This window comes from Manis javanica, chromosome 1 (genome assembly GCF_040802235.1).
Source record: "Manis javanica isolate MJ-LG chromosome 1, MJ_LKY, whole genome shotgun sequence".
NCBI lineage: Eukaryota > Metazoa > Chordata > Mammalia > Pholidota > Manidae > Manis > Manis javanica.
In genome coordinates this window covers 83075724-83147812 of record NC_133156.1, presented here as the reverse complement: position 1 = coordinate 83147812, position 72089 = coordinate 83075724, and the positions used below count along the sequence as shown (strand labels likewise).

General features: G+C 36.0%; 1 long non-coding RNA gene across 1 annotated transcript; it reads right to left on the bottom strand.

Moving 5' to 3' along the window:
• Positions 1 to 37349: 37349 nt before the first annotated feature.
• On the bottom strand, positions 37350 to 50723 carry LOC140848445 (uncharacterized). Its single transcript, XR_012129333.1, has 4 exons — positions 50638 to 50723; positions 43455 to 43532; positions 38952 to 39025; positions 37350 to 37610 (listed from the first exon to the last, which is right to left on the bottom strand). It is a non-coding gene; the product is annotated as an uncharacterized lncRNA (long non-coding RNA).
• Between the last annotated feature and the right edge of the window lie 21366 nt (positions 50724 to 72089).

Below are 72089 nucleotides of genomic sequence, written 5' to 3'. Positions count from 1 at the left end.
GAACTTTGATTCACTACACACAGAGTGAAATGAGACAACAATAAGAACACTGGTTGCTTGAGAAAGAAAAAAATATATCAGGAGCCAGTCATGGCAGAAATAATTGTCTCAGCCACTCTGGGATAATGTTTTCAACAAATAATGATGAGGAAGAATTGGAAGTTAATATCTGAAGCCCACTTACATTATTTTTAGTTTATTCTACAATAGAAAATTTCTTAACCAACCTTCTTAAACCAACTTTTCAAGCAACTGACGAGATTAACCTATACTCTCATTTCTTCTGTAAAGCATGCTGACTGATGACCAAAGCATGCTAAAACTCCAGCAGCTAAAATCAGATTAAGATTATTGCCACCACACCTGAGACTCTTATTGTAAAAACTCGCAAATTTACCACTGTTAAATTGAAGTAGGAGAGATGAAAGTATAGAGGCCAGTAAGTCAAGTCCAGACTTTCCAGGCTGTGGTTACTCCTACATGGAAATGACCAGAAGCAAATACCAGAGAAGACTAGTGTTTTTAGCAAATTAAATAAGGGTACACCTTATTTTTTGCTAAATCTCTTTAGCAATCAAACTCCCAAGATTTTTTTAATCTTAAAGCAACATCTGAAGCCCCAATTCCTGTGTACCATCAATAAGGAGACTGTAAGAGCAGTGTGATACACACAAGAAGATCCATTGGCCACTTCCTGAAAAATAATTGATAAGGCAAAAGGCTAAGATTCCTGGAAGACCCTGGACAGGGTTATTCTCTCGGGAACAAAACCTGGACTTGCCAGCTGGGCTGACCAAGAAACTTACTCTATAACCCTGGCAGTTTGCCTACACAACTGCTGTGAGTTTTCCACTTTTCTTTTTTCTGAATGGAAGTTTCTACTGTGATTATACTGTTCCTACTTCACCATTATATAATTCATGTGAGGGAAGAAATATAACTTGCTTTTTCGTTTATAGGTCACCAGGCCACAATGAGCCCTTCAGACCCAGGGAAAGTGATTGAGCATCCAGAGACCTTGCACTTGAAATCAGGGACTAGATGGGACTTTGTGGATGTTCCCATTAGGGATGCAAATGTTTTATGTGTGGAAAGAAGGATTTTATGTGCAAAAATAAGTGGATAATTAGATAGACAAAGAAAGATACAAGCATAATTTTTGCAGAAAATGAGACCAGAATACAAATTAAGGCATTATACCAAGATAAAAAAAAAAAATTTGGCCAGGACAATCCCTCCCATCCTCTGTGCCTTTCTGGAGTATGTCTTTGCCACTCTTGTGACTGAGTGGTTGAAACTATTTTCCCTCCCTTTCATCTAGGGAGGTCCTGTGACTTGCTTTGGACACTAGAATGTGGAGGAAGTATGGTTCCTGGTCTAGGCCTTAGAAGACCTTGCAGCATTCTACTGTCACCTCTTGGAAGTCGGCTGCCATGTAAGGAAGCTCCTGATAGACTCTTTAATAAGAAAACACGTGGAAAGAGAAGTCATGTGACAAAGAAACAGGGTGTCCCAGCTGGCAGCCAGCACTAAGGCTCCAAACACTGGAGGAAGCCATTATAGGTCCTCCAGCCCCAGTCTACACTGGAACCATAAAATGACTATTGTTTTTGTTGTTTTAAAATGCAAAATCTTGGCATGGTTTGTTATATAGCCGTAGATAATTGGTACCATCTTCCTCCTTCAGCAATATACTACATAATGTGCTGAAAGGCTAGATTCAGTTTTAGATTTTTCTCCCTCCTCTGAGTTCTGCATTGGGGTTTTCCAGTGATGGACAGAATAGCTCATAATGTCTTCCATTCTCTTCCCACCGCCAGCTCTGCGAGGCATCATACACATGTGAGAGTCCAGTCTCTTTGCCCAAGCTGCTTTCACACTGTTATTGTGCATGTAATTCACCCTCCCAAGGACCTTTGGAGGCACTGGGAGCAGGCTGAGGGCTGTTCCCACAGGGAATACTGAGGTCCTGGGTAACCAGGTCTAGAAGGAGGGCATGATTCTAGTTAGGCAAGTTCTCCTGGCTCTGTGGGCTGTTCATCCTACATGTAGAGGTATGACCAGAGGGGAGAATAAAATCTACTAAAGCATTTGCTTGGTTTCAAAAGAATCACTGGCCAATACATCTGAATATTTCAGAGGCTGCTTTATGTCTCCTCAGTATTTGTTCTCTCCCCATCTCTCATTCTTCTATAGCCATAGAATTTTTAGTGAATAGATGGTCACCCAGTCAATGGCTACATTTCGTAGGCTACTTTCCAGCCAGGTCTGACTGTGTGACATGTGAGTCTGCTGTCATGATGTGTGCAAATGATGGGTCATGCTATTAAGATGGAGGAGCATCCACTTCCTTTCTTCCTTCCCCTTCTGCTACTGGCTGGAATATGAATGAAAGGGTTGGAAGGGGAGCAGTCATCTTTTACCACAGTTGGCCACTAGAACAACTAGTTAGAATAAGGCACTGTCCCTTAATGATTGTTGTGCTACCCTCTCAGCCTTAACATACCTAACCAGGTATTTCTGTTGGAGAGAAAGAAAATTTCTTTCTTCTTTCAGCCAATGTTATTTTAGCTTAAATCTGTATCCTATGTGGAATCATCTTTGTAATTATATAATTTAATTAAATTCTGCACTAATTGAAAAATATGACTGTGAAAAGAAAGTTATTGTTATATACAAATTAAGTTAAATACTTTGGAAAGGCTCTGTAAAGACTAGGACACACACACACACACACACACAAAAGCCATTGAATTAGGTGACAGTGAAACAACCATAAAAAAATGACTGGGGGTAGAAATCATGAAATACGGTATGTTTCGGCACTCAGCTTCTCAGGAATCTGTAAATTTTTCTACATATTAAAGATATTGAGACACTGAAACTGGAAATTTTTAAAAGCAGCATTATATGTATAGCTTATTCAAGAAAGATGAGGGAAAACTAAAAAGCTTCATTCTATCTTTAAAGGTTGACAAATGAATGCACATTTATATGTTTTAAGTTAAACACATATAAGGTACTCCTGGTTTTAAATAACTTTTGATTAGCCCCTCTCTGCAGGGCCCAAACACATGGGAGGGCTTTTATTGCATACAGTTGCACTTCATGGAAATTGCACAATAAATAATGCATACATTCTTATTTCAGACTGTGGTTGGTCATTAATAAAGTAACTGTTTAAGGGCCTTCCCACAATCTCAAACACCCATAATTATAGGGTAATGTTTGGGTAGGCAGACTGCAATTTCAGTCAAGTTGGTGAAAATGCTGGTGCTCAGGCTCTGTTATAGAATGCTTTCTCAATAAAGTTAATTTCTATGTTTAATGCCTGGAGATAAGGCCTAGTATTTTATTTACCTGTTTTATCAAATTGCTCTCGCCTGATGTATTTGTTGCCATTTAATGTAAATTAAACTTCCTGTCAATTTAAAAATTTGGAAGAGGAAATCTTGTTTTTCACAATTAAGGACAAAGCTAATATAATCTTTCCACTATTTCCTTTTTCTCTCCAAGCAAATTTTTTTCTCATTTTATCTTTAAATGTCCCCCATTCAATTCTCTAACACTCTGTGGGTAAAATTGCAGTATTACCAGAATCTCTGGCCTGGCTCTAAACATCTGCATATCATTAGGTGTTTCAAGCGGTGGAGAGAAGTGGTTCATCTACATATCAGTAGGTAATTACAAAGGCATTGGAGGGTTTATTTGGACCAGAGAGGAACTCTCTTCTGCTGCAGCTGGGTCAAGAGAGAGAATGGGACCACTGCTTGTAAGAAATAAAAAGGTTTCTTAACTTTATTTCTCCCTTTGACTGATTTTGGTTTTAGAGGTATTTTGCCCCTGGATTTTCCCCCAGAGTTACAACCTCCCTGAATCTGATATTTATAACTCTATATTGTAACTCTAATTGTTGCCTTTAGAATATCAATCAGGATTAGTCCCTAAATTCCTTTTTGGTTCTCTTTACTTCTAGGTGGCATTTAAACAATAGTATTTTGTAGACAGCATTCTCCATAGCACATCAGGTTATTATAACTTCTAAAATCTTGTCTCTTCCTCAAGATACACCAATACACTCAAGGATGTGACACAGGAATTTCTGAGCACATACTAGAAATATGAATATTCTGAGGTGGCATTTTCTGGAGAGAAAAAAAAACATTTTGAATTGGAACATAATTCCTTTCAAAAATAAAATTTGTTATTTTATTAAGGTCAAAAAATATCCTCCAAAAATGTCTTTTGAATATATTTCCATTTCTTTTGTAAGTGGTTTTTGGTATTTAAAAAAAAATCCCTTCCTATATTCACACCTAACACCCACAGTTGTCACTAGTTCTTTTGGAAATTTGACCAGCCATGTGGTAGATTTACTTAGCATGATGAACTTAAACATGTTTTGATCCTTGTTATGGAGACTGACTCACAAATATTCCCTGTTTCTGTCCCTGGTCCTGGTCTTACGTAGAGTAAATCTGTAACAGGTCCATAGCCGGTTCTGAACCCAAGTTCAGCTGCTCCCTGTTAAAAAGGCCAAAACTCAAGAGACAAGTGTTGGTGAAAAGATTAGTTTATTCAGGAAGTCAGCAGCCCAGGAAGATGGTAGACTACCCATTCCAAGACCATCTTCCAAAGTGCCTCCAGAGTGAAAACATTTTAAAGAGGAACTTCAAGGAGACAGGAGAGAGCTAGCAGTTAATCAATGGCTGGAGAGCCAAGCTGCTTGTGTCAAGGAGGCTGTATGCTTCAAAAGTGCCTTGAGAATGGAATGTCACTATCTGTGGTTTCCAGGAGGCTCCAGGCAAAATTCTTGAAATTCAGAAAAAAGTCTAATTAGAGGGCAACTTGGAAGAAAGGCTTAATTTCTTAGCTTGTTTCAAAATGGAGTGAGTGAGACTTTGTTAGAGCCTCTAACAAGTCTGGTTTACTCCCTTTCTGGTGCATTCTAAAGCCCAGGGACAAGGATATTCTTCTAAAATTCCATAATACTAAGTCACATCCCCAAAGCTATTTTAAGGTAGGGAGGAGGGAGAACCACAGGGTTCACAGCTCCACCCAACCCAGGAAAGGAATTAAGAATTTATTGATTTAAATCCCTAATATAAGCTTTATGTAACTTCAGCCTTTTACATTATCTAGTCCTGATTTCTTTAGCATACATTTTTCAGTTGTGAGAAGCAGTATAGCGTAAAGGTGTAAGTTCTAAGCTCACACCATCTGGTTGTAAATCCTTGATCCATCACTTGCTACCTGTGTGATGTGCAGTGCATTACTTAATTGTTCCAATCCTCACTAAGTGGCATATAACCACTTCTCACTTATTTTATACAAATAAGAAAATACGTGTAATAAGTTAGCTTAGCACCTAGGATGCAGTATGTTCTCAGTGAATACCATCTTTTTTGTATTTACAAAAAATTATTCAGAAGCCCTTAATTCTGAATGTTATTCAGAAAAAAATGACTAACAAGATGGCATATAAAAGATATTTAAAATAATGCCAATTCAGAGGCAGATATGAATATTTGGAGAGATTTTTAAAATATTACTATGGCAAGGTTATAAGCAATTTATTTTAATGATAATGTTTTAAATTTAATTTTATCATATAAAACAAGTGTTTAGAATCTAATTCTCCACTGTATGACTCAATAGCATGTTTACTTATTAAATTATCTGACTTATTTTTCCTGGTAAAATGCATATGAAAGAAGAGCTAAGTAGGGGGAATCTAATAAGAATACCATTCCAGGAGTTTATTTTGACATCACCATTGGTCTGTGCTTGGTGCCCATTTGCAAAAAAGTTCCATATACTCCATAAAAAATATACTATTAGGCAGTAAAGGAGTATATAGAAAGAAAAAAAGTTACAGATAAAGAGGTGTGGTGACAGAGAGCAGAGCAGACAAAAGAAAGAGATCTCTTCATTCTGATGTGCTTAGCATTCCTCCAGGGGAATAGATACCATTGATCCAGTCCTGAAAAACATTGATCTAGAGCTTTTCAAATGCAAGGGCTGTCAAACTTGTCTTCCTCACCCCTCATGAAAACCTACTTGGGCATTCCCTACCCTAATGAAATCATGCTTCTAGGAGAATGCTGAAGGATCTCTCCTCTCATTGAGAAGTAGTAAGACTGCATTTAAAGGACAACACATTAACTTTTCTTCCAGAAGCAATCAGAAGTGGAATATTACATCATTGATCCCATATAAAGAAATAGATTAATAAGAGCAGAAGAATAGGAAAGTCTTATGTATTAAGTATACTGAATATCAGAATATGTAATAATTTCAACAGTACGTAGTTGAAATTTCCCATGACCAAGCCTGCAAGTAGTTTTTCCAAGATACATCATTTTAAAGTTTTAAAGTTGGTTGCACATTTTTAAGTAAGTCCACTTAATAAATAAATAGTTTATATATAGAGTCACAGAATATTTATAGTATTTAAAGAAATACACACTTTCAAGCACCTCCTATATTTAAAAATCATCATTATATAGGTAAAACTATTGATGACATCCTTGTAAATTACTTTTATTTATGAATGAAATATCAGTAAGGCTTCATTTTAGATCTTAACTACAATTACAGTGAACATGTGACTTGAGGAAAGATAAGCAAAGCATAACAAAATAAGCTCATATTTGGAAAGTGTAAGTAAATAGAAATGAATGAAATACATCTGCATATTAGTATGTATTTAGTCTAAAAATACACCTACTTATACATCTAGTACAGAGTGTTTACTAAAAATGAATTAATGCAATTTACTTCTGGTGAGAGTGGAAACAAGAAAAAGTTGGAAACAACTTTAAACACAAAAATGTAATTAGAATGCCTTGGTGGCCAGTCTTTTTCTGATGGCTCAGTTTGTCTAATGTGACATAATTACCACAGAAATCAGTGGACTCCTTTTTATATTTTCTCCTTTTAATTTGGAAGTATCTGAAGCTATTTAAGTCTTTCACAGAGACATGAGCTTCTCAGCTGATGAATACTGAAATGCTGCTTTAGGGGAAATAAAACCTAAAACCTTTGAAGTTTCACTAGCTAACATAAACTTAAACACTGTCAGAGAAACAAATACTCATCTACAGGCCCAATGTGTTCTTCATTGCTTTTCTTCTGAAGTAACTGTTCAGAACAGGTAAAGCAATGAAAGAAAGAGCTAATAAATAAAACAGCTAGAAGAGTGAGCTCAGAGAATTTGATTCTGTTTATGGAAGTCATTCATTGATTCCTCAGGTTCAGTTTTCACCATATTGTTAATATTCCACTCACTATATTTGTTTATCAAGGACCAGGGTTAGCAAACAATCCCGGAAAGTGCATTTAAAATGCAGGGGTGGTCAGAGGATTAAAAATGGTGGCATGAGAGGTGAGACAGAGGCTTCCTCCTAACACTACATATAATATGAAAATATAATTAATATGACTAAGCCTGAAAGAGCAACAAGAAAGAGGGCTGCACCAAACTGCATACACCTGGAAAAAAGAATAAACCTCATGGAACAGGGTAACATACCAAAGCTGTGGCCCAGTAGGACCCACGGCTCACCGGCAGGAGGAAGAGAAACAGAACAGAGAGGGAGTGCAGGCCTGGGACTACTGAATACCTAACTCTGGAGATCTGCTCTGGGAGCACAAACCAACATTTCATGGTACTCTCATGGTACTCTCATGATTAGGGGGTTGGAAAGCTAAGACAGGCAGAATTCCTGGAAAGAGTGAGATTCCAGCCACTTGTGGAAAGCAGAGATCCATATCCAGCTGCTCTGGGACAGAAGAAAGGCGGGCAGTCTGAGAGACTTCCTAACAAGGAAGCCTCTAGCAAGAGGGCTGCTAAAGGGGCAAGGACTGCACAGAGCTTACTGCTCAGGAGAAAGGACAAGTAGACAAAATTGTCCAGGTGCACTCTGCCCAGAAGGTTGGGAACTTTCTCAATTTTCAGGCACTCTGGTTCCCTGGCTGGCTACACAGCTTCAAGGACCTTCTCTGTGATACGCAGCCTACTGCACCTTTCTCCCAGCCAGCCACACCTGACTTGCAAACTGGTAAACCCTACCCTGGCATTAGGCCAGCCAGAGGAAAGCCCCGTCTATAGCAACTACAAACACAAAGCATAGAGGCTTATACCTGTATGCTCAGCCCACTGCTTCTGGCAGTGGAGTCAGGCATAGCAGCCTGGAAGCAGGAAACAGCTCTCCCCTCCCCCCAGGCACAAATACTGCTCCCCTGACACCCCCAACATTGCTTCAGGGGCTGAGAAGCTCCATAGAATAGAGCTTCTGGGCACTAGAGGGCGCCATATACAAACATGAAACGCCAAAGAAACCTGATTCAAAGTAAAATTATGAATAAACCACCTGAGAAATATTCAAATGAAATCGACCTCATGAATCTTCCTGAAAGGGAGTTCAAAATAAAAATAATTGACATGCTTATGGAGGTACAGAAAAATATTCAAGAACACAGGAATGAATTCCTGTCAGAGATCCAAGCATTGAAGAGCACAATGGAGGGTATTAAAAGCAGATTAGCTATGGGGGAGGAGATGATAAATGAAATAGAAATCAGTGAAGAGGAATACAAAGAAGCTGAGGCACAGAAAGAAAAAAGGATCTCAAAGAATGAAAGAATATTGAGAGTACTGTGTGACCAATCTAAATGGAACAATATTCACATTATAGGGGTACTAGAAGAAGGAGAGAGAGAAAAAGAGATAGAAAGTGTCTTTGAGGAGGTAATTGCTGAAAACTTTCCCAATTTGGGGAAGGAGATAGTGTCTCAGGCCATGGAGGTGCACAGATCTCCCAACACAAGGGACCCAAGGAAGACAACACCAAGACATATAGTAATTAAAATGGCAAAGATCAAGGATAAGGACAGACTATTAAAAGCAGCCAGAGAGAGAAATAAAGTCACATACAAAGGAAAGCCCATCAGGCAATCATCAGACTTCTCAGCAGAAACCTTACAGGACAGAAGGGAGTGGCATGATGTATTTAATGCAATGAAGCAGAAGGGCCTGGAACCAAGATTACATTATCCAGCAAGATTATCATTTAATCTGAAGGAGGGATTAAAAAATTTCCAGATAAGTAAAAGCTGAGAGAGTTTACCTCCCACAAACCATCTCTGCAGTCTATTTTGGAGGGACTGCTATAGATGGAAGTGTTCCTAGGGTTGGATAGCTGTCACCAGAGGTAGTAAAACCATGGAAGGGAGGGTGGAGCAGCTGACTGCGAGGCAAATGCAAAATTAAATTGACTATCCCCAAAGTCAATCAAGGGATAGAGAAAAAGTACACAATTTTATAACTAATACATAAAGAATGAAGGAGGAAGAAAAAGGAGGAAAAATAGAAAAGAACCTTTAGATTGTGTTTGTAACAGGATACTAAGTGAGTTAAGTTAGATAGCAAGGAAATTAACCTGGAACCTTTGGTAACCGCGAATCTAAAGCCTAAATGGCAATAAGTACATACCTGTCGATAATCACCCTAAATGTAAATGGATTGAATGTACCAATCAAAAGACATAGTCACTGAATGGATAAAAAAACAAGACCCATCTATATGCTGCTTACAAGAGACTCACCTCAAACCCAAAGACATGCGCAGACTTAAAAGTCAAGGGATGGAAAAAGATATTTGATGCAAACAATAGGGAGAAAAAAGCAGGTGTTGCAGTACTAGCATCAGACAAAATAGACTTCAAAACAAAGAAAGTAACAAGAGATAAAGAAGGACTTTACATCTTTACATAATGATAGAGGGCTCAGTCCAACAAGAGGATATAACCATTATAAATATATATGCATCCAGCACAGGAGCACCAGCATTTGTGAAACAAATACTAACAGAACTAAAGGAGGAATAGACTGCATTCATTTTAGGAGACTTCAACACACCATTCACTCCAAAGGACAGATACACCAGACAGAAAATAAGTAAGGACACAGAGGCACTGAACAACACACTAGAACAGATGGATAATCATCCTAAATGAAAATGGACTGAATGCACCAATCAAAAGTCATAGAGTCACTGAATGGATTAAAAAGCAAGACTCATTGATTTGCTGCCTACAAAAGACTCACTTTAAACCCAAAGACATACACAGACTAAAAGTGAAGGGATGGAAAAAGATATTTCGTGCAACTAACAGGGAGTAAAAAGCAGGAGTTACAGTACTAGCATCAAACAAAATAGACTTCAAAACGAAGAAAGTCACAAGAGACAAAGAAGGACATTACATAATGATTAGGAGGTACAACAAAAAGATATAACTATTATAAATATCTATGCCCCCAACACAGGAGCGCCTACATATGTGAAACAAAGTACTAACAGAATTAAAAGGTAAAATAGAATGCAATGCATTCATTCTAGGAGACTTCAACACTCTACTCACTCTGAAGGACAGATAAAACAGACAGAAAATAAGTAAGGAGACAGAGGTACTGAACAACACATTAGAACAGATGGACCTAACAGACATCTACAGAACTCCACACTCACAAGCAGCAGAATACACATTCTTCTCAAGTGCACATGGAACATTTTCAATAATAGATCATTTACTAGGCCACAAAAAGAGCCACGGTAAATTCAAAAAGATTGAACTTGTACCAACCACTTTCTCAGATGACAACATGCTCCTAAATAACCAATGGATCAATGACCAAATAAAAGCAGAGATCAAGCAATGTATGGAGACAAATAACAAAAATAATTCAATACCACAAAACCTGTGGGATGCAGTGAAGGAGGTGCTAAGAGTAAAGTATATTGCAGCATAGGCCTACCTCAGGAAAGAACAATAATCCCATATGAGCAGTCTAAACTAACAATTAACAAAACTAGAAAAAGAAGAACAAATGAGGCTCAAAGTCAGTAGAAGGAGGGACATAATAAAGATTAGAGCAGAAATAAATAAAATACAAAAGAATAAAACAATAGAAAGAATCAATGAAAGCAAGAGCTTGTTCTTTGAGAAAATAAACAAAGTAGATAAACCCCTAGTCAGACTTATCAAGAAAAAAAGAGAGTCTACACACATAAACAGAATCAGAAATGAGAAAGGAAAAATCACTACAGGCACCACAGAAATACAAAGAATTATGAGAGAATGGCATGAAAATTATATGCCAACAAACTGGATAACCTAAAAGAAATGGACAAGTTTCTAGAAAAATACAACCTTCCAAGGCTGACCCAGAAAAAAACAGAAAATCTGAACAGACTAATCACCAGCAACGAAATTGAACTGGTAATCAAAAAACTACCTAAGAACAAAACCCATGGACCAGATGGCTTCAACACTGAATTTTACCAAACATTTAGTGAATACCTAATACCTATCCTCCTTAAAGTTTTCCGAAGAGTAGAAGAAGAGGGCATACTTCCAAACTCATTCTATGAAACCAGGATCTCTCTAATACCAAAACCAGGCAAAGACACCGATATCCCTGATGAGCATAGATACAAAGATACTCAACAAAATATTAGCAAACCAAATTCAAAAATACATCAAAAAGATCATCCATCATTATCAAGTAGGATTTATTACAAGGATGCAAGGCTGGTATAGCATTTGAAAATCCATCAACATCATCCACCACATCAACAAAAAGAAGGACAAAAACCACATGATCATCTCCATAGATGCTGAAAAAGTATTTGACAAAATTCAACATCCATTCATGATAAAAACTCTCAACAAGATGGGTATAGAGGGCAAATACCTCAACATAATAAAGGCCATATATGACAAACCCACAGCCAACATTATACCTAACAGTGAGAAGCTGAAGGCTTTTCCTTTAAGATCGGGAACAAGAAAAGGATGCACACTCTCCCCATGTCTATTCAACATAGTTTGGGAGGTCCTAGCCACAGCAGTCAGACAACACAAAGAAATAAATGGCATCCAGATCAGCAAGAAAGAAGTTAAACTGTCCCTGTATGCAGATGACATGATATTTTACATAAAAAACCCTAAAGAATCCACTCCAAAACTACTAGATCTAATATCTGAATTCAGCAAAGCTGAGGGATACAAAATTAATACACAGAAATCTGTGGCTTTCTTATACAACATGGATGGAGTTGGAGGATATTATGCTCAGTGAAATAAGCCAGGCGGAGAAAGACAGGTGCCAAATCATTTCCCTCATAGCAAAACTGAAGGAACAAAATAGCAGCAGACTCACAGACTCCATGAAGGGATTAGTGGTTATCAAAGGGTGGGAGATGGGGATTGAGGGGTATTATGTTTAGTACACATGGTGTGGGGGCTCATGGGGAATACAGTAGCACAGGGAAGGAAAACAGTGAATCATGGCATCTTACTACACCAATGGACTAAATTTGAGTATGGGTGCTGACTTGATAATATGAGTAAATGTAGTAACCACATTGTTTTTTCAGGTGAAACCTTCATAAGAGTGTATATCAATAGTACCTTATTAAAATGCAGGGCTTTTTTCTCCTGCTTCCTCCAATGAAAACATGATTCCAGACATATCCTCTGTAACTCTGGCTGGGAAATCACAGGGCAAAATACCTGTGAAACTGAAATCAATCAAAGGGAGAAATAAAGTTTAAGAAACCCATTTATTTCTTACAAGCAGTCTTCTGGTCTCTCTCTGGACCAGGCTGCAGCAGAAGAGAGCTCCACCCAACCTCTCTGGCCCAGATAAACCCTCACATGCCCTTGTAATTACTTATTGATATGTAAATGACTAATACTCTTCACCCCTTGGAAACACCTATTGATATGCAGATGCACTAACACCAAGTGAGAGATTCTGGAAATATTGCAGTTTTACCCACACCTTCTTTCTTTGAATTTCTGATACTAATTTTTGAGTGCTTGCCCCTCCCCTGTTCATTAAAACTTTTTGACAAATACATTGTGTTTTTCATATATTCCAATTAATTCAGTCACTGTACCTAGAAAATTAGATTACTAAGCAATTAATCCCATAAAACAAAGTCTCAACTATATACCTTTTTTTTCTACACATCAATAGGGTCATTCTTCTGAATATGCTATTTTCTTATTTTCTACTTCATGATGTCCATATAGAATACATTGTCTCTGATTATAGGGTTACTGTGACATTTGAACACTGAAAATTTCAAGAAAATGTGCTAAGAAAAAACAATTTCCCATTCAAAACTGTAAAATATCCTTGGTGGAACTTATCACTCAGAAACTTTAAAAGATGATCTAAACATCAAAATGATTTGCTACTCATTATTAAAAATGAAACTTTAGTATTTTACAGAAGTTGTAAAAGTCCTGCAGAATGGTCTAAAAGCATAGATATTATGTGTCCAGAATATAAGTTGGCAAAAGGAATGGTGGCTGCCTGAACGGTTTATAACCCAACTAGACAAATGCTAGTGGTGGCTTAGATTTAGCCATTTAGTATCTCTGCCAATTAATTGAAATTAATAGTGAGCTTACATGAAAGGATGAATTATCATAAAATGAAATTGCTGTGGGTGTACTTCACCTTAAATATCTATAGGTGGTGCCAATGTGACATTAAATTCCTCTAGTAGTAATCTAAAATAAATATAACATTAATTTTTTTATTTCCATTGGTTTGAAAAACTCAGGCTACAATCAACTAAATATGATTTAGTTTTTTTAATCTATCACAATTATTCTTAGATTTCATGAGCTTTAGTCATCTTCTGTATTAAGGACACAGAAATGAATTTTTACAGGGTTGACAAAAAAAATTCCAAAAAACTAATTTTATGTCTTTCCACACACACAGACAAAAGTAAAACATCTTACATCCTAGTTGCATGCAGCTCAGTAAGAGTAGACTGTAAATGCTGAGGAAACTTTGAAGATGATCACTATTTCTGGATAAGGATACTGAATCCCAAGGTCGTTTTAAGGTTTCCATCTGTAAGTCCGGGGAGAGGAAATCCCAGATTAAGATACCTCTAAAAACCAGAATCAGTCAAAGGGAGAAATAAAGTCCAAAACCCTTTTATTTCTCACAAACTGCAGTCCAGAGCTATATCTCTCCCCTGCTCTGGATGGAAGCAAAGCCAGTGAGCAAGCTCCTCCCCTTAAACTCTCAGGTTCAGACACGCCCTCAGTTGCCCAGGTATTGCCCATTGATATGGAGATGAACTCTCCACCCCTGGGATATGCAAATACACTAAAGCCAAGCGAGATATTCTGGAAATGTTATAATTTTAGCCACACTGTGGTTTGGCTGGTTTACAGTAGAAGCAGAATTAAAATTTACATTCCTTAGTCCCAACCCACTGTTCTTGCCGCATCTTATATGACTCTTTCTCTCTCTCTCCCTTTCTTAACAGACTCTTGGAAAGCTGCTTTAATTTTTTCCTTCTTTAAAAACATCAAAGTTGTAACTTCCTGACTTGGACAATCCTAGCCAATATCTCAGGTGTTCCTCAAGTTGGCTGATTAAAAGTAGAAAGCTAATCTGTTCCTAAATGGCTTATATAGTTCTTTCTGAAAAGAAGTATTTCTTAATCCCAGGGTGGTGTAGAGGCTCTTACTCCATTCTTTGTTAACCTAGATAAAAGTAATATAAGGAGAGAAAGTAGCCACACAGCAGCAAAATGTATATTAGAATCTTGGTTTAAATGTGTTGTTTCCAACAAGCATACAGAATAACTCAAATGTTATTCAACTATATCTCATAAACAATCTGTTAGATGAAACATCTCGGTCTCCATATTTAGAGTCCATGATAAAAGAAGGAAAGAGCATCATGTATTCTGCCCACAAATTTCCCATCTTTAATCTGCTATGACAAACATAGTCTCACACAGGAAGACTTGAGTATTGATTCTTGTAACAATATAATTTCAAGCTATTACTTCTCAGTCTCTGCTGAATACAGTTTAGAATTAGTTTCCCTCTCATAAAATCTCACTGATTTTTAACTACGGCCTGTTTTTTTGAAGACTTCATACCACATATTTCATTCATGAAATTTTTCTCCCACTTTTCCCCAAAAGCCATATGCATGTAAACAATTACTTCACATATAGAAAGACAGGAAGAAAGGGAATCCCCTTCCATTAGAGGAATTAAACAAAATGGAATGTCATCAATTATTAATATAGATTAAAGAAAGATGAGTTTGTGGCTTGCAAAATATTCCCTTAAAGATAGGAAGTCCTGTTCCAAGTTAATATGATTCTTAGATATTTTCAGACATATATATACTTGTGATCCAAACACACCTTATCCAATCCTTGTTTGTTATTACTTACCTAAGTGACAATTATTATGATAAAAATAAAATACGCATTTTATCTTTGGACAGCATATTTTGTACATCTTACAAAAAAAACTTTATAAGCTTGAAACTTCTATTGCTTTGTTTTAGGGATTTATTAAATCAAGGTTATTTAAATCATTTCAGCATAAATACATTTTATCCAGGAAATAAATAGTTTCATATGAAAAAAGTTATTTGTCCACTTAGCTAATAGTGTTTATTTTCAATCAATCTCTCATTAGTGGATGTGGTTGCAAAAGGTTTCTTTCTAAGCCTCCACCAGCCTTTTTTTTTTTTTACTGTATAAGCATACAGGAAAAAAGAAAACTTCAGTAGTAAAGATAATGGCTTGCCATACACCCTAGAAATCAGGACACGGAGGAAAGCTTTGTAATCTATATTGCAAGCCCCGTTGAAATAGGATAGCCCCTTATCAACTGTAAAGTGCGGGGTCAACAGAATGAAACTGAAATTCAATTCTGATTCCTTTAGAAGTGATTACTGGATATTTTGTTAATAAATGCTATATATGGGCCGTTTTGGAAACATTTAATAAATACTATGAGGAGTCCTTCAGTAAATAAGCATTCTTTATCTACATAAAAGTTAAATTGTTTTATTTTACTTTGACTATGAATAACTAGCAAGTATTTTTAATGAAAATATCATTGATAAGAGAGCAGAGAAAAAGCATTCTTTTTTGCTCTAGTCATCTATAATGGGTTATAGGTTCACAAAAAAAATTTATGGAGGTGAATTGCTATTCAGACAGCAATAGAGAGTAATTTTCTGTCTATAGAAAAGCAGTAGGTATGTGCTATAGCCATTTTCTCTTTTTTAAAACTTGTTATGTATCCTGGTAAGAGATACAAATACATTTTTTTCTTTCTCCTGAAAAAAGCTGTGTGAATTATTAGCTACTAGGGGTCTACTAGGTAACTATTTTATTTAAATCTACAATAGTCTCAGTTTTATATTTGCTAAATTTTAGCAACTGACATATAGCTTAAAAGATGAAATGCTAGAAAGTATTTTGGAACAGTAGCAGGCACTACTGTGTGCTATAGTAATTTATTTTTCCTCTTAAGAAAGTAAGAACTGTATAGATATAGAATAATGTTTCTCAAACTTTAATGAATATAAGAATCATGTGGGATGCTTGTTTTTAAAAAAAACTTAGATTCCTGACCTACCCACATAGCATCTTGGGAGTCAGAAAGTAATTTCGGTGCAGGTGGCCCAATATGACTTTTAAAGATCTAATAATCCCTAAGCTTTCTGCTGTCAGGACAGCTACAGAAATATGCTAACACTATCTTTAGCAGTCTGGTCCAGTGGTTCCATGACCCTGGTACCCTAAGAGATGTACCAGCAACATCTGAGAGCCACAACCCAGACCAACTGAGTCAGACTATCCAGAGATGAATCTGATGCACACAGGTCTGTGTATCCCTGGTTTAGAAGATGAGGATTGAGAAGAGTAACAAAAATGTTGATGTCATTATATCCTGAAATACTGGTTATGAAATCCCAGAAATACCTATCAGTAATATTTATTCTGTTATATTTATAGTTTATTCTTGTGCCAAAATCACAGTTCTGCGTAAGTATAATAATAAGCATTTTTTCATGGTTATGATGTTAATGTATTTAAATAAGAAATTCTGTGGTGGATGTGAACATGTGGAGTATGTTTGTGTCTGCACATACACCTGTATGTGTTTGTTTCACAGAGGTACATGGGCTTTTTTTTTAAAGTTATAGTCTGCTAATTTATAGACTTCCAGATCATACATATATATTTTTTAATTTTAAGTGTGTTTAAGAAGGAGAAAGTAACTTTTGAATCCTAGCCTTCACCTGCAAACATATGATATAATGGATTAATAATAGTAAGGCTAACGATGGAAAGTGTTTTACAAAACAATGCTAATATTCCTTGCAAGGCAGACATCTTCTTATCCAGTTAATTGATTTGTTCCCTTATAACAAATCCAGCTATAACTCTCTCAAATAAAAACAAATGGTCACATAATTGATTATGTAGTTAACCTTGATGGAAAAGATTTTAACTTGCAACATTGTATAAAATATTGTAATCCATTAATGATTCCATGTTCTTCCAAGTGGCCTGTCAATTCTCCTAATAAAATAAGATAGAATTCATGAGATTATTAGGTAAAAAGACATCCAGTTTGAAAGAGCACTCTTGTAAGTTAGAATTCAGAAAATTGAATCAGTTTTTTTACTAAATCAAGAAAGAAATCTTAGGGGAAACAAAGTAGGAGAGTAGAGAAGAGGAATTAACTCTTTTGATTGCTTACCATAATTACATTTAGTAAATAAATTATTAATTGCTCACTTTAGATTTTGGGATAGACCCAGTTATACAGAGACATTTAAAAAGACAGATTAGAATGCTTGACATGGGTCAGGTTCTGTAGAAAACAGATTCTGAATCAGAGAACTAAGTGTAAGTGCTTTCTTGGGAGCAACACCTCACAGGCAATGAAGGAAGGAAGTTTAGACAAAAGGGGCAGTTACCCTATAATTCAAGGTCTTGGTCTCTCCCACAGGGAGCTCTGCAGTGAAATGGCACTTCAGAGGTAAGTGTCTGTATAGAAAGGCCTGGGCCTTTGTGCCTCTGCGTAGACCACTGATTGCATGCGGAATGCCCCTCGAGAGGGGGCGTAACCATGGCCAAGGCAGTTCCTCTGGTTGAGGGCAGTTTCAGGGGAGGGATTCAACTCAGTCATCAGCAGGCAGCACTTACAGCAGGTAGGGAGATGAATGCCTCATCCCAGATAGACTCTGGGTGGTGAACTACAGTACCCACTATTGGATTCACTTGCTTTATATAAGTTTACTCTAGATACAGCTCCTTGAAGATTCTAACTGGTTGCATTTCCTGGGAAAACTTACAAGAGAAAGAATAGTGGGACAAGGTACAATCCCCATAGCTGCAGCTAGTTACAGAGCTGACTCATAATCATCATTTCTCTCCCGTACTATCAATGCCAGGTCAGTCACACCTTCAGCAAGTACCTCTGCTGACCTATGGGGCTTCCCTGGTGGGATGATTGAAACTTTCAGGCTTGAGGGGTCTGAATTCCTAAAAATCATGCTCTTCTCAGGTCATGGCTGCTGAAAATGTTCACTTACTGTCAAGATTTTGATAGGGGACTAAGAATAGGCACCCTAGTAGATCACCCGGATCTGAATCATATTCTTCCCTGAATCAGTTGTGTAACAATAGCCATAAACTTCCTGATTATCCAAAAATTTCTCCTAACAATCAGTGAAAAAAGACACTTAAAATCACTGGGTAACAGCCATTGTTAAAAATTTAATGAAACCCTCATTGTGTTCCCTAGTGAAAACAATCCCCCTCTGGGAATCAAAATCTCTAGAACTACAGTCTTGAGTTGCCAAGACAGAAAGCACAGATTTCCCAAGTGGGTCACTGAGATGGTGGTAAGAGGGTCCTCTCCTAGTACCACCAATCAGTTACCAGATCTGTGTATTCATCCCATTGGTCATTCATTGGGTGGCTATTCATCAGGGTGTATCCTTCATCTAAGAGGCTAACACCTTATCTTTGCAAGATATCATCTCCAAGCTGCTACATCAGCTGTGCCTTCCAAAGGCATTTCTAGGGGTGGAAATGGACAGTGGCTATAAGTGGCCATGAAGTTTCTTTTTGGTGATAAGTGTTCTAAATTGTCCAATCTGTAAATATGCTAAAATTAATTGAATTGTACACTTAACATGAGTGAATTTAATGGTTTTGTAAATTATATCTCAATCCATCTTTCTTAAAGGCAGTTCTCTCACTTTATCAGGCCATCAGCTTCTCTATGGCCCATACTTCCTTGGCTGTGAAGTGCATCCCTTGGATATTATGCTAGATCCTGTGTTGTGGATCAAACCCTCTGTCCACTCTCAGGCAGTGATGCTGTGCTAAAGTCCTGCACATGGGAAAGAAAAACCAGAATATATGTTGACTTCTGTCAAGATGATTCATTCCCCTTCCAGGATAGATGGAGTTCAATATATGAAGTTGCCACCAAGAGGCTAAAAAGTCACCTAGAAATGGATACGATGCCATATCAGAGACTCACCACTGGTCTCTGTTGCTAGTGGGTTGAACATTCAACAATCGCAGGAGCTAGATCAGTCTTGGTAAGTGGGAGGCCATGCTATTGAGCCCGATGCATAACCTCCATCTCTGCTGCCATGGTCATGCTATTACTGTGTTACATTGTGCTGGCACTTGGTCAGTCAGTGACAGAAGCTGACTGATTCACTTACTTGATTGTTTAGTGCTCCTTCCATGGTGGACAATGGGGAGCTTCACAATATATGCTCATAGTTCTCTCAAGTCCTTAGGTCCATCCACTTGCCTCCAGCTCAAATCTCATCAAATGTTCTTCTTCCATGCCCCTGACCAGGCAGCCAAGCCATTTCCATTACCCATGAATCCATATATATTTTTATCTCAGGCCTACAGCTTTGTCTGTTGATAGGATTTCTCTTTCCTCACCCAACTGTTCCTCAGGATCCCTCAAGGGGCTGTAGTCCAGTGGTAGTACCTTCCTGTTTTGCACTTAAGTTCAAGTACAAAATCCCTAGATAAGCCATCGGTCACAAGTCAGGCCTGCTAGAACAGGCTTAGGACTTCACTGAAAGTGCTAGATGCTCAGTAATCCCTTTGTCACATTTCCCAGTCTTGGATAATTAGAATGGGAAGCATAACATAAGGTATATCAGTCATTACACTAAATATTAATAAATTGAGTAGGTTATTAAAGTCAGATGATTGGAATATCAAAAAACTAGTGCCAGCTATAAATGATATACCCAATAAAGGTACTTAATAGGAAGTTCTTTTAAAAATACTTGAAAACAAAAATTGGGCAAATAATTACCAGGCAAATGAAAAAAAAAGAAAGGAGGCATGATTTTATGAATACCAGATATGGTATCATTTAAAGTGTTAAAAAACCTTCAGAAAATTTATATATAAGCACATCAAAGTTTTATTTCAAGCTTGCTGCAAGGAAAGAGCCTGAAAACATGCCATTTAAATGATTTCTTACATGGTAAAGATACTTCTTACATGGTGAGATAAAATAAAAAAGGAAAACAAGAGTGAAAAGAAAAGAATGTCTGGTTGAGGATCATTAGACAGCCTCATAGATGGTCAACTATGTCAATGAATAATTCGTTTTCAAGAAGGGCTCTTAATCTCATTAAAATATGTCAGGAAATTACATAAGCATTTTGTCAGAAGGCAAATATCTTCACACAAAGATACTTTGAATTATTTTACATGGACCACATTTAGTACAATTTCCCTTTTACAAACATTAAGAGCAGTAATCACAAAAAAGAGAAAGATGTGAGGTAATAATAAGCATAATTTGTCTTTAGTTTGTATGAACCATAAAACAGAATCTTAATTTATTGTTTTAAATATGAAAATAAATGTAGAGTGATTGACTTCAATACACCTTTTTCAGAATTGAACAGATCAAGTAGCCAATAAAAATATCTAATGTCATGAAGAATATAATAATTCTATCAATAATTTTAATTTAATATGGAGAATTTCATCCTTTGAACAATGAATATACACTTCTCATATATGCACAGAATATTTATAAAACAATCATGTACATCCATAAAGATGAAAGATTTTAATCTAAGTAAATATAAAAAGATTGAAAAGGATATTTATCACACAGAAATGTTTTATCTGGCTTCCACTGCAATTCCCACTCTAACAGATTAAGATTCCAGGAGCTAGAGAGAACCTTAGAGAAGAAAGAGTCTTAAGTATTTTGTTTCTGTACTCTGCAAACTGCTACATCAGGCAGGGGTGCTAATCAGTAATGGCTGTGGCATATCCCAGAGAGTCGCTGACATGTGTCTCACCAGTTCATCTGGAAAGTCAGAGTTGACAGCTTCACCAGTGTCATTAGTTTCACACAGCATGAAAGTAAGAGAACTCAAACAGGTGCAAGGAGTGTCAGTAACAGAACGAATATCCCCTGAGCCCCTTGGGGCCCCCTGAAATTCCAGAGATTTGCAAGAAAGGGCCCTGTAACTGATGCCAGGGTTCTTGTTTGCGGAGTCGAAGAATGAACTTAGCAAACAGTCAAGGTAGGCGAGCCAGGGAGACTTTTACTGAGAGATACAGTGAGAGGACAGACAGAGCTCCTGGCTCATGCCAGAAGGGGACAACAGAGCCTGTAGTGGTGCCTTGTCTAGGGATTTTATAGGCAGTTGAGGATATTTAGGAACATGAGAAAAAGCTTAGGGGTGCGGACTTGTTAAGGGTTCCTTGAATATTAAAAATTAACTTAACATAAGGAATTTCCTGCCTTGATTTCTCTGGGATATTGGCATCTTGGTCTGGGAGCATATCAAAAGGCTGCCTGCCCTGCTCCCAAGGTGGGCTGAGGTATTGTCTGTTCGCTAAAGAGTAAGTTAAGAATCTTACTTGTTAAACTCCCTAAGTGTTAAAATGCAATCTTATCTTTAAGGTGGAATCCTTCCTGCCTTTCACTATGTTGTTTACAGCTGGATCTGCATGCTAAATTAGTTGCCCAGTTTGCAAATCACCTCATCAGATCTGAAGGAGGAAAGACAGCACATAGGCCTGGGCCTTTCAGCATGCTTAAATGAATCTTACACAGGATTATAAATGATTAGCATAATAAAAACATGTACTACTCTTCTTTATTTGGGGAATATTAACTGATCTCACTGAAGAATGACTTTAGAGATTAATGCTTAACACAGAGTTCTGGTAGGGGGTTTCCTTGCATGTAGATGCATTGCTCTGACTGTAAATATCCTGCCTTGCTTTTTCCAGAGGCCCTTGCCCTCTGTTGTCTAAGCCCATGGTCCCTGTCTCATAACTATGGGAGAGTTTGAAAATTAGCTGAGAAACAAAACACATCAGACCTGTCTGCAGGGATCTCTCTGATTCAAGAAGATTTACATCCCTCTGAAGCAAAGAATGAGTGGACCACCTAGACAGGAATTATTTGATTGGGACAAGGGAGAAGATTATTGAGGAACAGAGAAATAAGTTACTTCTAAAAAGGGGCCAGCACAGAGCTAAGATAGATCCTAGCTGATAAATGGGTGTCCTTACAAATTTTTGTTGAGAGTGCTAACCAGCAGGAACACTGCCTGCAGAGGTAATACCAACCCTGAGGAGAGCGGATGGATAAAGGAGAAACAGTTCTAAGTTTTGTTTTTTCAACATGATATAATGGAGAAATCAACTGAATTTCACTGAATTTAGAAATGTGTCTTTATATAAATTTTTCCACATCAGGCAGAATGGGGTCTCAGAACCAAAATTAAAAATAGAAAAAAAAATTAAAAGTTACATATTATATACTTTAGTGAGAAAAATTTTGAAATTCAAGTAAGTACTGAGAATCTACTAGGTTTAAAAATTAGGAAATCACTGTGACCTAGTTAAAAATTGCATTTACTGGATTATCTCATTTGCTTGACACCAAAATAAAAATGGTTATTATTAACTCCATTTTGCAGCTGAGGAAACTGAGCTCCAGAAAATTAAGGAAGACATCTGGGTCGCGCAGAGACCGAGCCAGCTGTCCAGCCCAGCACTCTGAACCAAGAACCCACAGATGTCCCCAGCACATCAGCTGCCAGAGTCACCAGCAGGTAGGAATCACTTTATGCTGCTAGAAACGAAACAAGAAGCAGAGACACACAAACTCGGAGTTTGAGGTTTTTGTCTGTCAAATGGAATCTGAGGCAGGTAGGGATTTGTAAACCAGGGCGACTTCACTTGCTGTCATAGACAGTTCTTTTTCACTTTCTGCTTTGGCATTCCTAAGGAATGACCCTCGTCCTCACGCTCTCAAGAGGGGTGCCGCAGTTCCAAACGTCAGGCTGCCTTTTAAGGCAGGGTGAAGGGGAAGAACAGAGGGCGACTTAACCCGTACATCAGGGGAGTCAAGCTCTTCTGATCAGCTCAGCGATTTCCTCCTACGTCTTACTGGTGAAAGCTCATCATATGACCACTTCCAATTTCTAGGGACACTGGGAATTGTAGTAGGTTACCTTGCTACCCTGGATAGAATTAGGATTATTCTAGGAGGAACAGCAATAATGTCTATTAGATGTGCAACCAGCAGTCTCTACTGTAAGTGAGTTCAGTGGTATAGAACTCAAAGAGCAGAGAACCAAGCAGTGATTGGAAATAAAGTAAATGAAATGTTTAGATTTTCCTTTACCTTTATTCAGTAACTGCTGAAAATGTAACTTTAAGACATGTAAATTTATGTTCTTTTGCCACTCCTTCGGTCCAGGGGCACACATTTGCTTAAAGTATGTGCCCACTGACTATGATTCTGCAACATCTTTCTTGTGTTTTTCATACCCATAACACAACATGTGTTTTCCTTCCCATTCTTTAAAAAAAAAGAAAATGTTATCATCAGAATTCTAAACTCTAAATTACTGTATTTTTTCCATCTTTTACAGTTATTTTTCCCATCCGTAAACCAATGACAGTTTTTCAGTCAGTTTTTATTGCTTGTTTTCCAAAGTGTTCAGATTATTTTTGTAGGAATAATAACTTTGTGTGTGCATATTTCTTGATTCATAAACTATTTAACTAAGTTGCAAAATTACCATAGCAAATGAACTAGCATATGATTTGGCACACAGCTCAACCAGAGCTAGCAGAGAATAAGGACAAACAAAGGAGTAACCTACTAGCTACTCTATTTTGTTTGCCCTAAATATTAAGATGTTTATAGAGGAAATAGAAAGTGTTAGTTAATCCAGAGTCTGTTAATTGGCAGTTGGAGAGGACTTTTATGTAGCTTCATTATTTACTTCTGTGCTAGTTTTTAAGTCTTTGTAAGGTTTTTTGGCCTCACTTTTAATTGAGATATGATTGACATCCAAAAAACTACGTACTAATGTGTACATCTTGATGAGTGTGAATGTAAGTACACATCTGTGAAACTGTAACCATAAACAATGCTGTGAACTTCACCATCACTTCTAAAAGTTTACTTCCTCCCCATTTTCTTTTGTAATTAGAGCATTTTAACCTAAGGTCTACCCTCTTAAATTTTTAAGAATGCAATGTAGTATTAACTATACACACAATACTGTACAATATCTCTAGGACTGATTCTCCAGTAGATCTCTGGGACTTGGAAAGATGAAACTTCGTGCCCTTTGACCAGCACCTCCCTGATTCCTCCTTTCCCCTCAGCCCTTAGTAACCACCATTTACTCTCTAGTTATGTAAGTTTGACTATTTTAAATTCCTGATACAAATGGTATCATGTAGTTTGTTTTTCTGTGTCTGGCCTATTTCACTTAACTTAATGTCCTCTAGGTTCATCCATGTTGTCCCAAATGACAGGATCTCCTTCTTTCTTAAGGCTGAATAGCATTCCATGTGTGTGTATGTGTGTGTGTGTGTGTGTGTGTGTATCACATTTTCTTTTTCTGTTCATCTGTTGATGGACATTTAGGTTGTTTCCATGTCTTTATTATTCTAAATCATGCTGCAATGAACATGCAACATGCAAGCACAGATAACTCTTTCAAGATCTTGATTTCAATTATTTTGGGTATATACCCAGAAGTAGGATTGCTGGATCTTATTTTTAATTTTCTGAGGAGCCTCTATGTTTTCTGTGGTGGCTGTACTAACTTACATTCCCAGCAACAGTGGAAAGGTTCCCTTTTTTCCACATTCATGCAGATACCTTTAATTTTTTGATAATATCCATCTTAATAGGTGTGAGGTGATATCTCCCTGTGGGTTGATTTGTATTCTGCTGCTGATCTGTGATGTTGGGCACCTTTTCATGTACCTGTTGGCCGTCTGTATGCCTTCATAGCAAAATGTCTGTTCAGGTCTTACACTCATTTTTTAAATTGGCTTTTTGTTGTTGTTGCTGCTGAGTTGTAAGAGTTCCTTATGTATTTTGGATATTAACCCTTTATTTCTCTCCTTTAAATAAATGTCAGTTACTCTTTGGAAAGTGCTAAATACCCAAAGATTTAAATTGTTAGCTTCTAGAAGAAAGGTTAAAGATAGTGAAATAAATCAGCTGAGATATTTACTTCAAGTGAAAATTGGTAAATATTTAGGAACAAATGTTAGATTCAAAGATTTTATTAATATTCAAATGCTTACTTCTATGTTTCATGCTTACATTTTTACACATTTACAAGTTCACTAAGTTATTATCATTTAAGAAATGATGTGAAAAATGAGAGACCTGTTCTGATTAGGGTCACAAAAACCTTTCTAGTCACCTGAGCTCCTAAAGGACTAATTTCTCAGATCACTTTGTCATCTAATGATAATAATAGCAACTCAATTATATTTCAACCCCTGTAATGGGTATAGTCAAAATTCACATGCAGAATTGCTGAATTTAGAATTTGATGGATTTAAAGAGAAAAGGGGACATTAGTGTAGGTATGGAAATAAAAGCAGGCAAGAGGAATGATTTGCTGATTAACTCTTAAATGTAAACCAAAACATCACAACTCCCCGTGTCTCCTATCAGAGTCAGCAAATGCTTACTGTGGTCACTCTGGACCAGACACAATGTGGTATTACTTTCAGATTTTGATTCTGTGTTTTTCTTGCCTGCCTTTAAACTGAACATTAACCAGTTTCTCAAACTAGTATTTATTATAAACTGCTTTGCTACATATTAATCTAATAACTGTACTATCCAGTTTAGTTTGTGTTATATACACCTCTCCCTACTCCTCTCTGCTGAAGACAAATCCAAATACACTTGATTTACATGTAGTCCCAATTAAAAGTTGCTGATTTTAATTTAATTTTCCATTTCTAATGATGACACAGATGTTAATGGATAATTTAATAGAATCTGTTGTGTAGGTTACTAATTATAAGTTTCTGTTGGTTCTGTATTAGATCATAAGGCTGAAGTATTCTAACCCCTTCAGAAGGAAAGAGTAGATATGGCTAGTCTTGTATACACATATTACTTGTTTCCTGATCATTATCTAAACTAACTGAAAAGACAAAGTTATATTCAGCTTCCTAGTGATTTGTATTTATTGAACTCTAATATTTCCAACTTCTATCCTATTCTTTCATGATTTAGTGACTCACACAAACCATGGGCTAAGTACTGTGCTACCTATCTGGATGCCTTAATGCACGTGCATAGGAGGCCACCTGGACATGACTTAGGTGTTGGCATGGAACCGACCCATGCAGTGTATACAGAATACATGCTACCTAAGTGGGGCATCTAACCTCTTCTGAGATCATTAGTTATAAAACCAGAATAGTGATGTGTGGGTTTAAATTCACAGCCTCCAACTCATAAAGAGCTTACTATGAAGAAACCAGTATATCCTCTATACAATCTGAAAAAGATTGTATCTTCTCACTTTGCCTATGAAATTGCCTAAGAAAGATGAGAAAAAAATAGAATTGAGAAACTATAGAACCAAGACTTTCATTTATGCCAATAATTGTGAAAATACAACACTACATTGCTGTCTTTAACATATTTTAGTTCCAACAACATTCAGCCAGCATTAATGAAACAATTCCAAAGTCCATGAGCTCAGTGTGCTACTACATAAAGAGGAGGCTGTCTGATCAGAATCGCTGGATACGGCATACTTTCTGCTTGGCAGAGAAGGGAGAAAGTTTCCCATGAAGTGGGGTGGTGGGGAAAGTGGTACTGAAAGAATTCCAAACTAGTCTGCTGTTTAGATATGCTTCTCTTTGTGTGACTGACAGCCCGGTGTAGAGTAAGGAGAGCACAGATCGAACTGGTAACTGTCAGCGTGTTATCAATCCGCAGGGCCATCTTGGTGACCTAGGGTATTAGCTAGAGTGCTTCTGGTTTGCATGAAAGAGTCAGTAGTCTATAAGAGCTTACCAATTCAAAGAGACCAGCGATTTAGTTACAGAAATAATAAACTCTTGGTTTTCCAAAGTTCTTTTAAATGGTAGGCATTTAATATTTGGGGGTATTGTCATACTTTGTCAAAATATAAATAAATACCATTCATTTTTTTAAGAACATTGTATTAAGAATATTGTTTAAAACAACAAAGGAAGTAATGACAGAATAAGCTTTTAATATATCTACCAAGAATTTGGCAATTGGACATCATATAATATGCATTTCACAAAGATTCTCATTTACTTTTGAAGATTATTATTTTTTCTCCTTGGAAAGGAAGAGCAGTTCAAAGGCTACCGCATTCCCTGGGTACAACACTAGGACAAGGGCCAGCTTCACGGATGTTTGACCTGAGCTTGGCTTAATGCTCTGATGTTGCCATCTCAAAATTCTTAATAATTTACACATTTTGTAACTTATCTTTACAAACAGATTGGCTCTTAATTACAGTGTAGACTCTGTGCTTCAGTTTGTCACCAGGATATAAATGAACATAAGCCCTTGTTCTTAATAATATATTTGTAGGAAGACCAAGTTAATGTCAACAGAGAATAGTTGCATTTTTTAAAACCCAGAAGAGTTGTAAATAAGAATAATAAGGTAAAGAAACAATTTTTCCCATAAAGGGAAAATTAACATTTTATCACCAGTATTTGCACTAGAGGAAATGTAGCATTATGCTAAAGAATCCAAAACACAAATGAATATACACTTATCTGTACCAAACTTTGTGACTACTTACTTAAAAAAATGTATTTTGAAGAGTGACATATGATTCATTTCTTCATATTAAATATGCTTCAGTATAATAAAGCTTCAGACACTTTTATAGCATCAGTTTGTGTTTTGAGGGAAGTTTTCTGGTCAAAGTGTGTTGCCTCTTAAACTCTTTCAGATCCAGAAAGAGCAGATGATATTTAATCCACCCCTGGTCACAGGTGCAGGGGGCCTTATTCTCAGATAAAGCTGATTACTTATGAGTGATAGAGCATCACAGATGCTCAGAGTTCCCTAGGGTCCTCACAATACCTTCCTCCCCGACACACTGCTCCAACAATCCAGGCCCTAACAAAGTTAGTAGTGAAATAGCGCTTGCTGTGTGCCAGGCACTCTGCTAAAGCTTTACTTACTTGTGCAGTTCATTCTAGCTTCTCATCAGGTAAATACTCTTTTACACACGAGGAACCTGAGACACAAACAGGTTAAGTGATTTGTCTAAAATCACACAGCAAGCAGGCGCAAAGTTGGAGTTTCAGCCCAAAAAGTTGGCCCCAGAGTTCATGCTCTTCAGCTGTCAAGGCCTCACATGAGAATTGTATCCTTTTCTTTTGGGAACTCCTACCCTTTAAGATGTAAATACTTTTGAGTGAAGCTGCTGTGGTTCAGTGATTTATAACAAGAAGGAAGAAGATGAGAGCCAACTTTGCCGTGGTGGAAGAGAGCTGGAGGCTGGCAGAGAGCAAAGGGAGCAGGACTGGTGTGCGCCTTCTTCCGCCTCCCACTACCAGGCCGGAGACTGGACAGCAGTATGTATTGTCTCCACTTGCTTACAAAGAGCTTCCAACCCACTAAGATGAGGTTCTTTATTGAGAAGATTTTTATTATCAGTCAAAGAAAAAAAAATAGTGAAAGCAAACAGCAAAAAGGTAGCTGCCTAAACAACTTACAACCAAATGATTGAAGGCAAATGATAGTCAATACATTTCCATTAGTAACCCCAGAGTATCAGCCTAGCATTTATCATTGTTATAATTAATGATACCCAGTTCAGCACATCAAAATCTTCAAGCTCTAGCCAGAGTGCACAATTCAGGTTATATTAATATTTATGTTCAAAAGTCACTGGCTTTTGATCCCTACTCTTGACCTAATATTTTTCTTTATTTCTTTGCAGGAAGAAAGATATCTTGCAAATAATAATATACTCTTTGTAAAGTTTCTATATAAAAGATATGGTTAATATGTCTCTATATGCAATGATCATTGAACTATAATTACAGCTAACTTCTACTCTACATGACTTAAAAATTTTATAACAAACTTCCATTTTCTGTTTGATGAAGACCCAGAAATTGGAATTAAAACTTGAAATGAAGTGAATTATTTATTCATTCTTCCATATCCTATTTTAGTGTCATGTCAACTTTCACTATATTCCTTAACAAAAAAGCTTTTTGATTTATTTTGCTAGAAGTTCAAAGATTTGTTCACTCAAAATATTTATTGAATACTTGCTTCACATTAGAAACCAGTAGGTCTTAAATATATCAGTAAATCCAGCAGATGAAGAGCCCTAAGCTGTTGGAGTTTATGTACTAGCCACCAGGGAACTGGGTTTTAATTCCTTTATTATGGAATCATTTCATATCACTTGCCGAAATACCCTTTCTATGTAGTTAATATGTACCTAACTCGTGATAACTTGTTTTATGGATTAATTAAATAATTGGCATATATGCAGGAAAACATTATTTACATTATTATCTTATGTGTCTCAAGATCATAAAATCCAGTAGCAACTTAGACATAGCTTTGTGTAGGATAGGTGTTTAGGCTGTCCTACACAAAGCAAAATGGAAAATGAAAATGTCTCCAAATATACATACATTTTAAGGTCTCAATAATTCATCTCATTCTTTAACAGCATAGAAATATTCAGTGGTGGGCTTTGGCAAAGAAAGAGGGTAGTAGGAAAAGAGCAGGAAGGTTCTATGTTAGCATTTCCTGCATCTTGTCTTTCAGCTTTCAGTGACTTGAGGCTGTAGATCCCCTACATTCATGCTTCAGTCCTTCAGGTTCCCATTTTAAGACATTTCAACCATTTTCTTTCAAACAGCCACGGCTAGTATATTGATAATGCACACTGATGGAAGATTCTAACCTCATGGTAATATTTACTATTCACTTTCTTCTATTGCTTTTCATCTGTACAAAGCATAAATCAACAAACCAAATCCAACAATGTTTTCAAGATTTTTTTCAGTATTTATGAAAGGCACTCTCATAGGCTCTGTATACATAAAACATAATTTATAGAACAAAAAGCATTCACCATTTCCACTTTTAAGAACCCAGTATACATTTCCAACAGTTGAAAGAGATAACCAATTTGACCGACACAAAAGAATACAATTTATAAAGGACTAATCCCTATGAGGATGTCATACTTTGATAGTTTCTTAGTAAACAGTGCCACCACGTGGTGTTTCATTCTAAAATGAATTTCAGAATTCTTTTTACAGTTGAACATTGTTCATTTAATAATATACATAACAAATATTTTTCTTACAGTAAAACATTACAAAAAACTTATGGGAAATATTTACTAGAATGCGTAAATATTCACTAAATGGATTTTATATAAACATTTTTGTTCACTAAATGCTTTATGTATATAAATATTTTACAATAGTTTTACTCACTTTCATATAAAAGAATCCCACTTTAAACCTAAACATATATCACTGAAAAGCAATTCTAGAAAAATTGGAAACATAATGGTAAAAAACATGTTCATTTTTTAAAGTATTGGTTTCAATTTCATATGCAAAGACTATGAAAATGCTTTTACATGTGCTTTAAAATATAGCTCCATTTTTGCTCAGCTATTGTACTTCAGAAAAATGTTTAATGTTCATTAGATCTATTTTTTCCTTCTTTGTATTTCCAAATTCACTAAGGATTTTGACTATAATTACATTAATATACACTAACAATAACTATTCATATGCATGACAAAACCTTATAAAGAATATGAAAAATATGTGGTAAGAAGTTTAGCAAAACTAACATTTTAGCTTACATATTATATAAAAACATAAAATAAGTCATTTTTTTCAACTTAAAATAGCAATTTTATCTTGCTAAAATGTGGTGACCCTTAACTCTTCAATGAAAGGTTTCTTGGACGTAGCATACTTAATTAAATACATAGTCTTTTAGCTGAGACCCAACGGGAATGTAGAAGAAAAAGATAAAGCTTAAACTAGTGAGAGAAGACTTTTTTAAAAAACGGAAAAATCAGTTTGATCAAAAAGAAACCAAAACTGATTCTAAATAGTTTTTTTAATGTAGTATAAGGAGAATTTTTCCTATAAGAAAGTTATCCAAAGAAAGTGAATAAACATACTGAATTCTTTTCTCTTTGTGTAGTATTTTCTCTTTGTTATTGCTGTTACTGACCTTGCCTTCAGACATCTCATGTAGTATTAGCCAGTTCTTCTGTTTCAAACGGTTTAGCACTTATGTGATGATTCAATTGTTACCAAAATCCTATGTGGAGAGGAAAAGCTATCCTAATGACTGCTGTAAGTCTCAAGCTCTAGAAATGGCACTGTGGCATTATTTTTCCCTGCCTATTCAATAATCTTTAATATCCAATCTTACCTATTGACTAATTTTAAGCACAATATTGCACATGGCAACATATCAATGACTGCTAAAATGAGCTAAAATACTTTTGTATGTGTACTAAAATGCTTTTAGTTCAGTCATTTAAAATGTCTCTGGAGAAGTGGAAAAAGCTTTATTTTCTCTTCTTAAGACTTATGACATCAAAATCTCTATGTCAGTGGATGCATATAAATCCATGAACAAAGTTCTACAGGAAAATGTGGCTATGAGGTATAGGTAGAATAAAGGGGAGCATCTCTCTTGGACTGTGATTAAATAAAACATCAGAAACAGTAAGACAAATTACTAGACTGTGCTGAGTGGAGCACAGTAGAAAATCATTCCCTCCCCCCAACTCTTCATCATAAGAATAGAGCAAAAAGAGGAAGATTATCTCAGAGAATTAAAATAGACTTGTAATAAGTTACTAAACCAGAAGTTGTTTTCTCAAGTTTATGTAGCCACTGAAAATAATAGAGGAAATTTCTCAATTTATGGTCATAGAACACAGTATTAGTCCATATAATATGGTTGATTAGTTTAAGACATAAAAGATAAATCTGGGAACAAGAGTAAAGCTATCTTTTGACTAAAGCTGAGTTTCCTAAAACTTTGCATCAATTTTTGAAAAAAATTCTCTTCTTTACCATAGATACTTATTGGGCATGATAAAGTGCCATTAGTTTTAAAATCTAGTTTCCTAGAAAAGAAAAAGTGAAATAAACATCATAATTATAATGAGCTTCTGTTGCCTTAAAAAATTAGTCATTTTAAAAAGTAACCAATTCCTAATAGTATCAAAAGTTTTAGTAACCTATGGTTTTTTAATATTACATATTAATTCTATTTGTTCTATTTAGTTCTTTTTCTTATACTTTCACTAACTTTAATTTGAAAAATTAAATTTTAGGACATTTAAGCCCTACTGGCATTAGAATCCCCCAAGAATAAAAACTGACCCTTTCTTAGTATTTCAAAAGGAGTGCAACTTCCTAAATTCAAAGTATCAGCAATGAGTCAGACACAAATCAGTATGGTCAGTATTTTTAAAGCAGAAGTTGGAAAATGTTTTGTTTTGTTGAAAGATTGTTATGTGTAAGTGAATACATTCCATTTGCTTCACTTAAAAAAAGTATCAAAAAGCTTAGAGAATGCTAAAGTTTTAGATTTTAAGTCTTGCAAATAATGTCTATCTTTTCAATAAAAGTTGCTGAGGCAGGTGATTTGGTTTTGGTTTTGTTGTTCTTACACAATTCTGTTTGGGTTTGTGTCCTCAGAGATTTTCAGAATAATATAAAGGAAGGAGAAGTAGAAAATATTAGATATTTTACATATGAGACACAAATTCAGTAAATGGAAGACAATTACTGATCATAAATAAAAGGTAACCATGAAGAGAAAACAATGCAGTAACTTTTTAAATTCTTTGCTAGATGCTATTTACTGCCAACGGTGAGGATCCTGATTCTGATTTCTCCTTGTAGAGAGAAAAGTTAGTAAATAGGAGAGACACACTAAAATGTGATAGCACCAAATTTAGATTTTCACTGTGACCATTGTCAGAGGATTAGAAGAGAATTGCATAAAGGAATGCCTTCCTTGGTTTGATGCTCATATGAATAATAACAACAATCATCCCATGAACAACCAGGAAACATGTCCCACACTTTGGACAATGTCATCTCCTTTTTTCTGAACTTGTACAGCTTTGTTATCACATGTACATCCTATGTATTCCAGGCAAAATTTATCTTTGGTGTTATTCATTTATAGTCTGGTAGTTTTAACTAAGCTTGAAGACTGAGAGCAAAGGCCGTATCATTTTTTTTAGAATTCTATACTAGTGATCAGAGCAAGTTACACATAAAATATTTGCTTGATTTTTCTCCTTTGTTCTTACATTGGATTTTAAATATTAAACTAATTTGGCATTCCCAGGATAAATTTCACTTTACCATCACATATCTTCCATTTTATATATTGCCAGATTCAATGTGATAATATCTGTTATAGATTTTGAATATACATACATGAGGGATGTATTTTCTTTTCCTGTGATGTCTTTATCTGGTTTTGTTTTCAAAGTAATATTAATGTTGTGAAGTGAATTTTGTAGTATTTCCTCCTCCTTTATTTTCAAAAAGAATTTGTATAGAATTCGTACTTTTTTCTTCCTTAAATGTTTGATAGAATTCACTGTGATACTACTATCTTGGTCTAGAGTTTTCTTCCTGAAAAATATTTTAACTAAAAATTAAATTTCTTTAATTGAATAAATCTATTTAGGTGTCCTATTTCTTCTTGAATCAGCTTTGATCATTTTGTTCCTTTTAGGAAATTATCCATTTTATCTACACTGCCAAATTTATTGGCACATAGTTGCTCATATTACCTTTCTATCCTTTTAAAGTCTTTAGAATCTATTGTGATCTTCCTACTCTTATTTTTGATATTGATGATTTAGTTCCTTTCATTTTTTTTCTTGATCAATATAGACAGATTTATCAATTTCATTATTTTTGAAAGAACCAGATTTTAGTTGTATTGATTTTTTTCTGTGTTTTTCTGTTGTTAATTACATTGATTATTTTTATTATTTCCTTTACTTTATCTTGGGTTTAATTCACTCTTCTTTTTGTTGTTTCTAAATGCAAATTTAAATCAACAATTATTAGGCATTATTTTTAATGCAATGATTTTAAACTATACATTTCCCTCAAATCACTTTTTCAGCTATGTCTCATTAATTTTTATATGATGTGATTTCATTTTAATTCAATTCAAAACTTTTTCTAATATCCCTTTGTTGTGTTGTCTCATGGACCATTTATGTCCCTTATGTTTAATATAATTATCAATATGGTTTAAATCTACCATCTTTCTCTCTATTTTCCATTTGTGCTGTGACTCTTTCTTTCATATTTTTCTTTTGAAATATTTTTTAGTGTTCTATTTTATTTTCAAAATTAGCTTCTTATTTGGTCTACTTCTATAATTATTTTAGTGTTTTCTCTAGTGCATCTTCAGATAATATTTTACCACTTCATATATAAGAAACTTAGAGTAATATACTTCCATTTCCCTCTGTAATTATTTTAGTGTTTTCTCTAGTGTATCTTCAGACAATATTTTACCACTTCATATGTAAGAAACTTAGAGTAATATACTTCCATTTCCCAATTATTTATATTATTGTTGTTATTTTACTATTTATTTCTACATGCATTATATTCCTACCAGTGTTTCAAACCCACACCATACTGTCACTAAATATCTCTTAAAGCATTTAAAAATAAGAAAACTATGTATTTTATATTTACCTATCTGTTCTCCATTTCCAGTGCTATATTCTTTGTTTAGATACAAGATTCCATCTCTTATAATTCTTTCTGCCTGAAGAACTTAACAGGATATTTCTTATAATGAAGTTCTGCTGGCAATGAACTTCCTAAACCTTTTGTCTAAAAAGACTTTATTTCATCTCCATTTAAAAAAACATTTTCACTGAATGTCTTAGTTTATTGGAGGACACCTTGAGCATTAGGCTATTCAGATGAATTTTGGGGGAACAAACATTTCATCTATAGCACTGGATATAGAATGGATATTCTCTACATTCCCTTTTAGTGCTTATGTGTCATTCCAGTATATCTTGGCTTAATTAGTTCCTGATAAAAATCATACAGTCATTCTTTCCTTAATTCCTCTTTGCACAATGAGTCATTTTTCTTATGTTTGTCTTTAATATTTTCTCTTTATCACTAGTTTACACAGTTTATAATGTGCCTTGGTGTGGTTTTCTTTGTGTTTATTCTGCTTGGGTTTGTTTTTCTTAGATCTTTGGATGTCTAGTTTTCACCAGCCACTATTCGTTTATTTACATATTGAAAAGAATATCTCCTTCCTTACTAGGACCCCATGTGTGTGTGTGTGTGTGTGTATGTGTGTGTGTGTGTGTGTGTGTGTGTGTGTATTAGGCTGCTTTGGGCCACTGAGGCTCTGTTCATTTTTGTTTTTAGTCTTTTCCTCTGTTTCATTTAGAATATGAATATTGCTATGCCTTCAAAATAATTAAGCTTTTCTTCTGCAGTGTCTAATTTGTAGGAGATTCCACCCTATAAACTTTTATTTCTAGAAGTATGCTAATACCATAATCATTGTCATTCCTGTGTCTGTTTTTATTGGCAGAAGTTTATCCTGGTTAAGGATCACATTTTCCTGCTTTCTTTGAATGTCTAATAATATATTTTTTGGATGCCAGACATTAATAATTTTATTTTGCTGAATTCTGAATTTCATTGTATGCCTTTACAGAATGTTGTACTTTGTTCTGGTGGGCATTTAAGATGCACGGATCAGTATGGTATTTTTCAGGCCTTTTTTAAACTTTATAGTAGGTCTAGACTCGCCTTTATTCTGGGGTTAGCTTAGCCTCTGCTGCTAATACATAACCTTTCTAGGATTTCTACTGAATGCATCTTGTATTCCATAAGATCTCTCTACCTGGCTGGGAGGAACTTAGATAATTTCTTGCCCTGTGTAAGTTCTAAGAATTATCTTACAGTTCTCCATTGATTTTTCTCTCCTTGACAGTTATTTATCTAATTTACCTATCCTGATAAAGTTCCAAGTTTACAATGCACAGATTTGTGTTCAGTCAAAGACTCGAGGGGACCCACGTACAGATTTCTACAGCACTTTCTATGCATAACAACTTCTTTGAAAATCTGCCCAGAAAATTCTAGCCACTGTGGCTTCCTTGTCTCTGGTCTAGTTTCCTTCAACAGAGTAAGAACGCATTAGAACCCTCCCTTACTACAATCTGGAAATTGCCCCTGTGCAGAAAGCTGAGGGCAACCACAAAGTTTACCCCCTTTGCTTACCTTCTATCAGCAATCATGATCATGTGCTGCCTGTTTATCAATATCCGAAAACAGCTTTTCCATATGTCCTTATTTTCTAGTTGTTTTGTTAAGAGAGATCATTATGTTCAAAAGAAATTTCTGAGTAAAACTTTGGTCAATATCCAAATTTTGCTTCCTATTTAACCATTGCTTAAATTGCCATGTTTTATAATGTTTGCTTCTTCATTTTCAAGAGAAAATATATTTTTAAAGAATGTTTACAATAATAAAATTGAATGTTCTTGACAAAAATATAGGATTTAAATAGTATTTCCTTTTTGATTTGTGTTAAATAGATTGGTTCATTATTTGCAAAGTGGTGACTGTATCCATCAGTGTCAACTGCATATTTTCATTGAGGTTAGCCAGAAAATGTTCCAATATAATCCAACTTTTTAAGAACATTTGGGATCATTACTGCTACATCTGTCTTCAAATTCTAGGCCAAATACAGAAATAAATGGATCTTAGAAATATAGTTAGCCAATTTGTACATATAAATGTCTAGTCTATTTATATCAGTCCAAATATGTCTCCCCTAATTTACTTTAAGCCAAAGTTTCTTGAATTCATATAATTAGAAAGGGAAAAAAATAAAACAGTATTATTTATAAGCACTGAAATAACCCATTGAAGATCAGGACCAACAGTTCAAATTTTTATTAAGTGACTAATTAAAAACAAAGGGTGGCTACAGGCTAAGTCTCACTCATGGAAAAGCCTTGACACTTAGGAAAAGGAATACACACTGATTCGTACAAATAGTGCAAATGTTACTAATATAAGAAAGTCTGCATTATAAATTGCTACTGGGTAATTTTGTAGTAAGTATCAGTGCAGCATCTGTCACATTCATCCAGCTTGAATACATGTCATGGTGAAATAAAATGAAGTTACTTAAAATTTGAAAATCATCACCTAAATGCTATTAAATTATTTAGCATTTTATATTTTCATTCCTGAAAATCCAATTTCCCTTCAGGTTTTCCTTTCTTCTCTACTGGTAGCATTAATATAGCTTCCATCTCTGGAAAGATAGTGGAATAAATCATTAAAAATCTACGAAGTGAATTTCAAATAGATTCATTCACAAAATATTAAATCATTCTCAATGTGACTTTTTAGGAACCAAGTCCTAGAAATGTTTCCTAACATTATTCTTTGATAAATAATGTTTGACAAGTTATAAGCATCTTGAGTTTATGATTTTAGAAGGACTTTTTAAAAAAAGTCCAAACATGCTCATCAACAAAGTGAAAGTAGGAATAAGTGTTGGAAGAACAGTGTTGCAAGAAAAATCATCTTTCTAAAGCCCTTTGTCATAAATTCTTCCTTAGTCATTTTTAGTACTACAAATATATCTTAAAAATTAAAAATATTTGCTGCAGAATCTCTACTGTGTGTTACTTTAAGTGACAATAAATTAGAAACAGTCTGATTATCATCAGAGGCATGTTGGTATATCCACAATGTGGAGTATCATGCAGCTGTTTAAAAAATTGTATCTGCTTTCACAGTCCAGGTGGAATATCTAGGATGAACATTTTTATAAAAAGCCATAAAAGGGAATATATTTTTTACATATAAATACACACATACATAAGTGATTATTTAAAATAATAAGTACTTGTTTTTAAGACCACAGAAAAATGTTTGGCATGATACATATCAAACTGATACAGTTTGGCTCTCTTAGGAAGGGTAGAAAATTACCTCTTTTGCCTTTATTCATCTTTTTGGTTTAAAAATAATTTTTTTGGCCTGTACTAAGAACCACACATTATACTTCTAACTTATAAATCAAACCATATTGGGAGAGGGGGCCCTGCAAGTAACTACAGGGGTGTCTGAGATGAAATTTAAAATGCACTGATTATGATTAGCACACATAATGTAGATGGTGGGGAGCACGGGGAAGGCAGTACAACAGAGAAGACAAGTAGTGATTCTATAGCATTTTACTACGCTGATGGACAGTGACTGTAATGGGGTATGTGGTGGGGTCTTGATAATGGGGGGAGTCTAGCAACCATAATGTTGCTCATGTAATTGTACATTAATGATACCAAAATAAAAAAAAAAATTTTAAAGCACTGAGTCTGAGGACTGAGGACTAAACTGAGAGATTCTAATTCTTCCCAGCAGTGCAGAATCATAATCTATAGGTCATACCTACTTCTGCAACATCACCACCATCTCTCCAAACCTGTGTATCAGTCAGACCAGCTCATGAATGGGCATTATGCCATGTCATATATTCTGTTTATACTTTTCCTTTTTTTTTACAGGATGTGCTAAATAAGTAGTATATAAGCAATTGTATCTAAAAGCTAGTATTCAGTCACTTTGCTGGGGTTGGGAGCAGTACCTGTGGGTGATTGAGGGAGGTATTTCATCTCCTCCAAGGCCACCAGAGCAGGGGTTGGAACATGACAGGGATAACTGGAAAGGGAGCAAGGTGGGAATTAAATCAAGGAAGAGGTGAAAATTCAGAGAACTAGATACATGACAGATGGAACAGCAGGGTGGAAAGCTAGTTAAGTGGCATATCAAGGAAGCATAGCCAGCTGTCACTCTGGAATTCACAGAGAAGGACAAACCTGTCCAAAATGTTTCTTCTCACAAATTCTCTTCTGACCAGACTTCCAAAAAAATTACACTCATAAGGCAACCATTTTTGGCTGTGGCCCCTGTGCCAGTTATCAGTTTTTTGCTTCTGTGCTCCAAAGTCCTCCTTCACTGCCTGCCCTTTGAAAACAAATCTGGGCCTTTTAAACACTTTTCCTATGTCAGCCAACATGATGATGATCTTTTCTAGTAGAGGAAGTTAGTAAGACTTTGAACCATAAAAGTGGTTTTCTTCCTGGTTTTGGCAGATTACTTTCCAAGTTCCTGCAATGCATGCAGCCTCCTCAGGGCCCAGCTCACGTAGAGCTGGCGGCTCACCCAAGGCTGGACTTCTGAAGCACATCCAACCCTCCCCTCCAGCATTTGGCTCCTGTGGTGCACAGCAGCCGGCAGCTTTCCTTGGCACCCTCCAAGGGTGATTTTGCAGCAGCATACTTCTGGTGAGACACTGCCCCATGAATAGTTCCCAGTACTGTAAAGGGCAGATTTCATAATTCTCAAGGACTAATTTCCAGTACGTTCCATTGCTGTGGCACCATAGTGACTTCTCTGCCATCCAGAGGGCCAATAATATCTGGATGTCAGACAGATATTGGGTGTCTTCTTTGCACACTCTGTAGGCCCTATCTTATCCTGTGGGTGGTGATTGGTTCTTATACCTGCCATTCTCAGAAGTATCATTACTTCTTAACCGATCTCTCATTACTTCAATCCACTATTATAATCACTCTTCATATTGAACTTTTCCTATTTAAATTATGTAGTTTCTGTTTCCTGATTGGACCCAGAATGATAAAACACTAAACCCCCAAGATAAAAATTCACTTTCCTCTGTCCTTAGAGGCACTTCAAGGGAAAGGACTAAGAATGCTTGAAGAAGAATTTCCTCTCAAACATTTTTAGTCACCATTCAAATATGCATGTATTTTTTTAATGCACTTGATTTTTTTAGAGTGATTTTATATTAAGTGGAAAGTACAGAGAGCTCCCATATACCCCTTTCCCCACACATGTATATATATATATATATATATATATATATAACTATTTTAAACAGACTTCTAAGAAGAATGGTCACTTGTCTACTTGTCTATCCAATAAAATTTGTTGACAAATTCTATGTTTAACAAATAAGAAGCAACTGTTAATGTCTGCAAACCTCCTAAAATTTTATTCTCAATCCCAAATGATGATTTTCCACAGACTTATTTTCTGCATTAAAACATGAAAATAATGCATTCAACTTTCAAATTGTTCATTTAAAAAAATTGAAACTTACTACTTATTTGGCATCTAGTATGATAAGAATGCTGACAGAGTCAGGCTGATGGGGGTTTGAATCCTAGACTTAACCACTGTCCATACAACTTCAGATAAATCACTTAATTTCCCTGTATTTCAATTTTTCACAAATTTAAAATGAGGATAATGATATTGTTTTATGGTAGTTTAGTGTTGTTTAAATGAGTTGATGTATATAAAGTTCTAAATTAGTAGTTTGGCAAAAGTAAGCTCTCAAAGACACTGGCTGTTATGGCTAGAAATGCTGAAGATCATTTAACACTTCATTAAAAATTTGGAGGTTACATATAATAAAAAAGCAAAATAATTTAGAGGTAAATCATAGGGCAAGAAAATCTAGAAAAGCCATTTTTATGAATAATTTTGAGTGAAGGCAAGTTGGGAGACTCAGCTAGTTTTCTAACCAGAAATTGTATTTTAATTAAGATATGGTCAATGTATCGTATATCACAATGAACTTGACTTGGCTTCTACTAATTGCTTATGTGATCATTAAAACACAATCTCTTCTTAAATTGATATCATGGAGTTTAAAATTGACATCATGCTCCTTAAAAGTAAATTTAAGCATGTTGCCTTTTATGGATATTCTAATTGATGTATAGTTGATTTCTTTCTATGGAATTTTTACTCAAATGTAAGAAAAATTACTCAGATCCTGAAACTTTAAAAATTTAGAATGGCATTTTTAATGATGAATCTTCCTTTAAAATGGCTGATACAGATAGTAAGAAAACACCATTATTACCAGCAGTAGTGAACCCTCAGACTATGTGGAGAAATATTATAGATGAACAACCTGGAGCTGGATGATTATGGAAACCTATTTGGTAAGGTACTTAGTAACCTGGACAGCAAACATGGGAGACAAAAATGATCAGGCCCAAAAATGGATTGAATGGACCACAAAGCTAATAACAAAACATCTAGAGTGTCATTTTCAGCTTAGGTAACAATTGTAATTTTTAAAATCGCTAGGCAAAGATTAAGTATCAGCATATGAATAACAGGCTAGTATGTCCTGACGTCTTTCTTGCCTCTCCACAGCCTCCAACTTCTACTTCATACTGAACTTTGCTGACTATATTTTTGAAAAAGAGCACAGATTTTATGCATTTTTTTTCTTATATGGGAATCACTTCCTATTTTGACAATTCAAGGAGTAAATGATAATGTAGCCCATTTCCCTGAAATCAAGGCCTACATTTTGCATAACACAATGACAATTTTAAACAGGAAAAGGAAAAGGAAGAATTTAATTAGTAGGGAAGTTTGAAAATATACTTTAAAAAATATCCAGGAAAGGAATAAGGGCATTTTGCTTCCTCTAGAGATCTTTTCTATATAGCTTTTCTATATAAAGCATATGAGAAAAGCAGATGTTGCCAATGGAAAGTGCAAAGCTGAAACACCCCACAATTACCACCAAACCCGTAAAGAATAGTTCCTAGGACCAGATATTCTGTCAGGAGAGGTCTCTGAAAATCCAAATAAATGTAGATAATCCCTCAGTATGAAGCTTATGATATTAAGTCTAGGAATAAACATTTAAGGAATTGGTCTCTCTGAAAGAGAAGCTGAGGATGATACTAGGACCCTGGAATAAACCCAAGTCAGTATTAGAGTAAACCCAGATTTATTTTCAGTAATTGAAATCCCTCTGATTTAAATTAGATTCTGTAGTCCTCAAATGACCAGGACTCAAGTGTTCCAGCGTTTTTTAAACCACTTCAAACTCTAGTCTGATTCTGTACTGGTCTCTTGTCAGACAAAAGAATATTGGAAGTTATTTCCTTGCAATTGCTCAATTATCAACATAGATGGAAAAGGACATATGTGACTATAGAACACTTTTTAGATGTTATTTCCATACAAGTTGTTTCCAAATATGAAGGGTGAACAGCTGAATATAATGTCCAAAATATCAGAAACTAAGTATCTGAGAGGTATGGAAACATGAACTCCTAACACACATGAAAAAGAGTTGTCATAAAGTTTAATGATGAGGTTTTATAAGTTATGGAAAACACTGATGAGTAAAAAGAATTGATTAAACTTATCTGTTTCTTTTTTTCTCAAATAAGTGGAAAATAATTATTAGAACTGTTTTATTTACATAAAAATGTTTAAACATAAGAGTTAAAATGGGGTTTAACACTATTAATGACTTCTTTTCTCAATGTCAAAAGCAGGCTTGGGGCTCACACCCAGAACTGCCATTTAAAATGTGAAACAATTATGAACATCTACTCAAACTGTTTACATATGAATACCTATGAACAGTCATTATTCCATGGTATTGTTTATCAGTCAACATTCCATAATGCTTTCAAAATAGTCTTAGAATGAGACTAGTCTTTACTAGAACAGGAGAAAATAAGCTAACATTTATATTAATTGTGCATGTTTGCAGGGTTGTAATAGTGACTGTTGAATGCCTACCTGCATGAGACATGTTATAGGTATTAATAAGTTTTATCTTTTTTTGATATTCAAAACCAGGACACTGGATAACTTGTCAAATATTATGAGCTAGTGCTTAGCAGAGCCCAGATTCAAACCCACATCAATCTGACTCTAAAGCCCATACTCTTTCTCCTAAATTGCACTGCCTTCTGAGGTGACTTGTTTAACAAATGCTCAACAAATTAGCTCCTTTTTCACATACATGTTTACAACATCTTATAAATAATGAGAACCTCCAATGTTTTATAAGTAATAGTCACTCAAACAAAATATTCTCTGGATGAATGAATGAATGAATGAATGGTCAGCTAACTCTTCTCCAGAGCAGGCAGACCATCTCTCAACTTGCCCAGATAGATAACGTGGTTTTTACATGTCCTGAGAAAAGCATATACCACAGTCTCCCCTGGTAACCAGTTTATGCTAATTTTTAACAACAATTATCTTCAGGATCTTAAAAAAAATTAAATAGTACCTTGCACAGTAAAATTCCAAAACAACAAGTGAAGCCTGTCAGTTCAGCATGGAAAAAACAAAATCATTTATTTGGAACCTTAAAAATAAAACAAAAAAAGGTTACATAGATGAGAATATTTCTTAGAAATATGTAATTTAACATTTAATTATTTTCTGATACAAATCTGATTAAAATTATTTTTATTTCCATTTTCATTTGATTAAATATAATTATCACTACCCCAATATTGTGAAATAAACTATTTTCTGAATATGTTCAGCCCTTCTGATGACTCTGGTAATCTACAATGAGTCAAAGGGAAATTTTGAATTCTCTTCTCTCACAGAATGACCTGTTAGTAAAATTAAGATGTTGCAGGGAAAACTGTAAGTGTTTTAGTCATATGCTGAGCCACCTAATATCAAAATTTTATTGGATCCCACAGAATTTGTCACCTTCTTTTAAAAAAGTGTATCACCAAGAAATGATAAACATAAATAGAATCAGCTGAATTGTTGCTAAACCTGAAAAGAAAAATATTGCCCAGTGACTCACATTTAAGTCAGCAATTTGAAAAACATATGATAATGCATGAAATTCATACATTTCAGCCGTTGCTTGCTACATTATGACTCAGAAGTGGTCAGTGTAGATCAGGTGACAGAAACAACTCTCAAACATGATGGTTTGTCAATACAGAGAAATACTCTCGATTTTCACCAGGCCTTTCTTTAAAGGTGGCTGTGTCATGATATGAAGAACTCCGAACATGCTCACCCTTGAAAGTATGATCAAATGTTGCCCCCTTGGGAAATCTGACTTCCCCTCAACCACCCCGCAAGCAGAGTAGTCAGCCCCTTGTCTCAAACCCCAGAGGACTCCGCCAGGGCTTATTTCATTACGTTGTAACAAGTATGTGTTTCCTCCATTCTACTGTGGAAGTTTTGGCTGGAAATGGATATCTTAGTCATTGTTCAAATATTTGTAGAGTTTTCTTTCTAGCATTTTCTTCTCCAAACTAAACATATATGTCTCACCATTCTCCATATAAAAGTTTTCCAAGTCCCTTAAACAACCTGTTCACCCTCCTCTGAAGGCTCTTTGCCCCCATGCCTCAAAGATAACATCAAACAGTGAAGTCAAATCTATTATTCAAGGCTAGCCTAGAGAACTCTTCATAGTTTATGTATTTATGATCCCTTGGATGAAAAACTATCTTGTGAAATATTTTTCTAAACAGTCATGCATTTCAGGTAGTATGTAAGATAGATTAAGTCATTCAACATTCTTTCAATATTAAGTAGCTCCTATTTCCAGACACTGCACTAAGAATGGGAGGTCCTCCCTAAGTACCCTCACTATAGGCTCTTGTGTAGCTTTTCAGAATGTAGTAACATGTCACACATAAATAGGGTTTCATAAACAAATGCTTTAGGGCCACTTGGGGTTATAGCAACATAACAGTCTACTTTTCCTTAGGACTTTTTGCAATTTGTAATATTCAAATGCAAATTGTGAATCTCCAAGACTCAGAATATAATATGCATTATTTCTAAAACTTATCTGATCACACCATACTGTTTTCATAATGCACCTTAAAGAAGCATCACATGAAAATATTTGGTGAAAAACCCTATAGAGTTTACAGACAAGTTAACAGATAGTTGTGGTTTAAGGAGATATGAAGTTTTAGTAACATCACAGAATAAGATACAAGTACAAAGAAAAGTTTCATGGACTGAGAGTGTGAGGGAAAGCTTCCAGAAAGAAGTAACACTTCAAATGGATCTTCAAGGACAAGTCTGATTAATGAAAAAGAGGAAGTCAGTGGTGGGGTTTTCAGACTTTTCAGATATGGGCAAAGCCCAAAGTGGTTTACTGCACACAGTGGCATTCCATGGTCAGAACTGCAAACACATCTGTGTTAGTCGGAATGGATGTCTGAAAAAAAACACCACTAGTATTTCTAGTGAGAACATGGCTGCAAAAGTCAGGAATCCTCCCTCACTCTGCTCTTCCAAGAAGTACACAAAACCAGCAAGAATAAAAAAATAAAACAGTTTCAAAGAAGCTAACAAACATATAATCTCAGATCCCTGAATAGAACTATTAATTGAAAAAAAAAAACCAATTATGATTGGGCAGAAGCAATAAGAGAGTTAATGATGAGTCGTGTCACAGCAAGTGAGTGTGCCCAGTGTTGCAATAGGTCACAAAAAAGACCAGTGAAATACATCTTTTAAAAATGGACCATTCTGAAATCCAAAAGTTGTAATCTGTGTTTGCAACAAGAGTGCAGGACTGTGTTGAGCTATGCAGATAGCAGTTTGACTTAGAGTAGCAGATAATGTAGGACTCTGAAGGAGTATTGTGCTTATAAGCCATGTTGTGGGAAGCATTCAGCATCTATGGCAGCAAACAAGGAGAAATATTCTAAGTGGTGACCACCCTCTATTTACCTGGAATGCAACCTACGGATAATATCTGGTCTAGGAAAATCCAACCCATCTAATAACAGCTAAATTAATAGAAAAGAAACAAATACAAAGGCAGTATAAGGAAAAAAATGTATAAAAAAAACCTCACCAGAAAAATTAACAAGAATAAAAATAAGACACACACAAAAAATAATCCTTTCAATATGTTAAATCATCATAAAGCTCTAACAATTAAAACAATATGGTAGTGACACATGAGTAGATAGGTCCATGAACAGATTGGTAAATTCAGAAACTGACCCAAATGCACACATGAATTTAGTATAGGTGAACCTTGTTAATATTGTAGGTTCAGTTCCAGACCACCACAATAAAGTGGAAATTGCAATAAAATGAGTTAATGAATGTTTTGGTCTCCTAGTCCATATAAAACTTTTGTCAGCCTATACCTAAAAATATAACACACTTTTTACCTTAATTTAAAAACAACTCATTGCTAAAAAATGCTAACTGTCATCTGAGCCTCACAAGTCCTAATCTTTTTGCTCTTGGAAGGTCTTGTCTCATGGTTGACAGCTGCCGACCAATCAGGGTGGAGGTTGCTGAAGGTTGGGATGGCGGTGCCAGTTTCTTAAAATATGATAACAATGATGTTTGCTGCATTGATTGACTCTTATTTTCATGAATGATTTCTTTGTAGTATGCAATGCTGTTAGCCTTTTACCTACAGTGGAACTTCTTTCAAAATTGGAGCCAGTCCTCTCAAACCCTGCCACGACTTTATCAACTAAGTTTATGGAATATTCTAAATCCTTTGTTGTTGTTTCAACAAATTTTCACGGCATCTTCATCAGGAGTGGTTTCCATCTCAAGAAACCATTTTATTTGCTCACCCATAAAAAGCAATTGTTCAACCATAATTTTTTGTCATGAGATTGCAGCAAGTCAGTCATATCTTCTGGCTCCACTTCTAATTCTAGTCCTCTTGCTGTTTCCACATCTGTAGTAGTGACTTCTTTCACTGAACCACAGTGATCCAACATTTTTATGGACAGCTTCAAAACCTGGCCTGATTTCTGTGCTAGCCTCTTACCTGCCTTTTTCTCTGGATGAGGCTTTGGCTTAAGGGAATATTGTGGCTGCTTTGCTCTTCTATCCAGACCACTAAAATTTTCTCCACATCAGCAATAAGGCTGTTTGGCTTTCTTATCATTTGTGTGTTCACTGGAGGAGCATTTTTAATTTCCTTCCAGAACTTCCCCTCTCATTCACAACTTGGCCGATTGGCACAAGCGGCATATCTTCTTCTATCTCAGCTTTCAGCATGCCCTCCTCACCAAGCTGAATCACTTCTAGCTTTTGTTTTAAAGTGAAAGAACATGTGACTCTTCCTTTACTTGAACATTTAGATGCCCTTGTAGGGTTATTAATTGGCCTAATTTCAATATTGTTCTGACTCAGGAAATAGGGAGGCCTGAGAAGAGAAGGAGAGAAATGGGGGAATGGCCGTTTGGTGGGGCAGTCAGAACACACACAACATTTATCAATGAAGCTCACTCTCTTATATAAGCATGGTTCATGGCACCCCAAAACAATCACAATAGTAACATCAAAGATCACTGATCACAGATCACCATAATAAATATAATAATAATGACAAAGTTTGAAATACTGTTAGAATTACCAAAATGTGAGAAAAACACACAAAGTGAGCCAGTGCTATTGGAAAATGGACCGGGAAGACTTGCTTGAGTCAGGGTTGCCACAAACCTTCAATTTGCAAGTGTTTATTGGTGAAAAAAAGTGAAGTGCAATAAAACAAGGTATGCCTGCATATGACAAAGGTGGCATCTCAAGTCAGGATGATAAAGAGGGACTATTTAAATAAATGGTGTGAGAGAAATGGAGTAAACTGAACAATTTTAAGTCAGATCCTTCACATTATATACCAAGATAAATTTGAAATAGAGCAAAGGTTTAAATGTTAGCAAACACTGCTAAAGAAACTAACAATTCACACTCCTATTATTAGCCATCTATGGTACTTGATTCCCCAGCACCTGACATTTTCAAACATTAGAATCTTTGCAAATCTAGTGCATAGACATAAGCTATCTTGTTAAAAGTTTGCACTTCCCTGACCACTACAGTTTAAACATTTTGTATGTGCATTAATCATCTGGATTTCCTCCTTTGTGAAATTGCCTGTTCAAATCTTTTACCTACTTGTTTCTGTTTGGTTGTTTGTGTTTTTCATTCTGATTATTTTAGGTTTTTTTTTTACTTCCTAGAAAATAACCTATACTTTGCTTTATGGAGGCAACTATTTTCTTCTACATCATGGCTTTTCTTTTAATTTTATATGTGGTTTCTTCTGAAGTGTACCTATTTTTTATTTTGATGGAAGTCACATTGTCATTCTTTTCCACTATGATTTTTGCCTTTTGTGTTTCATTGAAGAGGACTCCCTGATCTCAAAGTCATAGGAATATTCTTCTGTATTTTCTTATGTAGAAGGAGAAGGAAAAAGAGAGGAGAAGTAAGAGGAGGAAAGGAAGGAAAAGAACAGAAAAGAAAATATTTGATTTTCAAAAAATAATGAAAACATGAAAGTGCTAGAAGAAAATATGGGCAAATTCCTGTATAACTTAGGAGTGGGGAAGACCTTTCTAAAAGTGACTAAAAAACTCTAAGTCATAAAATTAAAAATAATAAATGTTGATTACATATAATGTTTTAAAACGTCTTCAGCAAAACATAACATAAGCAAAACAAACAACAATCTGAGAATAATATTTGTAATTTATATCACAGACCAAGCTCCATAATATAGAGATTTCCTAGCAAATAAATAGAAAATACAGTGAAATCATAGAAAATTGTCAAGATGCATTGATTAGACAGTTGATAAAAAATAAAATACAAAGATCTTTAATTGCACAATAAGACAAATACTAATTTAAAATAAGTTATGAGTCCAATTTTCACCTAGCAGATTAACAAACACCCTAAATATTTAGCAACAAATTCTATATAGACAAGACATTGGAAAAACAGATACATTCACTCATTGTGGTGGGAACATTGTGCCAACAATGCTTATGTAAGGCAATTTGGGAAAAAAATATTCAATTGCAAGTACATACAACCTTTTGCTAAGCAGTTTCACTTCTAGGAATATATCTTATATTTGCACATGCGAAAATAAACAATATAATTTAATGCAGCATTGTTTGCAAGAGAAAATATCTAAACAACATCAACAGGGGTCTGATTTGAAAAATTATAGCATATCTATCCAACAACATTCTGTGCAGCTAAAAAAAGAATGAGGAAGCTCTTTCTATACTGAGGCAAAAAGATCCTGAGATGTGTTGATAATTTAACAAAGCAAGTTGTGAAAAAATTGGGTAGGAGGCCAACTTTGTGTAAAGTAGTGGAAGATAAGAATATAAATTTTTATTGGCTTATATTTCCTTAAAGATCCCTGGAAAATACAAAATCATAGTGGTTACTGATGTATACATGAGGACAGAAGCAAAATAGGAAAAGGAGACATGGAGGGCAGGCATTGCAGACTACACATACACATACTTAGGTGTTTGTTATTTTTAATATTTGAAAGATGATGTTACTACCTATTGAGTGGGTTACATTTTAAAAATAAATCTACTTTAAAATAACTAAAATATATTAAATAATAATTTTAAATTAGTAAAATTAGAAGCCAAACAATAAAGATGATACCTTTGGCAATCTTTCTACTTGTCTCAAAGTTTGAAAAGTCAAACTTCTAGAGCTGTGGTGGAAAAGTGATATCCCTGAAAAAAGTTCTAGTATGCCGCTATTGCTTTGTGTCAAAATGAGTGAAATTTCCTGAGATATTTCAGGGCAGGAATTATAATTAAAAGTGTTTTTACTAAAAGAGACTATGAAGGGATGAAATAATTTATGGTAAACTGAAGCAGTGAAAATATTCCAAGCAGTGCAAAAGTGTCAACTTCAAAATTATTCTGAATTATCACATATAACGAAAAAAAATGGTTATAACCATTAAATGATCAACCGACAACTTGAAGCAGAATATACTGAAATGTATAACATTTTATTATCACACCCATTTCTTGTAATTCAGTAAACCCATGAAGAATATCATCTAAATCTGTAATTTGATGTATAACAGTATAACACATTTCTAAAGTAAATTCTAAAATGAGTCAGCCTTATGAGTCTGAGTGACATTTTATCACTGAATTAAAGGAAAATGTTCTCTCTTAAGATCTTATAATACATATAATAAAGAAAAGCACAATACAAGTTTAGACAAATTTGAGAATTTTATCACCTTAACATCAGAGTGTTAATGCATATGTAACCACAAATATTTGAACTATTCCTTTCATTATCTCAGATGACAAGAAAAGTAACTGAAAATGGTCTTATTTGTTCAGGTAAATTAAATAATGTCAAATCTATGAGTGATGTGCTTATCATTATAGAATCTAGATGTTCACAGTATCATGAGGTGAAACAACATTTGTAATGGTGTGAAAATGAAATATTTCAACACTAATATTTTCCATTAAAGAATTTATTTTTATGGTTACTCTTTTTCTGCTGGACTAGCTGGTATGGGTCTTATCTACAGAAAAGGAATCTATTTGAACAAGTGTCACTTTAAGCACAGCGAAGGTTTAAAAAAAAGTATTAAAAATAGATGGGTGAGGGTATGTGTTACTTGGGAACTATCTTGTGTTACTTACCTGTGATTTTAAGGGCTAAATCTTAATTGTTCTCACCAAAGAGCCTAGTGCACATGAATGAATGACCACAGGATGGGGCCAAAAGCGAGGGCAGCTGAAACTCAATGAACTGTAAGAACGTAAAATAAAGGGGGAAAAAAGAATATTTTCAAGACACTTCATTACAGATCTTATGGAAAATAATTCGAGTTAGTCTTCACTAGGTTTTCTTTAAACTTTGCCACTTTTACATATTTTAAAAAGTGCTGAATTTCAAGAGGTGAGGGGAGAGCAGAATATGCCTAGCCGTGGTGTCCAGCTCCTTAATGCTTCATGGACTTGAAGGCACTGTGCCTCTCCCAGGGCTGCAAGGAGGGAGGTCAATTCAAACTGAATGAGAGAAGCAGGCCCAGCAGTGGGAAGGGTTGTGGCCATTAACCCTGCTAACAGAGAGCCAGGTTTTTTTATTGATCAAAAGAAGCTAAAAATCTGTATCATTCTTCCAATATTTAAATGTTGAAAAAGTTGCAGGAAACTAGTTTGTAACCTGTGTGCCTTTATAATTATGACAGCTAGAACTAGTCCTTACACAAACTCCCTATGTGCCAGGGATATGTTCTAATATTTTACATAGCCTCTTTCATCCTCCTAACAATCACTTGAGCTAAGCCCTATTTTATCATCCTCACGTTTTAGATGAGCAAACTGAGACATGTCTGTAACTTGCCAAAGGTCACACAGCTGGTAAATGGTAGAGATAAACATGAACCTGGGAATTTTGTTTCAGAGTTCACACCCTCACACACTGAAGTACTCCTTTAAGAAAATTTCCCTTTCATAGATCTTGTCATAAATATTTCATTAACTATAAAATTGAATTAACTATTCCCGGCACTATACTGACAAATTTCCATGTAATCATTCTTCTAAAGTCATCTTTTAAAATTTGGAGAAGTTCATGAGCCACCTCTGTGCTTAAAGGGATAAATTTGGTAGGGGAGAGCCTAGTAAACATAATGTTCTTCATGTAATTGTAGATTAATGATAACAAAAAAAAAAGTAAAAAAAAAGGGGGATAAATTTGAAAAGGGGGATATTTCAGAAAACTTAGAATTTTTACTTACTGGTTATTTAATAAGGGTAACCATTATTTGGGAAAAAAGATACACTTTTTTATGTTTCAGCTACCACTTCCCATTTTGCTTTGTATTAACTTTTTCATTGTGAAATTCTGAACTGAATCTAGAAGCCAACCTAAATAATGTTTTCTAAGTTTTAATAGATTAAAATTCATACTCTTTAAAAAACACCTTTTTCAAAAATTAGTAGCTTATGTTAGTTTAAACTCTTTTTAATTCTATACTTTAGTATCTTTTCCTGTATTCGTATCAGGATTACAACATGTTAATTAAAATAAGAAAAAGCAAAGGGGTTAGAGGATGCTTATTCCTTCTGTAGAAAATGCAGACATTTTTGGCATTTTGGCACCATATGTATACCTCAAAATGTATGAAAGAGCTTTCAGCTTATTTCAGTTTCACCCACTAGTTTGAGAAATGGAATTCCCAGATCATTTTAGGGTAGGGTATAATGTCAAGTGGTTTTCGAATCTACATTCAGTTAGCAACCAAACCACCAAGTCAGTCTCCAAAAATTATAAGAATATATATCAACATCACCACTCCTGGACATTTTGCTCTCATTCCCAACTTGTTAAAATATTGAGTATCCTCTCAGAGGTGTTTTCTGTGGGTTTTTGATAAGGTAGTAAAATACTTAAAATACTATCTAATAATGATATGTATATGTATGTTTATATATATTTATACATGATTTTATATATATATGTAATAGTGGTGTGTGTGTATGTGTAAGTGCTTGTGGTGACAAAGCAAAAATAAGCAAGTAGCACGATGTGACAGTGACCTCAGTCAAGGCACCCAGACTCACTTCAGTTTTTTTCTCCAGCTTTATTGAGATGTAACTGACTTATTATAGTGTGTCAGTCAGTGTACCATGTGATGATTTTGTGCACATGTTTTGTGAAGTGTTTACCACCATAAAGTTAATTAACACATCCTTCATCTCACATGATTCCCATCTTATTGTGGTGGTGGTAGTGAGAACACTGAAGTTCTGCTCTCACAGCAACTTTCAATCCTACAATACAGTATCGTTAACATACTTACGTGCTGTACATTAGATTCCTGGAACTTACTCCTCTTTAAACTGAAAGTTTGTCTCTTTTCATCAACATCTCTGTTTTCCCTACATCTCAGCCCATAGGAATCATCATTTTATCTGTTTTATGATTTCAGTTTTTCTGTCTGACTTATTTCAATTAGCATAATGCCCTCAATGGCCATCCATGCTGTTACAAATGGCAGGATTTCCTTCTTTTTTGTAGCTGAATAATTTACCATTTTGTGTGTGTGTGTGTGTGTATACACACACACATTTTCTCGTTTCACTTGTCAATGGACACTTGAGTTGTTTCCATTATTCACTTGGCTATTCTGAACAATGCTACAATTAATATAGAAGTACAGATATCTCTTTAAGGTAGCGATTTCATATTCTTGACATATAAACCCAGAAGTGAGATTGCTGGATTAGATTGTTTCTGAGGATTGAGAGTGCTTTAGCTACTATCCTTTGCTTACACTCCAATTAGATCTTCCTGTGTCCTTCATGAAACATTCCCTAGACATTCAATCCTATTTAAAAACAAAAAAATACAGCTATTTTTCCCAAATGCCCCTGGCAAAAATATTTATTCTGTAATTAACTTTTGTTTGTACATTATTCCATTTCTTTACTTTTCTCAACATTTAGATTATAATGTCCTTAATGTTTAGATTAGATGTAATTTATTTATTGTTCAGATATTATTTTTTATTTTTATTTTTATTTTTTTGAGGAATCTCTATACTGTTTTCCATAGCGACTGTACCAATTTACCTGTTAATTGATAAAGACTCTTGAGCTCTCATTCCAAGATCTATGGTAACATCAGAGTATTCACAGACAGGATTCCTTGCAGTGGTTTTTCTTGCCTTGGGTGGGCTGTTTCAGAGGGCTGACTGTTTACCCTCCAATGGGATAAGCATGTCCTATCATATCTACCAGCCTCATCCGTGTTTTTCAAATTTTTCCCCATACCTTTCTGACATGTAATTGTAAGGAAGACACCCAAAATGCCCTTCCTGGGTGAATGATACTCCACAGGGTCCATCTCTTTCTAAAGAAACTTCTCTTGCAAAGTGCATCCTTGGTTGTATATGTAGATTCAGTGTACACAGGGAGTAGGACCTCCAAACCTTTAGGAAGGCTATTCCTTTTTCACTGTGAAAATTTCATCTCTTCCTAACATTGCCTATGGGCTCACTGCTATCCTTTCCACACCCAGACTTTTGGCTCACACCAGATTCAAAGTCTTCCTACTTCTCCTTAGAATAAGAGTGATTCCCTAAACTGCCACCATGAACGGATGTCAAACTTAACATTCCTCACCATGTAACATAGGGTACTGGGGAGAATTACTAACCCAAACACATACACACAACAGAAAATCATGCTCTGCCCTAGAATTTCCACTCCCTTCCCCACCCCATACAGTTTCAGCCTGCAGAAAACTGGGCATATTTATTGTGCTAAAATCTGAATGTTTGAGTCACCCCTGCTACCTTCTCCTCTGACCTGTTGCCGGCACTGAAGGGTAAGTGAGATGAAGTTTGAGGAAGTCATTAAAAATTCAGTAGGCTTTCAGACCCTCAGCTGATTTTCTTCCAGCTAAGCTGGGACCATGGAGATGCAGTGAACAGCACTGGACAGGAAGCCAGGCTTAGCTAGGTAGCACAGAGGTCTTAGATAAAGCAAACAAACCAGGGCTTTGTGAGGTGACAAAAAGGAAATGAGCAAAGTCACACCCTGAGCCCATCAACCAGGCAGTCTAGTGTGCAGGAAACAAAGCCATGAGACCAGCAGCCCCCAGTGGTGAGAACCAGTGCACAGGTGATCAGGTGGGAGCGGTTAGGTCTTGTCCTTTTAGCTTTGATGTATTCTAATAGCCTAGAGCTATGTTCTAAGAAAATAAGGGAGGGCCTTCCTACTTTTGAACGTACAGTGAACATAGCCTATGGCTTGCTGATGCTCTTTTTTAAATAACATAAATCGATCTTACCAAGTATCTTCTGATATGTACAGAGAAATCTGTAAGTTTCTGCTAACCATACTATTTGTTTTAGAGGCAGAAAAAATGGAAGACAACTTAAAGATCTAACATTCTGCCCAGAATTTGTTTGTTACTTACCAAGGATAAACCCAAGCCTTTGGAATTTGACCACTTTTTCTATTCTTAAAATGCAGAAGGACTTCGTTGGCAATGAAGACCATAATGGAATTTCGAACCAGAATTCTTCTTGAACACTTAATAATATCTAAACAATAAAGAAATTACATCTGATCTTAACATTAAGGACATTATAATCTAAGTGCTGAGAAAACCAAAGAAATGGAATAATGTACAAACAAAAGTTAAATTACAGAATAAATATTTTTGCCAGGGGCATTTGGGAAAAAGAACTGTATTTTTCTTTAAAAACAGGATTGAATGTCTAGGGAATGTTTCATGAAGGACACAGGAAGATCTAATTGGAGTGTAAGCAAAGGATAGTAGCCAGAACACCCTCAATCCTCAGAAACAATCCAATCAGAGAGACAGGAATGAATATAGTATATGTGGAAAAATAATGAATGGAATCAGTCTGAGTGAAGTAGGCTGCATATATTAGGGAGCAATGAAAAGTGAATCTATGTAAGTCAGGTAGTCCCAGGCTCATATATGTGGTGAAGAGCTTGAAATTGATAGGTCAGGAGGACATTACAGTTTCTATCACTGGAGGTAACACAATGGAAGGGATGTTTTAGGAAGCTGTGCAGGTTGAATTTGGGAAAAAATGAGTTAGTATATGCATATCAAACATAAGGCTAACTCTGTAATTCAGGCATGTTGTCATAAGGATCTGACCAACAGCAGGGTAATTGAAAAGGAAAAGAAAGGGTGAGTTTGAGAAATATAGAAAAAGGAGACCTGAGTCTCAGACAGACACATAGGAGAATAAGACAAACATCTCAAATATAAGTCCAGCAATCTTTCATAAATAGAGAGGCCTATAGGGTATTTGTAAAAAACTAGTGAGAGAAATAGAGAGGTGGGGAAATGGGGCCTAGGGTAGGGGCAGTGGGAGGCAGTGCACTCTGATTTATTTTTCATATCCATATTTACTATAATTCAAAGTAATAACTCTTGGTACTTAATACTGCCCTTAGTTGGTATTAAAGGAACACCCCAGTTCTGAGGAACTTTTAATGTAGTTGGGCAAAAATGCAATGCAGACTATTGTATGAAACAAACACAAAACTAAGTGTAAAAATTGTGACAATGAATAAGTGATATTTTTATCACTGATAGAAATGAAAATAAAAGAATAACACAGGAAGTGGGGGCAGTGGATTAAAATGTCACAAACGGAAAGCAGGATGCTGAATCCTGAGTTAGGAGCTGAGAGATTAGAGACAGAACAGGAGGGACTGAGCCGGAGACAGGCAGAGCAGGAATCTGCTGAGCTGCAGAAATGCGGCCCTGTGGCTGGGGGAGCCCCAGAAGTAAAAATGATACTGACAAGAACAAGCAGTTGGAAAAAACCTGCTTTACACTGAGGTTTGCAACACGCAAGCCTACAAGTACTCACAAGTGAGTAACCCTGAGGCAACCTGACAGGACTATTTCTCCTGCTTTCTAAGGTAAGCAGTATCATGTGCTCATAAGCATTTACTCTAGTCCTATTTTCTGCAGGGATGGAGACCCTGTTAGCACTCTCTATTCTATTTAAAGAAACCTAATAATTTTAATAAGCACCTCTCCTTGAAAAATCCTACTTGGGTTGCTATATTCTATATTCCCAAGTTTAACACTAGGGAAACTTTTTTATATGAACTCTAATCAGGTAAGATTTTGCTTTTAATCTATACAAGTTCTCTGGAGAGGGGTGAGAGAGGAGGGAGGTAGGAAGGTAGCAGAGAACAAAGTAATAAAAACAAAAATCAAGCTACTGTACAAACCAGCACAGAAATGGGATTCTGTTAAAAAGTAAAGGGGACGAGCACACGCTTAATCCGTGATGTCAAGGAGCTCTGCGGGTCGCGGAATGGAACTTCAGTACTTGCATCTCAAAGTTGACACAGCTACTAACCACGTTCTCTCTACCAGAACATACAAACTAACTTTTTAAGTATTGTAGAGTGTATCATAATGCTTAGGTTAGAAAGTGCCTGGATTCAAATCCTGCTTTCTCCACTGAAGTGCTTCAAAGATGAGAAAGTTATTTATTTGCCCTACAGTCTAATTGCCTTATCTGCAAAATGGAATAATATTATTATCCACCTCATCTAGTTGTTAAGATTAAGATACTGTCTCTGAGTCATTTAGCATACTGACTGGCTCATGGCAAGGGCCTATTAAGTATAGCATAATGACTATGAGGAGAATTTCTTCCTAATAGTAAGAAAAATATGCCTTAAAAAGGACTATTGGCAAGTACCTTTTTTCCCAATTCATAATGTCTCTGAAATAGAGATGATATATGTGGTCATGAGCCCTTCGGTTCTCTTTGGATGACCTTTGAAAAAGGATTGTCAGTCTATGACATTTTTAGGTTCTTTCTAATTTCCTCTTTTGTTTTCTTGGAAAGACATTTTTAGGCTTAATAGGTATTTAATATTTCCTTATAGATAATTTATATTTCCTTCACACTATGAGTTGTTTAAATAGAATACATTCCACAACATTAACTAAGCACTTGCACTTTATGGTGAAACAGTGATAGAGTTTGCCCGTATGATTCATCTACATAGTATCAAAACCCTTGGTAAGAAACAGAAAGTCAATTCACAATTCAAAGTAATGGTTTTAAGGACACAATTAAAAACTATAAAACTAACTTTGTATTGGATTAACTAGTATCTCTTTCATTGTCAAACCACCAATTGACCAGTCAAGATTTTTTTATAGCATGTATGGAATTTCAAGTTATTCCATCATCATACCAACAAATAGATTCTTCCAATCATATGTCCTAAAGAAACACTAATATTGTATTGTATCAAGGAATTTTGCATATGTGGAAATACAAGCCACATAAATCCATTGTTTACCAGTGCCTTCTTTCACCATCCTAACCCTGTGCTGCTGTTGGTATATAAAATTACCACCCAGTAACACTTGGGAAAGCCCTTTGAGTTGTTTGCAACAAAGTATTCAGTTGAAGAAAAGATGAAATGCAAGGAATTTTGTGTATATTGAATAGTAAATTATACAAATAAGAAAATACAGAAATGCATGCACTGTTATATTTCCTTATTAATTCCTGTCACTCACATTACCCAAGAATTCTCTCAAACTTAATCACAAAACATATCCTGACCTTTAGTAACTAGCAGGGCTGAAATGTTAACCTTCAACATTTTGCAAAATTCTTCTTTAAGCACTTCTGGAAAACATACAGCTCAAAGGGCTAAAATTGACTCCTATAATAACCACAGCAGGATTGTAACAAACCCACTTTTAAAAACCAAATAAAGTCTTCCGTGGAGGCGGTTCACCACTTCCCCTTTTTTAACATGCAGGAACTAATTTAGCTGAGAAGATAAAAGCAAGAGCTGCCTACAGATGTCCAAGGAAACTAGATCCTAGAATATAAAACGCCTCAGTGACAGGGAGGTCTGGACATTTTCTTTAAAAAGAGCCTTTTCTGACTTGGAACATCACAAATGGAAAACAAGGAGTTTGAGATCTGCATATATTTGTAATGAAACAGAAGCATCAAGAAAAAGCACACCAAATTAGTTTCAGTTATGTATTTTCCAATTAAGTATACACCCATTTTTAATTTAATGCCAATATGAAGATACTAAGAATTCAAAAGTAAGATGAAAGGCCTAAACTTATCATGGTAATCATTTCATAATATATACATATATCAAATCATTATGTTGCACACCTTGAACTTAAATATATATAAGTATATATGCATAAATATATATATGTATATATATATATTTATGTCCTAGGATCTAGTTTCCTTGTACATCTGTAGGCAGCTCTTGCTTTTATCTTCTCAGCTATTACATCTCAGTAAAACTGGGAAAAATATTTATGCTAAAAAATAAGATGAAAGGCTGCTTTCAAACTACTAAAAACATCAGAAGAGTAAAGAGTCTTCAGTGTTCTGTCAGATGACCAAACTTTCCCCTTTATTAAAGAACTTAGGAAATACTGTCTCCTACAGACCATTCCCTCCTTCAGAAAAATGGTAATTTGATCCTATCCCAGGTGGTATAAACATCCACATAGGATTTGACTTTCTCACGAAAAACTCCATAAAATGCACTTAATTCATTACTCATTTTTATAACTTTCCAAGTTCATTTGTTCAGTTTTCTGGTTATCTGATTATTTATCTGTGGGATATAATATGTGGACTCTGGTAGATTTTAAACTGCAAGAAATTGGCCACAAACTTTATTAGCTCAACAGACAAGTTTTTTAATAGTGTCCTTGTGTAATAAATGTCTTTGCAGTTTTTAATATAATGGTAAAGAGTGGAGGGAAATGCATCAAGTGCAGACTCTGTCCATCCTTCCATGGCTCTTACTGAGAAATTTTATTGGACTATTTGTCAATAAGAGTATGTCACATCAATTTTTCTATGACTTTTTCTTTAAAAAATAAATATGTAAGAAAAACAAGTACAGTAATCCTATTCTTCAGATAAATGAAAAAGCATTAAAATGTGTCATTGCATTAGTGAAACATACATATCTGGATGCCATTTGGCAGCATTTTTTACTCTGTATTGTCACAAATTACTTTTGAAAGGTGAAACTTGAATTCCAAATTCAGAGAAAATGAGCAAGCAGGATTTGATCACATGATCACACACAGGTGCTTGGCAGAGTATGAAATAAATAATGTACATTTTCAGCATCTTCCCCTTCCTGAAAACTCCTTATGTATCCAGCAGCCCCATGCTACTTCCTGACTTCTTAGGTCACCCCAGCATAATAGAAGTTATATTTTCCTTCTATGTCCTTTGGACATAAAAATTTGTTTTCTGTACTGGATTCCACTGTATCAAAAGTTTATTTTCTATCTCTATATTTCATTTCCTCAGTCCTTACTCTCTCAAAATACATTTGCCTTTTAATGGGTGCCTTAGGAGATAATGTCTTAACCTAACAGGATTTGAAATCTTTCAAATTATGTCAATTTTCTGCATTACTGTTGTATCAATTTGCTAAAGAGCTGTGGCTTGTCTAGATAGTTTTAAACAAGTTAAAAATTGGATAAACAGCAACAGCAATCAAGGGGTTTAGCACAGCTGGAGGGTCACTTCAGCTCTCTGTACACTGTCCCTACATTCAAAGTACAACCAAGTCAGACTATTTTATGTGCTCCTGCCTTTCCACTGCCTCTAGAACTGGCTCTATCAATACCGTGGTGATGGGGAAAAGTACGTAGCGCTTCTCTTTTCCCCAACATCACCTCTTCCTCCTGGTTAGAGAGAGGCTTGTGGAGATGTGAAGAACTGTCAGCTTCCACTTCTGCTCAGGCTAGAGAAGGGGCCAGCATTACAGCGTAATGCACTTCCTTTCTTACTCTGGTAGGCTCTAGGTGGGAAAACCTAATTTCGACCCTGCACAAAAATAGGCCTAATGGATTTTTTAAATGACCACAAATTCTTTCCCTCCCCACATCCACAGCTTTGCCACATAACTTTGTAGATCTTCTCATCAATAATGTGGAATGTATTGTTCTACCCTTAGAGCTAGAATGATGATGTGACTTGTGCTGCTCTATGGTACTTTAGCACGTATGCCAGAAGCAGAGGATTGAAAGTACTTTGCACTTTGGGACTTGCCTTCTTACATTGCTCTTGACACCCTTTAGCTACCATGGGAATAAACCCCCTGAAATAAATCTGTTGGATGATGTGAGCAGGTGTGTGGGTGAGGTGAACAGGTGTGTGGGTGATGAGAGACACATAGGCTGGCAGTCCTGTGACCCCAGCAAACAAGCCAACCACATGAGGATGTGAAGGAGGCCATCATGAACTGTGCCCCAGCTGAACTGCCAGCTGACAGCAGACATAAGAGTAAGAAAAAGTCAGCTACCATGAGGAACAAAATGACCATCTAACCTCGTCCAAACCAGCAAAGCAGAGAATCATAAGCTAAATAAACAGCTGCTGTTTGAAGACTAGTTTTGGTGCTGCTTCTAGCTCAGTAAATGCTCACTGCCACACTGACTCCAAGGGAAGGGAAATGGGACTTGTTTATTGAGGAAACATTTCATTTCTCAGTATGGGTTTGAACTTTGCTGTTCCTGAAAATTAACATTTGTCTTTGGGAGAGGTGCATATGTTTGCCCTTAGCATATTACAGTATAATAAATGTGTCTATAGTTCACATTGGATCAGTTGTCCAAAGAGTAAAGACACCAGACACAACAGTGAGGGCTTAGGTTTCAACTGTGCCTCTGACTATCCTCAGGCCCCTGGAAGCTGTTCTCCAGATGAAACCCTCAGACTTCATCTGGAGAGGAGTTGGGAGAAGGAGTTGGACACAGAGAGTAGGAGCATTCCTGAAAAAATGGGATGGCAGTAATGAGAGAAGAGGTTGGGGATTATCAGAAGATGCAGAGGACTGAAGAAGATGCTAGAGAGAAGGCGAGAATCTCAGGGAAGCTGAATCAATTCTTTGGAAAGACTTAGGAAATTCTTTTGAGGCCATCTTGGAAAAGCCCTACATTACTTAGGTACTTTGTCTCTGGCACTCGAGGAAAACCTATTTATCAAGTTTTAAATATTTCCTATCCTACCTTGTAATCGCCTCTTGGAATAGTTCCATATGTACTATTTAAAAAATTTTAGAGCTTTTCCCAGCCTGCATGGCAACCTTGAGAACACTGCTAGGTACAGCTGGGGCGAAAAGTGCGTGACCCTAAATTGGCCAGAAGAGAGGCGGCTACGCGGAGCTCTTCTCCGCCCCTCCCCGGCACATCAGAGGAAGCTGACTTCTGACAGAAGGCGGCAGGAAGATAGCTGGGTTTCAATACCTAGAAACAGATAAAGATGCCTGAGGTCCAATTATTCAGAAGGTGCTAGATAAACAAAACCTCTTTAAGCAGATTCCAGTTGTACATCTTTTTCTCCTGAAATAATCAATTTGAAATGATTGCTGGTTGTAAGACAGAGAGATTAATGGAAATGAAATACTAAACCTGTATGTAGCTAATTTCATCTTCTTTTGAACTATCTTAAGTAATGGTCCTCTCCTCTCCCGAAGCACTGTTTTCTTTTTTGTATTATTTGTGAACACTTATAACACCTTCTGGTGATTGGCAAGCAATCCAAAAAAAAGTAATGTGCTAGTCACTAACAAATACCCCAAGCAGCCAGAACTCCACATTACTTTGAGAAGTGGTTCAATATTCTTTTGATTTATTTTAATGAATTGATAAGTGAATGTGTACACAAGAATGAATTAAATTAATGAATAAAATGATTTTACTTCAAGTGAAAAGAGCTATTGAGGGATCTTGAGTGTAAAATCTAGAAAAAATTAGGTAATTGGTGGCTTGTTAAAACAGATCTCAAGCAGTACCCTTAGTCAGGCTCCATTAGTTCAGAAATGATCTCACAGACATCTAAGCTTAACTGCTTATAGGCTTATGAATTTTATTCACTTTATTAAGGAAAAATAATTTCTGCCTTTAAAAACGGTAATTTTTAAATCTCTCCAAGTTCATTTAAGGCATTTACATATATTTAATTTTGTACACTAAATATTTCTAAGACATAGTAGAACCAGGAGTCACTAAGGTGTAAAACAGGAATTCTAAACTATTCTAAAAACATAATAAGAATAATTTCCACATATGTGTCAATTTCATTTATTTGATAGGAAATGTGATATGTTAATTCTCACCTTTCCTCCTCCATGGACATTCTTGCTCCATCCTTCTTTATGCTTTGGGAAAAATCCAAGAATATCACAACATTATTGGGAAGGTTTCTGAACATTTGCAGCTTTATGTGAGATGGGGAGAGACTTTCATAGTCTCGATATATAAGAACCTGAATTAAGCCATTTAAAAATACACACATAGTAGTAATTTCACATTTTCTAGAATAGCACAAGCTAGCTTATCTCTTTCCAACAATCCATAAGCATGATATAGGAATTGACTGGTGCTTATGCATTTCCCTGTCTCTCTAAAAATTACAACCTCTCAATCTTCTGATTTTGTCCCAGTAAGAAAAATTCTAAGACCTTGTCTCTTGCCTTTGGCATTAATTTGAGAAATGATTCAGACATCTTCTCAAATATATAGACCTTTCTAAAATGGCACAAGGCAAATTTAAAGGGGTACAATTTTAAAGCTGAGCACAAAAGATAAAATGTTCATTCTACAGACTGAACAGCTAAAGAGATTTTAGGATAAGTCCCCTCTGAAAATTCTGCCTTTGAGAGAGTGTTCACTTTTCATCACATATTCAGATTTTCATTTCATTTTTGCTACTTTCGCAGAGCATTCTGAAACCATTTCTCCTCTTGCGGTTGCACTTTAACACTAGGTCTAATAGCAGAAACCACTTTTATCCCCCTTATCTTAAACATGAGCACAATCTGAATAAATTAATTTTATCTCCCTCTTATTGTGGAAATGCAGTCCAAACGACTAAAAACAGATTTCCAAGTTATCTCTCCCCTATTTAGATTTGAGCAGTTTATCCTTTCCAAATGCAGATTTGAAAATTATTCCCACAAATCCTTTAAAGAAGTGTATTACCTTTCATTTTGAATGACTGCAATTTGTTGGAACAGCAAGCAAAAAGGCTACAGGTACTGCATGTATGCTGAAAAATTACACAGTCTGAAAGCCTATTTTACTAGCAATTTAGTACCACATTATACCACATTGCTCCTTCTGAAACTACAAAATGTAGCCTTTTATAAAATTCTGAGTTTTTCTGAAATAAGGTTTTTTAAATTTGAGTAACACTGGCCATAGTCTGCCACCTAGCCTTTTGCTATCTAAGTGAAGACCACAACTTCTCCTGAAGAATCTTTAAGGAAATGAGCAAAAGTTGTAGTAAAAGAGAGAAAAGGAAAGAAAAAATGGAGAAGAAAGTAAGGAAAGGAGATAAGAAATTCTGTTAAAAAACAGAACTGTAAAAGAGAAAAATAAAGAATTCTCTCCTGGCTTAATGGTGGAAGAACAGTATGGAATTTCTAACTGAGGCCTCCCTAGAATGTAACACTGAATAAAAGGACAAAATATGCAAGCACTCTACAGACTTGGAATTGTCTTAAGAGCTACCTATGAAAGGGAGTACTGTTTCAGGATGGCTTATGATGAACACATTCTGGTTAGCTGACGTTATTTGGCACAGGAAAATCATACAGAAAAACTGTAGACATTAAAAGTCAACAGTATCACCCACAACAAAGATGCTTGAAAAAGTCAGAGCTTAAAATAAGATTTGTGCCCTTGCAGTTTAGGAGTTGGGGAAAAAGAGATTTAAATTATTTCTAAAATTTAATAACAAAAATTTACATCAGTTTGAATCTCAACTGAAAGAACTGAACTTAATGTACAATTTCCAAAAGGAGATTTGGTTGAATCATTGCTTTTGATACCTGGCCTTCAAACTTGTGTTTAACCATGAAACCACTTATTTAAATGAAAAAAGAGAAACATCAGCTCTGATCCCTAGAGCTGCCCTTGTATATGATAATCCCAGTTTCAATCCACATGCATCCTTAAAATAAAATCCCTAATTGAAGTCTCAGCAGAACAGAGGGAGAAAAGAAAAGGACAAGGGAAAAAAGAAAGCAAGGTGCTAGCAGTCCAGTCATTCTCCAGGAGACCTTACACGTTTCTGGGTAAAATCTAACCCAATCCTCAGTCCTTCCCCCTTCCTCCACTCCACTCCAGTTAATCCCACGTGGACAGCCACACCCAAGTCTTCTAATTCTTTATTTCTCTTCACCTCTCTGAACCTTGCCTGGCAGCTCTGTTATGCCCTTTACCCTTGTTTCAATGGAAACACTTTCCTCTAAGTCAGTGCTTTCTGGAGGCATCACTGCCACCGCTATTGACGTACTGGTCTCATCAACCACCTAAATTTACCAGCTGTCTGTGCTTACCAACCTGGCAATCCTGTGACGGGCTTCTAAGCAAATCTCTCTCCAGCTCCCCAGTACAGAATTTTAAACCTGCACTGCTCTCTGGAAGATCTTGATCCTAAGTGCTCAAAGACTCTTAAGTTCCTTTCACAGAGAAATATAGGCCATCAGGTAGGTACTCTCAACCTCCTCTGGACAAACTTGTACCCAAATCCTGCAACTCCATGTTTTCTCAGGTTTCAGGGGAAGAAATACCCAACTACAGGCTAATTCCTCCCACCCTCTCTCTTGATCCACATTCTCTGAATATCTTGAGGATGTGGTTCCACAAATTATTTATATCCTTTTCTACATTTAAACACATCTTTACTGATGCTTATATTTACTTCTCTTTCTTAACCAGTGTTTATTAAAGACTTTTTAAATTCTACATTCCCCTATTTCTCTCCTTCCTGCCGTAGCCAAACTTCATGAAAGGAGCTCGTGACATTTATCTCTTCTTTACTTCCCATTCACTACTCAAACGGAAATGCTTCTGCCTCCGATCAGTTCACCATTATGTCACTAATAACCTCCGGATTCCTCAGTCTACTGGATGTCCTCAGTCCTGAGCTTCCTGGCCCTTACGTTAGCCTGTAAGACCCTTTATCATATTCTTCCTCTCTCGATTTCTGTGTTACCACTCTTTCCTGATCACCCTTTTATCTCTCCAGATGCTCCATTTTAGTTTCTGTTTTGAGTCCCTTTTATCCTACTGTCATTCTCCTTAAAAAGTTGGTATCTACAGATTGCATGATGAGCCATCTCTTCTCACTTGACATACTTTCTCTCAGTTTGGAAGTTTTAATGCCACCTAGAGGCATTTAAAACCCTTTTGTTCTGTCTCCATGATTATAATGCAAACATGTGAGGGTGGGGAAATTCTTCTTATTCATCACTGTATTTCCAAAATCTAGCATGACATGACCATAACTATTTATAGAATGAATGAAGGAATTCATATCTGTATGTTTATCCCAGACCTTACTTTTAAGCCCCAAGATGGTTTATCAGACTGCTTACTCTCCCTTTCCATTAAGATGTTCCCCAGATGTCTCAGGCACATATTCCACCCTAACCTCATCACACTTCCACATGCTCCTTATGGTGTTCTGATAGCAGCCACTCGGCTGGCGAGGGGGTCAGAGTGATCACCAGCCTCTGTGTCTTAGTATATAGCTTTGTGGTTTTCTGCTCTAGGGGTTAACAATTTTGAAAGGAAATTAATTGCAAGAATAATATTTCTGAATTTAGTGATTCACAAAAGTGAACAAATGCAACCCTTGAAAACATGTCCAGGGCTTGCTGATCTGGCAGTGCACCATAACCCACACCATCTTCTATTATAATATTTGCTTTTTAACCTGTTTGAAACTACTGTCGTGCTCCCTCAACTCCTTCTCTTCTTCTAAAAAAGTGGCTGAGCTGTCAGTTCTTCGTAGAGGCCGTCCTGGTTTTTGCCCTCCCCTGCCTGGCCTGCAGTGGCCCAGATGCTACCTGTCCCAGACTCCTCAGGTTTCCTTCCTCATAGAACGCATCACCTACTATAAGAATTATTTCCTCCACCGAGTAATGAGCTTCTAAAAGGCAAAAAAGGTTGTCCTATTTTCATATATTCTTTTATATTCTATATTCCCAGAAATGAATACAGTGCCTGGCACAGAATAAGCAGTTAATAAATTTGGGTAAATAATACTGACAAGTCGAGTGCTTTGTTGATGAGACTGAGAGGAAAGAATAAAGGAATGCACAATTAAATAGATCGATAGGTTAACCATAAGTGTGCATCTGAAACACAATTAATATACTTATATTTACTGATCCTCCCAGAGGGTCAGTAAGTTCATCATCCTTAAACTTAATAAGGACAAGTATAATGAAGCACAGTTATTTAATCAAGTGTCATAATCGCCTCAGAGTGGCAATGGTTCCACACAGTTCCCTAAAGTAACATGATAAGTTTTCATTTTTATTTTCCCTTGATACTCTCCTTCCTCTCCACATTTTCTCATGATTCCTACCTGGCATGTGATCCTGATGAGGAGAACTCTGGCAGCCATTTGGGGGCATTAAGGAAAAGACCAAGAGAATCAGAGACCTCTATGATGACATTTGTGAGCCTCTGAACCAGCAACTGCCTGCCTCCGGATTACTCATTGTAAGAGAAAAATAAGTCATAATATGTTTAAGTCACTATGACTATAAGTCATATTAGCTGTATTAGTCATATTCCTAGATGATAGAATAGCCAACTACCCAATATTATTCAAAGCATTTTGAGATATCCTAACTGCCCACTACCTGCCTCCCCACATTCCTACTGCTTCCCTAACACACACTGACAGAGCACACAGACACACACACACCCTCACCTCATTCATCAGTTGGCCAAAGCCTGAAATTCCACAATTGGAGACTCATTTCCTTAATGTAAGTCTTTGATCTCTTTCAAAATACGAATGCCCCTAGAATTAGTAACACCTAGACTTTAGACATTCATCATTTCAACAAACTTTTATGGCTTGTTTATTATGTTTCCTGACACTTTGCTAGGGATCCAAAAGTAAGACACAGTCACTTCCTCAAAGAAGCTACACTCCAATGACAAAGTCATTCCTGAAAACTAACATTAAAAACAGAGTCTAGGTGCTCAGAAAGAGGGGTGGGCTTGTGTTTCTGAGACATGAGGAAGGTACACTGATTCATTTTGGTGAGAAAGGGAAGATTTCCCAGAGGTCCAGCTGCATGGTCAGAAACAGCAGGAGTGTGAGTGCTGCAGAGGTGAGTGGGTGCAGAATGTGGGGAAGAGGTCCGCAGGGGGAAATTCTAGGCCTCTAAGTATGGAAAATAATGAATATTTCAGCCTGACTGACCCATAGGATACTCAAAAGGGTGTTGTAGGAGAGGGAAGGAGGAGTCTTGTGCACAGCTTTATGAGCTTATGCTGAAGTTAAAGAAAGCCACTAAATTGTTCTAGTACGTGGTATGGCATGATTGGATTAGCACTTCAGAAAGATGATGTTTTTCAGTACTACACAGAAAAAATTACAGGGGAAGAAAAAGACAGGAGAAAAGGAATTTAAAGAAGTTATCTTAGAACTCCAGGTAAACAGTGATAAAGGCCTCTGGCAGTAGCTGAGGCAGTAACAGCATGTTAATTAAGAAGCTGATTATTAAGAAATAATTATGAAATCAGATGGACAGGATTTGGTAACCAAGTGGATCTGAAAAGTATACAAGCAGAGAGGTTGAGAATGTTGCCTAGTTTCCTTATTTGAGCAGTAATAATACTAGTAACTATCCTTACTAAACCTTTAATAGATTCCAAATAGGTGGAAAAGTTGAGTTTTAAACATAAGCCACTATGGCTCCAAGGACTGATGGATGAAACAGCACAGTCTCCCACCACCAAGCAGCCAACATGGCCATATACCAATATTAGAAAACAGCATTTTTTGGTAAGAGAACGGCAGAATAGATTCAATATTCACCTCAATTAGTTTTTTAATTTTGTATGTACTATAAGAAGACAGTCTTAACTCAAAATTTCTCATGGTATTCTCCAAATCTTTAAAGCTCACTCTGAGTGAGAACACTTTCAGATGGAGATACTACCAGAGGTGTATCAATAGTATGTGGCCATCCAGGCATGAAATCCCTTAACAGGGGAATAGATATGCTTGTATGGAATTAAATGTAAGTGATCAGTTTCAAAAGGCTCTTCTGAAAATAACAAGTATTCTGGTGTCACTGCTAATTTCACTGTCAGCCCACTTCTCTCCCTTCCCCCATCGAGTCTGAATTTACAGTCATTAGTCACAGCGGAATGTGGGATTCTCTCAAATGAGGTTTCAACCTGACACAGTCATAATTTCACCTTTCCATAGCTGAAGTAATTTGAGGCATCCATGTGATAACCAACACTCCAGATGTGTAAATAATCTGTCACAGGCCGTTAGTGATTAGCAATGTTTGTCTAAAAATGTCTTTAGGTAAGCTAGCAGGATGCTATTCTTCCAGCCTCTTCTCATTCTGGTTTTGTTGTTTTGTTTTGTTTCCATTTGCTGACTTCTCACAGGATGTGAATTTGACTGCAATGTCATAGAACCACGAAGAACTTTTTAGAATTAATCAAGACCATACATATGGCAGAGTCCACACTTCATTCATCCTTAAATCTCAAATGAAATCTGTTGATGTTTATAAAAGATACCCCCATGGCTACTAATGATTCCTTGTTCCTCAAAAGATGACTTCTCAGTCATAGAAACATCTCTTAATTTTTTTCTTAATCTTCCCTCAGAGTAGCACTACTCACAAGAAAAAAAAGTAGCTGGTTTATGCCAAGAAGAATGGAGGGAATCCTTGACTGTCTAAATTTGCTAATCTCCTGGAACATCATATCTGAAGCTATTTCAGCTGATTCCCAATCCATCATACCCTACAGTCAAAAATCACTGACATTGAAAATTAAAATCCTGCACTATTTTAAAATACATACTTTGTTCATTGCACTGATAATGAGTTCTTTTTAAAGGTATCACCGATTCAGCCACAAGTCACTGGCTGTCAAAAAATGGCAGATTGCTCTTCTGATAAAGTGACACCGCATGAAATGCATCTTTGAACATAGGCTGCTATTTAACTTGTGGAGCTCACACTTAAGGAAGCAATCCCATTAATTGGAAAATGTCTTCAGAAAGATCACAATGTGTTGCAACAATAAAGTATCCAGTTATGGTTTATGGACAAAAAAAAAATTTTAAATACTAGTCTTCTGTTTAGTCCATGTAATCAGTTAACTACATTTTTAATGTAGGGAATTTTTTTTTTTCTTCCGGTCTAGCTGTAGCAGAAATGCTGCTACTCTGAAACTTTTATTCATTTTAGTAAGATTATTCTTTTATAAAGTCCTATTCCTTCAGTTCTCACTCTATCATATTCTTATATTGAATTACTTAAAGATACTAACTACCACTCTTCCAAAATGCCTTGAGGCCTGTACTGCTTGGAAGGAGAAGAGGGTTTGATTTCCTCTGGCAGGAAAGGGCCAGGCTTCTCTTCATTAAACTCACCAACCCGCACGTCTTACATGACAAACAGCCTCCTTCTGTGAAGATCTTGATTCAGACTCTTCCCCCAGATTACCTGTTCGGGTTTTCCATCAGTCCCAGAAGAGGAGCGCTGGATGTTTTATCCTGAAAGTCAAATTTAAGTTGAAGCAAAGACAAATGAGGAGGATAGGGACCCTTACCTCCCCATCCAGACTAGTTGAATCCACCCTGGAAATCAGTGAAAAACTAGTGTTACATCTTCCTGTACAGTCATCTCCAGATGTAGTGAATTAGGATTTACCAAGTCTACCTTGAAATCTACCTTAATCCCCTGCCAAAGAAAGCTGGATGAACATGGAGAAGTATCTAAATGGAAAACCAATGTTGGTGAAAAATAGCTACATAGCACATAGTTTAAATATTTATCACAGTGACAATACTACTGAAGTTCACATAGGTAAGATGAAATAAAGACATTCCCACTAAAAGATAAAAAATACAGGTATGAAATATGTTCTTCCCTAACTTGATGCTAGAATTCCCTAGTCCTTTTGTAAAGACAAAGATCACCCATGGATGCCCTCCCAGTGTTTTTAAGGGATTGAAAACTAATACAAGTAGAATCGGAATTCACATCTCATGAGCTTCATCTTGAGGTGAAGAGCTGCCAGCTGCACACATTCCTTCTCCTACCCCCGTTCTAGTGCCTCCAGACCCATCAAGGACTCAGTCCAAAATGTCCAGATCATGACAAAAGAGGACTTAAAATGTTTATTCGGAACCAGGATGAATTTACCACATTAGGTTGTTGCTCAGTGGGCAACCCCCTTTCAATGCATGCAACATTTCAGTGCATGCAACAAACCAGCCAACAGGCAAGGTCCTTTGTCAGATCCTGTAGGGGAGATAAAAATGAATGTGCACATAGGAACTTCGGTCTAGCAGGGGAATACCCAAGTATGCAATAACTGCAAGAAACAGATACTCTACCTTTAGCTATCGGCATTAACTGTCACTGCAAAAAGGCTCTCCCGCTCCTCTCCCCCTAAATCTAAATAGGTCCCCCTGTTAGCCTTTCTCGTGGCACATGGTACACTGGCCATAATATGCAATTATATACTTACTTCACATTAACTTGCTTCTTATTTGTTTTTTCCACGTAATTGTAAGTTAGAAGAAGGCAGGAATGGCTTTTTCTGTTTGTTTTCTTCCTTTTTCTCATCGTTATTCAGAAGTTAACACAAATGCTTAGCACCGGAAAGGAAGGGCAGGGATGCATGCACACAAACACTGGGTTCAACAACCAAAAGTGAAATACAAATAAAGTGCAATTAATTGATCTGGGGAGACTGGGGAGGAATCCATAGAGAAAGGGATATTTTAATAACTAGGATTTCAATATTCAAAAGGGAGAGAGAAAGGATGCATCTCCACTGGCTGAGGGGAAAATGTCAGAAAACACAGAAAGGAGGAAAGTGCAACACTTATTTCTGGAGTAGTTGGTTAGATTAGAATACATCGTTTATGAGGAAGGAAGTAAAAATTAATCTGAAGGAGGTGACGGACTACTTGCAGAGGTTCTGGTTGACATATTAAGAATTTTGTCACTTGATTTTATAATACTGAATCATAAAGTTTTTGATCCTATATGTAGCTCTGTTTCCTCATCTCAAAAACAGAAATTGCAATGCTAAGTAAACCCATCTTAACAAATTGATTTGTGGAACAATATATATATGAATATTTTTTCTATTTAAAATGCAATCAAAATTATTGATATCATTCATGTAGACTCCAAAATCAATCTCATATTTAAATTTAAAATGATGAGGGATGGAACACACCACTCAATTTGTGCTTTTTTTTTTTTGGTCATTACTTTCTTCACCTGATAGTTTATGTACAGTTGTACTTCAGTGTAGCATTTTGTACACCAAACGTTGAGTATTTTGCCACCAGCTTTCATGCATATGTGTACTCAGATTAGCATTTGGGAAATTCATATTTCCTTTGATGAGATCTGTAGTAGCATTCTTTGTCCCAGTGGGTCAGGATCTGCTCCCATTTTCACTTAATCAGACCACTCCCCTTAGTGGGTCAAGTGCTGGGACAGGGGGTTGCCCACTG